At 37.2% G+C, this 72,089-nt stretch overlaps 2 protein-coding genes and 2 pseudogenes across 3 annotated transcripts; 3 read left to right on the top strand and 1 right to left on the bottom strand.

Annotated features, from left to right (window-relative positions):
- The first annotated feature begins 4,334 nt into the window (after positions 1-4,334).
- On the top strand, positions 4,335-5,531 carry LOC115980842. The gene is made up of 2 exons (XM_031103052.1): positions 4,335-4,417; positions 5,117-5,531. The coding sequence occupies exons 1-2, from the start codon at positions 4,335-4,337 to the stop codon at positions 5,529-5,531; spliced, it is 498 nt and encodes a 165-aa protein (XP_030958912.1).
- A 6,260-nt stretch (positions 5,532-11,791) lies between these two features.
- Positions 11,792-14,751, top strand: LOC115979301 (annotated as a pseudogene).
- An 8,934-nt stretch (positions 14,752-23,685) lies between these two features.
- On the top strand, positions 23,686-26,734 carry LOC115981638 (loganic acid O-methyltransferase-like). Its single transcript, XM_031103920.1, has 3 exons — positions 23,686-23,966; positions 25,116-25,778; positions 26,324-26,734. Exons 1-3 carry the CDS (start codon positions 23,877-23,879, stop codon positions 26,657-26,659), a joined length of 1,089 nt encoding a protein of 362 aa, XP_030959780.1. The 5' UTR covers positions 23,686-23,876; the 3' UTR covers positions 26,660-26,734.
- Positions 26,735-27,583: 849 nt separating this feature from the next.
- On the bottom strand, positions 27,584-62,221 carry LOC115979699 (annotated as a pseudogene). Its single transcript, XR_004089157.1, has 5 exons — positions 62,156-62,221; positions 34,954-35,393; positions 32,382-34,273; positions 31,480-31,630; positions 27,584-28,496 (listed from the first exon to the last, which is right to left on the bottom strand). The product of XR_004089157.1 is annotated as an RNA-dependent RNA polymerase 1-like (transcript).
- Positions 62,222-72,089: the final 9,868 nt, after the last annotated feature.

Genomic DNA, 72,089 nt, shown 5'->3' with positions numbered 1-72,089 from the left:
AGAATTCCTATATGGTAAGAATCCTGCAAAGTACGTACATTTATTAGGATCTTCTCCATAAGGAAACCAAGAAATAGGAGTTTGTTCTACACTACTATAAAAACCCTAGGCCCTCAAAAAACAAGGTACTTATAATTTACTCTAGTTTTGGCACTCTAGAGTTGTGAAAGTTCTCTAACTTGACATTCGAAAGGTCTTTGGCCAGTACCACATAGGTGCCCTCTGTAGGATTTTTTTCTTCTTCTTCTTTGTTGTGCAGGTTTTGTCTAGAACGCGTGAGGCTATGCAACTTACTGACGATTTTTGGCATCATCAGTTGGGGCCGTCTTTAGGAATAGGTTAATTAGAAGTAAGCCATACCACCCCTTCTCGAATAAAAAGTTGCATGGTACTTACTCGCTTGATGGCAACTACCAATAACTATCAAGGGGACGAGCCACGGACCACCGCCTTAGGGAGACAGGTTCAAAATGACTCACCAAGCAAAATCATAACCTCGAGGAGCAACTGCGTCAAAAGAACGCAGTGCTTAACACCTAGGAGGAGGACCAGGAAGGTAGTAACGCCAAGAGAAGGAACCAAGAGGGGCTAGAAGACAGCAATGCTCCAAGCAGACAAGATACAAGTTGTCCACCGCAGATACTGCTCCACTGCACATGGTCGAGGAGATGCAAATGATGAAGGAGAGGATGGACTTCATGATGAACGCCCTCAGAGGACAGGTGTCACGCGACCTCGACGAGCTAGTTCATCAGACGGACTCGCCTTTTACTACACCTGTCACTTCATTCCCCCTTCCACCGAAGTTTCGCATGCCACATGTAAAAGCCTACGACGGGTCAAAGGATCCTTTGGATCATCTAAAGTCGTTTAAAACCCTCATGCACTTGCAAGGTGTGGCAAACGAGATCATGTGCCGAGCTTTCCCGACTATGCTAAAGGGTCCTGCAAAGGTATGGTTTAGCAGGCTTTTGTTCAACTCTATCAGTACCTTTAAGGAACTGAGCGCGCAGTTTGCTTCGCATTTTATAGGGGGCACAAGTATAAGAAGTCTATTGCGTGTCTAATAAGCATCAAGCAGCGAGAGGAAGAAACACTGAGGTCCTATATAACCCGTTTTAACAAGGAGGCCCTCTCAATTGATGAGGCTAATGACAAGATACTAGTGTCTGCATTTACCAATGGATTACGAAAGGGTAAGTTTATGTTTTCCTATACAAAAACGACCTAAAAACCATGTCGAATGTACTTTACCGAGCTACCAAGTACATGAACATGGAAGACGCACTGTTGGCCTGAAAAGAGAAGCCCAAGAAGAGGGAGAGATTAGAGGATGCACAGTAAGATAAGGAACAGAAGATAGCTAGGACTAGAGACTGACGAGAGGACAGGCACTTCAAACCCCCCACTGGGAGGTTCACAAGTTTCACCCCGCTAACTGCCCCGATCGACCAAGTCCTGATGTAGATCAAGGGTGAAGGAGCCTTAACATTTCTTGGTAAGCTGAAGGGAGATCCTAGTAAGAGGCCCAAGGACAAGTACTGTCATTTCCACCGTGATCACAATCATGATACATTCGACTACTACGACTTAAAGCAGCAAATAGAAGCTCTTATTAGATAAGGAAAACTACAAAGGTTCATTAGCAAGGAAAGGACGAACACACCACAGGAGCAGGCTACCCGGAATGAAAACGAGCATCCTAGGCCCCCCTAGGAGACATAAGGATGATCGTAGGGGGAACCACAGCTTCCAGTTCGTCCAAGAAGGCACGTAAAACCTAAATATGGATGGTACAAAACATCCAGCTAATAAGCTTCATCCAAAAGATGGCACAAATTGACAACCCTATAATTGGGTTCATAGAGGAAGATGTCCGGCGTCTTCACCCCTTACACGACGAAACGCTCATAGTTAGCATACGAGTGGGGGACTACAACACCCACCGGGTCCTTGTAGACAATGGGAGCTCTACTGATATCCTTTACTACCCGGCGTTCCAGCAAATGAGGATTAAAAGGGAATGGTTGGTCCTAACCAATGCACCGCTTGTTGGATTCGAAGGAACAAGAGTATACCCCCTCGGTGCGATTACTTTACCCGTGACAGTCGGTGATTACCCTCAACAGATTACCAAAGATGTCTCATTCTTGGTTGTTGACTACTCATCCACTTACAATGCTATCCTAGGCCGTCCTACCCTTAACTCGTGGAAGTTCGTAACTTCAACTTACCACCTGATGATCAAGTACCCACCGATTACAGAGTAGGAGAGGTACGAGGAGATCAAGTAGTGGCACACGAGTGCTATATTGCCATGTTGGAGATGGATGATCGTTTACAAACTATGTGTATAGAAGAATAGCAGACGGTGGCAGAACCCATGGAAAGGCTGGAAGAGGTACTTCTTGATAATTCTAGGCCTGAGTGGACGACCAGGATCAACACTTTCGTTAGCCCACCAGTACGCCAGGCACTCACAACATTTCTGAGGGAGAACTAGGATGTCTTCGCCTAGAGCCATGAAGATATTCCTAGAATTGATCCTTCAGTCATCATTCACAAGTTGAAGGTATCACCCTTTTTTCCCTCTGTCCATCAAAGGAAACGTGTATTCGCGCAGGAGCGCGACAAGGACATCGAAAGAGGTTCGCAAGTTACAAGAAGCAGAGTTCATACAAGAAGTATACTACCCCGACTGGTTGGCCAACATAGTGATGATCAAAAAGGACAACGGGAAGTGGAGAATGTGCGTGGACTTCACAAACTTAAACAAGGCATGCCCCAAGGATAGCTATTCACTTCCATGAATTGACATCTTGGTGGATTCGATAGCAAGACACTAGTTGTTGAGCTTCATAGATGCATTTTCTAGTTACAACCAGATCAAGCTAGACGAGGTTGATCAAGAAAAAATTTCATTCATTACCAGCTACGGTCTCTTCTGCTACAAAGTAATATCGTTTAGACCCAAGAACGTGGGTGCCACATATCAAATACTGATGAACAAGATGTTTGCACGTCAGATTGGGAGGAACGTTCAAGTCTAAGTAGACAACATGTTAGTGAAAAGCATTTAGGAGGATGACCATCTGGACAACCTCAAGGAAACATTTGATACCCTTCGTTCTTATAACATAAAGTTGAATTTGAACAAATGTGCATTTAGGGTGGCGGCAGGAAAATTCCTAGGGTTCATGGTGTCCCAGAGAGGTATTGAGGTCAACCCAGATAAAATAAAGGCCATCATGGAGTTGACTTCGCCAAAAAAGTCAAGGAGGTATAGAGTCTAAATGGTAAGATAACTGCACTAAACAGGTTCGTCTCAAGAGCAACAGATAAGTGAATACCTCTCTTTCGCACATTAAAGAAGTCCTTCGAGTGGACGGCAGAATGTCAGCAAGCTTTCAATGACCTGAAGGCATATCTTTCCTCCCCGCCGTTGCTAATCCCATCCAAGCAGGTGAAGAATTGTTTCTCTACCTAGCCGTCTCCCTAGCCGCTGTCAAGGCGGCCTTAATCAGAGAAGAGGATGGAGTACAAAAACTTCATGAGCTGAGCATTTGAGGAGCAGAAGAAAGGTACCCTCCAATGGAAAAGCTAGCTTTCGCTCTGGTAACTGTGGCCCGCAAGCTCAAACCTTACTTTCAGGCGCACACCGTGATTATTCTAATAGACAAACCTCTATAAAGAGTGATGAGCAGCCTTGAAGCCGCCGAATGGATGGCAATATAGGCAGTCAAGTTAAGTGAATTCGACATGCAGTATTGCCCGCGCACATTAAGGGACAAGCTATTGCTAACTTCATCACAGAATTCACCAACATGGAAGGACAGGGGGTAGAAGAGATTCCAAGGTAGAGTATCCACACAGATGGATCATCCAACAGACAGTCAGGCGGAGCTAGTATGGTACTCCATAGTCCAGAAGGGGACAAGGTCGAATGCATGGTCCGGCTCAATTTCCCCACAACTAATAACGAGGTGGAGTATGAAGTTTTGATAGTAGGGCTGGATCTCGCCAAAGCAACAAGAGCCGCGAGCGTGGTCATGTATTGCAATTCTCAAGTAGTCACCAGTAAGGTTAACAACGACTATGAATGCAAGGGTGAATGGATGAAGAAGTACCTAGAGCAAGTAAAGGATCAGGTGAACGACCTCCAAGCAAAATTTGTTCAAATCCCAAGGGAGGAGAACGAGCACACCGATCGTCTTGCCAGGGCTACTTCAGCAGAGCATATGATCATCCCTAGTTAGGTACTATCCTTCGTTCAAACTTGACCATTGATAGAAAGTATCAATGTAGAGGAGATAGGTTCCAAGAACGATTGAACGATGCTAATAACCTTCTACTTGAAGGATAGTGTACTACTTGACAACAAAGAGGTTGCAAGGAGGTTGAAGGTTCAAGCAACACGGTTCGTGCTGATTAAAGACGTCTTATACAAAAGGGGCTTCTCACGCCTATACTTGAGGTGTCTTATCCTCGAGGAGGCAAATTATGTCATGCGAGAAGTCCACGAAGGAGTCTACGGAAATCATTCTAGATCACGGTCCTTAGTGCACAAATTAATTCAGGAAGGATACTATTGGCCAACCATGTAGAAGGATGTCATTGCATACGTTAAAGCTTGCGACAAGTGTCAGAGGTTTGGCAACCTCATCCAACAGCCAACAGATGAACTCACCCCTATGACGGCCTCATGGCCTTTCGCTTAATGGGGATTAGACATCATGGGTCCGTTCCCAATAGCAATTCGACAACTAAAATTCCTGGTGGTCAGTATACATTACTTCACCAAGTGGGTAGAAGTCGAAGCCCTAGCTACCATCACAAAGAAGAATGTGTGAAACTTTATGTGGAGGAACATCATTTGTAGGTACATTATACCCAGAGTGCTGGTCTCAGACAATGGGAAGCATTTTGACAACGAAGCATTCAGAGACTTTTGCTAACAGCTAAGGATCAAGAATTACTACTTATCGCCAACTCACTTTCAAGCCAATGGACAAGTTAAGGTCACGAATCGATCCTTGCTCAAAATCATCAAGACTCGGCTTGAGGGGGCAAAGGGTATATGGCCGAAAGAATTACCAAGTGTTTTATGGGCATACAGGACTACGGCAAGGACGCCTACAGGAGAGACACCGTTTCAACTAGCATATGGAAGCGAGGCAGTTATCCCAATTGAAGTGGGGCTCACAAGCTATAAAGTGGGAAACTACGACGAGAGTAGAAATGATGAAGCTATATGCCTGCAACTTGATTTGGTGGATGAGGTCAGAGCAACAGTTGAACAAAGGTTAGCACGATACGAAGACCTCATGGCCAAATGCTACAACTCCAAAGTTAGATGCAGGGACTTCCAAGTTGGAGATCTTGTCTTAAGAAAGGTGATGGGTGCCATAAAAGACACCTCCCAGGGGAAGCTAGGACCAAACTGGGAAGGACAAAAAGATGCTTCAGTCTCGGGAAGCTACCACCAAACTGAGAATGGCACGGGAGACAAAAAGATGCTTCAGTCCGAGTGAGTAAGCACTAAAAACATGCCACGTATCCCTACTACATTAATGGCTCTAGGATAGCTTGTCAACCAAAGCGAGTTCCCCAATGGATGAGCCAAACCATCACTCCATGGAGCCATCCGTAAGACAAGGCAATAGACCCATGGAGTGAGGGGGCAATTGAAGAGGATAAAAATTAAGGTTGACGGATCCATTCAAATAAACCTGCTATAGGTGACGATACAAGGTTAATGAGTGATCAAAATTAAGACGACGAGTTGAGGTACTGAATGGAGAGACCAAATGATGAATGGTACCCCATAGTGGACGGATGGTCCTCCATGATGGACGGATTCTAGGTACACGGGCTCAAGGACGACGGATATCAAGGCCACGTGGCACCACATGGCTTAAGTAAACTCCAAGGAATCTTAAATGGAAATATCTTGCACCCTACGATTAAGCCGGGTCAATGGAATCCCTATATGGTAAGAATCCCACAAAGTATGTGCATTTAATAGGATCTTCCCCATAAGGAAACATCTTCTTGCACAAGAAATAGGAGTCGGTTCTACACTACTATAAAAACCCCAAGCCCTCAAAAAACAAGGTATGCATAATTTACTCCAACTCTGGCACTTTAGAGTTGTGAAAGTTCTCTAATTGAACATTTGGAGGGTCTTTGGCCGGTACCACAGTGATGCCCTCTGTAGGGTTTTTTCTTCTTCTTCTCTATTGTGAAGGTTTTGTCTAGAGCGTGTGAGGTTGTGCGCCTTACTAACAATTTTCAGCATCATCAGTTCTTATTGACTTTGCCATAAACAACTGTCAAGTTGGGAATTTCAGTTCCAAACAAACTTAACATCATGTAAGAAGAAAAAGTGGATAAAAGTAAATAAAAATATGGAAGAAAAAGAAAGAGAAAAGGGAAAGACAACAAACTTGTAGTTTGAAGTTTTAGTCCAAAATAAAGTTTTGTGGTACAACATTGAAAGGCAAAGAAAAATTTATAAATCATTAATTAAAATACTACTCATTGATACGAATTTATATGCCTACCATTGCTTAGATAAAGAGAAATTGAGGGAAGGGTGAGATGCTTGGACTTGGGATTTAAAACACACAAAGTCATAATTATCAAAAAGCTGATACTAAGATGAATACATGTCACTCCAGTAACCTAAACTCATGAGGGATCCCATGCTTGCCACTGCCAGTGCCTTCAATATGGCAGAGTTGTATATACACCTCCATGTAGCTCCTTGAGTGGTTGTTTTTAATTTCATCAAGATGTAACTTACAATTGCAAAAAAGTAAATTAAGAATAATTATTTGTCTTTCATCATACATAAGAAAAATAATTAATTAATGAACAAAAGATGGTTTGAGTTGACCTGAAAACAAATGTGGACAACATAAACTCACTTATGTGAAGAACTAAAGTTTTATGATTACAAATGGGGTTTACCATTTTCATCTTAATTGGATTCAAGTTCAAGCTTGATAAAAGTCTATGATAGCAGAAGGAAAATTTACTATACAATTTCATAACATAAAAACCATTATGTGAGCCTTCTAAGTTTGATTTATAAGAAAAGACTAAATAGTTCCTATGTTAAGTCATAAATTGTTTAATGTTTTCTTCAGTTTAAATGATTTTAAATACTTAAATGAATATAATTCCAATAATATTATAGAGATATAAGAATTCCAATAACATTCTTAAAAAGATAACTAATTTGAAATTTTGAACCGAGATAGTATCAGTGTTCAATCATAACCAATTAAAACTATAAGGTTTAGCAAGTTTGTATTGGAATATATAGATTAAATAGTGTTACTATGAAAATGAATTAAACTAAAATTGAATATGCAATAACTACTAATTAAGATTAAAACAAAAGCACCAAAGAAAATTGAAGGTATAAAGAGTTCTATAGCCTAAAAAATTACGGCATAAAAATTGATAGTAAACTCTATACTCTAATGCAACTAAGATAGAAATATTAAAGATGAATCAAATCAACCTCTCATGATGAAAAAAATAACAACACAGGGAAACATCAAGTAAACTTGTACCTAGCATACTTAACGACAAATTTTTTATATATTAAAAAAAACCTTTACTGATAGCAGTGCCAGGGTTATTTTGTTGCATGTCGGCCTGAATGCATGTGCTGGTATGACAATAGTGGTGATCCCTCTCTCTCTCTGCCTTAAAAATCTTCTTCAGTTTTTATGCCACAGAAACAATGTCTTAACATCCCTGAAACACAGTGACTTTTCTCATCATCTGTTAAATATAATGCTTTTCTAACATAAATCATGCATGCCAATAATACCAAACTGTTGATACTATTTTAGCTAAAAGAACTTGAGTTTCATTATAATACATTATGACGGAAATTTTCTACCAAGAATTTAGGAACATACCTATTCTGCAATGAATTGTAGGTCTTCATTTCCTTTGCCTTTGAATTCAAAAAATACCTGATAGACATCAATGTAAATGAGGCTCTAGAAACTAAGTTCCTATACACCATGAAACCACAGGAAAAAAAAATAGAAGTTTTGGGTTTCATTTACCATATGCTGGCTAATCAAGTATAATTATCTAAAATCCATAAAACATGGCAGGTTTAAATAAATGAACTGTAAAAAATAAAATCATTTGAAAGCTGAGTAAACCGAACTCAAGTTTAACAATTTAATATTTCTACTTCATCTAGAATATAGGTGTTCAATAAAATGGAACATGGTGGTTATAATGAAGGCCATTCATATTATAGTAGCATACTGAATTCACAAAATTAAGCATATATATACTTGGACAATAAAAATGAAATTAAGCATTATATTAATGAACTAATTTATGGGGAAAAACATAAAACTTCATATCCAATTATTTTGACAGGAAACCAACTTATTTAGAATTAGTACCTTAAAAATCAAAACACCAAAACTCACAAACACCGGTAGGGGAAAATAATGGAGACCATAAACCATATTTAAAACTCAAAAATCAACAGTTCTAGTGCATGAAATGTTTTATGAATCATAAGCTTAACCACAAACACTGAAAATCTAAAATGCTAGAGACCACAAATCAAATACACAATAATAGCTTGAAATTGAAATTAGCAATTACAAAATCCTCACTATTACAAACTAAAATCTCTCAAAACCCAACACAATGTTGTCACTAAGCTAGACTGAATTGTAAGACCACACAAACACAAATAAGCCAAATTTATTACAAAGCATAGCCTAAAATAAAAAAAAATAAAAAATAAAAAGAACTCTAACAATCTATTTGGCTACTGGGAAAAGGTGAGTAAAAGTTAATGATATATATATCTGTTAGTGATTTCAATCAACTTTCTCATTAACTTTTAAACTCAACTTTCTCACTCCAATTTGTATTTGTTAGTGATTTCAATCAACTTTCTTATTTAATTCCCAAACCAAACAAAATTAGAGTGCGAGAGTTGTTCTCCCATTAAAGCAAACGATACATATTGGAGTGAAACAATCTATTTGTTAAATTTGAGTGAAATTTCATTTAGACTCTGTTTCTTTACAATGTAAAACCAAGACTAAAATCAATCTATTTTTGTAATTTCTATAATCTATAAAAATATAACAAAAATAGATGTATAAAATTGAGAAGGTTTACTGTAGAAAGACAAACATTTTGAGAGAGAACCAAAAACCCAAAACAAAAACAAATATAACTCAAACATGTAAATCAAAACTAATACAACTAAAATAACCAAAGAAAAGTTATATCTCATCCCCAGATTCAGAAAAAAAAAAAAAAAAAAATGTCATATTCAAAGATATGCTACTCTAATTTTAACTATGAAGATGAAATTCTTCCAAGCAGAAGTATATTTTCTCTATTTCTTGTCTTCTTTGATTCTTAAATTTGTAATATATTTTCAAATCTTTTCCTTTCACTTGTGACTCATTTAACTTGAAATTTCATGGAATTAGATAACTAAATATACAGATAAACTGTTGATTTACATCCTCTTTCTAAGAATAACTCCATTGCCTAACCTTTTCATTAATCTTCTTAGTCAAAGTTAATACAAAGAACATTAAAAATAAAAATAAAATATATTATTTCTATATAGTATTTTTATAGAATTCAAAATAGGGTTTATATAATATATTTATTGATGCTCAAGAAGCTTACATGATAGTAACAATTACATTGTCCTCATTAGCTTGAATATGAATATCAAGATCAAAAACTCAAGTAAATAATTCCTTGATATGCAATAACACAGAGTTTAACAAAATCTTCACTCTAAACTTCAGATTTGATTAATAAAATCAATCTGTAAAGAAAAAAGCTTGCTAAAACATGCAAATCAGAGCCAATTCAAACACAAATACACTAAATGGACAAAATCTAATACGAAGTATGAGATTAGTAGAAGGGAAATCAGACCATCCTAACCTATCAGTTTGGTCCAACAACTCTTCTTGGAAATTGCCCAAGTGTTGTAATTGACAAAGATCTCAACAAATCTGTAATTTCAATAGAATTATAGGGTCAGAATTAAGCTTTCAGATTTGACTATTAAAATCAAGGGTGACACTTCCAATAGCTTCAAAACAAAAGGCAAATATGATAAATTAGGTTTACAAATTAGGTATGAAATATTAAATTATATGAAATAAAATTCTTGGTAAATTAACTTAATAACTAAATAGAATAGACTGAAAATAACATAAGAAAGGCAGAATTTTTTAATAGTAAATAGATTTTGCAAATTAACAAAACAAAACTCAAACATAATAATAAATGATGCTAAAATACATTCATAACTAATTGTGCATGATGTGTGGAGAGCAAAACTTCATCTTTCTCTTAATTAGAAGGTGAAATCCAAAATCAAAACAACCCAAATTTGCAAATTCGATTCCCACCCAAAATACCCGAAACAAAACTATTCCTAACCAAAAAACCTAAATCATAACCGACTAAACCATAATACCCATAGGTAAATCATAATTAGTGCCTAAATTTCAAAAATAACTGTCTCTACCTTTCAACAGCAACCATCATATAAGGATTAAAAAAAAAAAAAAGAAGGAAGCAAAAAAAAAAAGGAAATTGAAACGCTTGATGTTTTAAAGTCAAAACCTTTCTAGTTTTTTATTTTATTAAGATTAGAAACGGAAGTACAAAACTAAGATCAATATTTTTAGTGATTTTTGTAATCCAAAATAGGGAAAAAAAAAAACAAAAAACAAAAGAAAATATTGAAAATTTGAGAAAACAAACATTTTCATGGAGACCCCAAAAACCCGAAACAAAAAGGAATCAAAACCAAAATCAAATCTAAACCTATCCAACAAAAAAAAACTCAATATAAAGTAATATTTCATATCCAAATCTAAAAAAATGGAGAAAAATGTATTGGAGCCTGTTCGACGATCTAATGGTGGCAAATTAATAGATAGCCTAACGGTGTTGATGCCCATAGATTTTTCTTTCTCTATGCATGTGCTTGCAGTTGCGGTGCTCTAGTCTGACGATTGACGGCTTATGAACATAGTTTCCTCTCTGTATCCTGCGTTTTTAATTTTTTTTGGGAGTGTTGCAAGCCTTTAAACTGCATTTTAACCGATTATTTTTCCTTTTATATTGAGATGCTATCAAATGGTGTGTTAACCTAACAAATCAATATAATTTATCCTTTTTTAATTGCAAGCGTGGTAGAGTTTTAAATGGCCAAACGGTGCAACGTGCCGCTGGTTTGACTTAAAAGCTATATACATGGCAGCATTTTAAGGGGCATTTTTTCCTACATGGCAATGCCTCCTTAATTGCAAGAAAAGACTTCTGCTATTATATATAGTATTTTATATATATATATATATATATATATATATATTTCAATATCATTGTTATTCATGTCAATATTTTTCATCCAAAATTTAACTACATTAAAAAAAAATGTTAAGATTAAATTGACACATTTAAAACGTTAAAACCAAATTAACACCCACGGGCCACAAACTTAAAGTTAGGAGACCAAATATATAATTTACTTTATTTTTATTAGACTTTAAAGCACACAAAAGTCAGGTGCGTTATTAATATTAGCAATATTTTTAGGGAATGGTTATTCAATTTTGGCTGCCTAACTCAGCCCGCCATTAACGGAAATGTATGGCTTTGGAACTAGCTATTTGTTGTCGGTGTACAATGTCAAGAATATAAAGTAGTAAGCTGTCACAACTCGCTGACAACACAAACACAGGGAAAGGAGAGAGAGAGTTGAAGATGAGCAACAATACAGATACAGTGCCTGAATCTTATCCAATGAACAGCGGAGATGGCACTAATAGTTATACCAAAAACTCCTACTTCCAGGTTTCTTACAATTTTATTATCTATTTTGTCCTATTTCTTCCTCTCTTCTTATCTTATTTGGCTGTTGTGTATATCATCTGGTAATGAATTTTTACCTGCCAAATAATGTGCATGCTAATAAATCTCTGGGCTGCAACATGTTGCCCCCAAATGGAAGAAACCCTTTTAACAAATAGAATATATTTAATTTATTTTTCCTGCAATGTAGAAAAAAAAAAAAAAATATATATATATATATAGAGAGAGAGAGAGAGAGAGAGAGAGAGAGAGTTTTTGGTTGGATGCAACATTACACCACATAATATTTTTTTAATTTGATGCAAATTTTAACAAATTTGTAATTGGATTACATTATCTTCATATATTCTCTATATTTGCAAAATTTTAAGATGATCAAATATCTATTTTATCAATTAATTGTTTAAATTCAAGTTTTTGTAATTTAAAATAATACGTAAAAGAGGAGTTTATGAATCAAATAATAAATAACACCCGATTAAGATAAAAATTAATATATATATTAAGAACATATAGAACGTATAATTCAATAGTGAGATTTTCAAAATATAAATCTAATAACAAAGTATTGGACGGTATAATATTACTTAGAGTTATACAAGATGTAATATATATATATATATATATATATATAAAGACACCTCACCTGGGAAAAGAATTAAGGCCTTTATTGGCAATAGAATACATTGTTTATCTATCTAATAATATAGATAAATAAAAACTTATCAAGGCCCAAAAAATATTATCAATATATTTAACCATACTATTGATTCTTGTATACTTGTGCATATGTTAATAATGACATGCTTAACTTAGTGTCTATTTGGTATTTATTTATTTTTTTAAAAAGTTGGAACATGGTCTTGAAGGAAATATACAAAGTGAGCTGAGATTTTTTTTTTTTTTTTTTAAATTTTTGGATAAATTTGTTTTGAAGGCATAAATTAGTAGGAAAGTGTCCTATTTTGTAAGCATTTTAGGTAGAGTTTAAGATATATTTTTACTAAGTTGTCCCTAAGTTTTGTCCTTGTTAAACATAGGGTCTAAGAGTATTTTTGAAATACATAAAAGTACAATCCAGATAAAGGAATCCTATTATAGATAGTATAGATATATAATAATAATTGACATTGAAAATAGTCGAAAACTACTATGATTGACATACCTACTATGCAGAGGGCAGCTACAAATGTTGTGAAGGCAAAGATTGATGATGTAATTGCAGAGAAGCTTGATGTAAAAAAAAATTCTTCTACTTCAGAGAGCACATTCCGTTTAGCAGATTTGGGATGTTCAGTTGGGCCAAATACCTTCCTTACTATGCAAAATATAATAGATGTTGTGCAACAGAAGTACCAATCCCAAGGCCTTGCTTCTCATATGCCTGAATTTCAAGTGTTCTTCAATGATCATGTATCCAATGATTTCAATACCCTCTTTGCCTCTCTCCCACCAAGAAGGTCATTCTTTGCAACCGGAGTGCCAGGGTCTTTCCATGATTGGCTATTCCCTGAATCCTCTCTCCATTTTGTGTATTCATCTTATGCACTCCAGTGGCTCTCTAAGTTGCCAGAGGAGTTGCTAAATAAGAACTCTGCTGCGTGGAACAAGGGGAGGGTTCACTATGCAAGTGCCCCAGATGAAGTAGCTCAAGCTTATACAGATCAATTTGCTAAGGACATAACAACCTTTTTAGATTGTAGGGCTTAAGAGCTTGTGGTAGGTGGACTAATGGTGCTTATCATACCAGGAATTCCCAATGGGATTCATCGTTCTAGTGCACCAACAGGAATGATATTTGATTTCCTTGGACTCTGCCTCATTGATATGGCAAAGGAGGTAAGCCAGCAATCAATTATTAGCCTCTATTTCTTTTTGCACTAGAAAGTTTTCCAGTCAAATAGGTCACTGCAAGTAATTTAGTGGACTTACACTAAATGTCAAAATATGAATTTAGAATTTGGACCTTAAAATACAAAATTATGTAGAACTAAAACTTTATATGTGTCTCTCTCTGCAAAACTCAAAGAATAAAAAACTTTATATACTCGTCTGATAATAGAAATTTGCTAGCAGCATGGAGTACTAGAACTCGTCTATAGAATGTACAAGCAATTTGTTTGGAAAACAACATAAAAAGAAAACCACTTCATAAGGTTCTCTTTTATAGGGGTTGGATGTTCTCACTTCTTCTAGTTATGCTTTGTTCCAAGAACAATTTTTGTTCCATATATGTAAAAACCAAAAGAATTATATTAGTGATACTATAAATTTTATTACATATGCCTTGCAAACTAATGTGAGTACAAATCACAATAATTCAAACATTTATTTATTATGTTTTTGGAATAGCACCAATCGCATTCACTACTTTGTCAAGTTGTAAGCCTTTTGTAGTAAAATTGGTAATAATTTTAGTATTTCCAAACCAAAATACCTACTTTTATCTTTCCAGGGATTAATTATTGAAGCTCAAGTGAACACCTTTAACTTGCCTGTGTATGTTGCCTCACCCAAGGAGATGACACAGCTGGTGGAAACAAATGGGTGTTTTAACATTGAAAGAATGGAGATAACACAACCTGGGGCAAGAGTGGACGGCCTCAGTGGCCAGGCATTGACAAAGCACCTAAGAGCTGGCTTGGAGGGTATAATAAGCAAACATTTTGGAACTAAAATTATTGATGAACTATTTGATCGATTCTCTAAGAAACAACAAGAGTCTTTCAACCTGTTGGAGTCAAAATACAATGTAGGAACTCAGCTCTTTATGGTTTTGAAACGCATATGATGCAGCTTTGGAAGCAAATGTAAGACCTCTTATTATATCACAAGTTTGCATATGTATCAACACAACACTAGTTATTTCTGTTGAAAACTTTGGATAAGATGGTTTAATTTATTTATTTAATGACTCAATAGTTAAAATGGAGGAGAAGAGATTTAAACCTTGAATGTCTCTATTGAAAATATCGTGAGGTTCTAACTAATTGAGATATAAAGCTCTTGGCCACCAAAGAATTAGGGTTAAAACAATAATAAGAAATCTTTCTTTTCACAAGATACAAGTTGATTAATTAAGAGTAACACTCTCTATTCTGATTGCAATCAATAAATGAACTAAGACTTATGAAGGATCAACTTGGAATAATCATCTAAGTATGAGTACTAACAACTTACATCCTCAAGGAAAAACATTTAAAATATTGGTTGGAGGGGTAGAAAAGTGGAATGATAGAAAATGGTAAAGAGATAAAAAAAAAAAGGGAGGATAGAAGAGATATGGAGGTGTTTAGATTTCTAGTTTCCATAACTCATAACTCAAAAATGGTGGGACCTATGACTCAAAAGCTTGTTTGGATTTCAATAACTCTGTTTCCAGCTTTTGTTTCCATTACTCAATTATCTGATTTTTGAGTGATGAGTTATGAAAACTAAAAACACATTTTAGCTACTTTCAGTTTCCATAACTCTATTTTCAATGGCATTTTTGTAATTAAAATTACATATGGGTCCCACGGTCAGACTTTTTGCTCTCTCCAACAAACTTTATCTTTTTTTTTTTTTGGTTGTTGTCTTTCGCGAGTCTGGGACACACCTCTCTCTATTCTCCTCTTCTTCTTCTTCTTCTTTTCTTCTTTTCTTTTTCTTTTCACATTGGTTTATGGGTTTGGTTACATTTTTTTTCTATTTTTTTTTTCCATTCCTTTTCACCAGTTTTTTTTTTTTTTTTTCCTTTTCACTTGGTTTCCATTCCTTTTCTTTCATCTCAAGTTCGTTGAAGTTGTTGCCACTGTTGATGTCAAAGTTGTTGCTGCTATTGATGTTGCTGTTGCTACTGTTGTCACTGTGGGTTGTAACGGCGGTTGGGACGGTGGTTTTTTTTTTTTTTTTTGGGTTTTTGGAAAAGAAAAATACTAGATGAAGAGAAAAGCAGAGAAAAACAGGGGAAAACGAAGAGAAAAGTAGAGAAAAACGAAAGGGAGAGGCAGGGAAAAGAGAGAGAGAGAGAGAGAGAAAAAAAAAGTCAACTGACATTGGGTCAGTGTGTGGATCCCACAAACAATTGAAAAATATTGAGTGATAACAAGTAAGTGATGGTGCCAAACGGGGTGAGGTGTAGGGAGTTGGGTATTTTAAGTGATGAGTGATGAATGACGGAAATTGAGTGAGGAGTGATGAGTGATGAAAAAAAAATCAAAACAAGGCCGCTGTTTGGATTTTAAGTTTCCATCACCCATAACTCTGTTTCCATCACCCATAACTCAAAATATGTGGGTCCCACTGCTAAGTAGTGTGTTTGGCATTGTTTCCAGTTTTTTTTTTTCCATCCTAATACACCTAAGAATATCTCAACAAAAAAATAAACAAAACCTATTTCACGTTTCTCTAAAATCTCAATCCCTCTTCACCTCCTACATCTCCAGCCAATCCTCGCCAGACCAACGTTTACCGCCACACTACCTCACTGGACTTCCGTCTACCGCTGCACTACCTCGTTGAACCTAGGTGATTTGTTCTTGTCCTCAACATTTTTTGGGTTTCGCTAAAAAAATCTCAATCCCTCTTCAGGGATGATTTTTTTTTTTTTTTTTTTTTTGTGGGTTTTACAGAAGCCCATAACCATTAATATGAACAATTACGAGCTCTGAACATAAGTTGGAGTGACCACATATAATAGCAACTAACTCAAAAAGTGCAACAAGTCGAGAACTGAATATCACTTGTTATTAAAAGGAAAAAAAATGCTCTCTATAATGCTGGAAAGTGCAACAAAGTTGCCTCGGCAATTTCAATCACTATGTATAGTATCCCATTAGCATATCTGGAAAACCATGTAACTAGCATCATCATACAATTTCTATTTTAAAAATAAATCTGCGAAAACCACCAGAAGCAGAAGCATTGGCTCAGATTCTAGGGTGCAAGGTATCCAATCTACCTTTGAAACAATTAGGACTGCTTTTGGGTTCTAAATTTAAATATAAAAATATTTGGAATCTCATACTTAAGAAGATGGTCTTTTTAGTTTAGAGTCATAACAAGTGTAAAACCCAAAAAAAAAAAAAATTGTCCCTGAAGAGGGATTGAGATTTAGCAAAACCCAAAAAATTTTTAGAACAAGAACAAATCACCTAGGTCCGACGAGGTAGTGCGGCGGCGGATGGAAGTCCGGTGAGGTAGTGTGGCGGCAAAAGTAGGTCCGGCGGTGAAGAGTGATTGAGATTTTAGGGAAACGTGAAATAGGTTTTGTTTATTTGTTTGTTGAGATGTTATTAGGTGTATTAGTATGTATTGATTTTACAATGAGTTTAAGTAAAAGTCTGATGTGGCATGTCTTTATTAGCTGGTGTAAACCAAGGGGTTTACACCCCATCCTTATTGAATTTAATCTCAAATGAGAAAACATGAAGATTTTTTATTGAGAAAGTTTGTCATTGGATTTTTGGACACAAGCATAGCTAAGAATGCAATGATAATCAACTACTATATGAAGAATAACTGGGAATATATATATATATATATATATATATATAGCATATGGATCTTTTATTGGAATAATTGTCCTTTTATTGTTGGAAACAAGTTGTTGTAATTGGTGTTAGAGCATCCATATCAGTGGATGCAAACTTATCATCTATTTTGCACAAAAAAAACTACTTTTTCTATTTTATACACATATTTTTACAAAACACCCACATTAGTCCATCTATTATACAACATATTTTATATAAATAATATTTTTATATTCTTTTTTAATATTATTTTATCTCCCATTTCTTTTTCCTATTCTTCCTCTTCTTTCTTCTTCTTTCTTTTTCCTTATCTCTCTGTCATTTCCTCTTTCTTTTCTTCCTCTTCTTTCTTTGTCTTTCTCTCATGGTAAAAACCCAGAAGCACCATCACAAGCACTCCATCAACACCACAACCATCACAAGCACTCCATCAACACCACAACCATCACAAGCACTCCATCAACACCGATCTCCGTCAACCCACAAAACCCAGAAGCATCACTGTAAAGTTGTGATTTACAACTATGTTTTATGTTGACTTTATTCCTAGACAAAAAGTGTTGTAATTGCTTTAATTTTATTCCTTGTATTTTGTGGGATTTTATTGTATTGGGTTTAGTATCAAGTTTGTGAAGAATCAGTGGATTTTGCAAGAAGTTCGCGAGAAGCTAACCCACGAAAGAGCCACGTGAGGAGCACATGTCTAGAAGCTGAAGAGTCGTGCCAAGCTGTCATTTTCGTGAGTGTCTTGCAGGTAAGGCCTTCCTACGAAATAGTTGCGAAACATTCTACCTGGAGGATTTTTATGTGTGACTTCCTTACCCTTTACTCATACTATATATATCCTTATTACCCACAAATGTAAAGGAGGCCATTCAGAGAGAAAAACCCTAGATAGGTTTTCTACAACACACACCCATCTTTTAGAGAGAGAGCTACTCATCCTTAGTGAGTATTCATTGTAGCCTCTTCTCCTTCCCTCTCCTATTATCATATCTTGAGAGGAGATTTGTACCCAAACACAATTCACACATTTTCAGTGTAGTGAGTGTTTTTGGTGTTGTTGGGAAGCATTTGAAGAAATCAAGGATGACAAATGCAACATGGAGCTTGTTACGGTATTCGGAGAGCTAGACAAGACATGGTTCCGAGAAGTCTTGTTGGAGTAAGAGCTTGGAGGGCTTAGGTACAACAGATAGATTAGGCTTGGAAGGTCTCTTGCTAACCTATGTATCCCAACTGATTGTCTAGTGGATCGATTACCGCTTGGAGGGCAGTGGAGAGGTTTTTCGTCAAGTTCTTTGGTTTCCTCTTTGATAACACATCGGCGTGTTATCTGTGTTTGCTTTCTTCTTCCCTACTCTTTTGCATTTCATTTTACTACTGTGATTATATGAATATGTGTTAGAGTAGTTTGTTTGTTTATCCGCTTACATTTACACTATTCCGCACTTATAATTAAGTTAGTGTAAAATCTATCGAGCCGCAACTTTTTTTTGGAGATCTAAATAGCTCTTGTGTTTTTAACACATTTTCGAGTTTTCAACCACCACAAGCACTCCATCAACACCACAACCATCACAAGCATCACAAGTACCACAACGCCTCTCCAATCCACCGATCTCCACCAAAACCTAGAACCGATCCACATTACCGTTCCACATCACCTCTCCAATCATCGATCCACATCACCGATCACCAATCCAAATCGCCTCTCCAATCCATGATCCACGATCACTAATCACCGATCCAACGATTTTGTTCCAATGGTTGATTTTGTGGTTGATTTTTTATTTTCGTAGTTGATTTTTGATTTTGTGTCTATGGGAGCGTGTGTATCAGAGGAAGAAAGAACATGATGAGGGAGAGAATGCGTTAGTTTTGTAGAGGGAGAAGAGAGAGAAAAAAGGAGTGAATCAGAAATTATTAAAATATTAATAGCTCTTGTATATTTATGCACAATTTTACACCCACTGATGTAGGTGTTTTTTTGTTCAAAATGTGTAAAATCAATTATTTTTTCTATTTTGCAAGATTTTACACATACTAATGCTAATTCTCTTAAAAAAAAACTACCGTGACCAACAATCACGCTCTTCCATAAAGTTAAAACTTGAAAGCCCACAAAATTCTATAAAATGGGGTAACTTGTTAATATTATTTCTAGCGATTATTTGTAGGGAATGGGAGTGTATGGCTTTGGAACTAGCTATTCTGCACCAGAGTATAATGTTGAACTAGTTTAAAGAGAACCATTTTAAACTTTTCATATATCTTTATATTAGGTGTGAATTTTGAAAATCTAACCGTTAATTACATGTTCTTATTTTATCCTTCATGTTTGTAAAATTTCAAGAAGATCAAAGATCAATTGCTATATTATCAAACAAATGTTAAAATTTTAAGTTTTTGTGATCCAAAATCATGTATAATAAATAGGTTATTAATCGAATAGTAAATAACATCCAATTTGAACGAAATTTGATACATATGTTAAGAACATAAGGAGCATGAAATTTAATGGTTAGATTTCTAAAATTCACATCCAAAAAAGATATATATGAGAAATTTGAAGAATTTTTCTCCAAATTAGTTTAGAGAAAAATTTTATTCATTTTCTGTTTCTCTTTCCATTTTAGCTCTCTCTCTCTCTCTCTTTTTATTTATTTATTTTTATTTTCTTTTTTAAGACGATTGAGAAGAGCAGGCCTGATCAGGTCTCTCAATCAGTAGCTAGTAAAAGGAAAATCCCGTGTATTTATTTTTCTAGTGTCCATATATCAGGTCTCTCTCAGTAGCTGGAAAGTGATATCTGAAATGATATATACCCAATTCGACTCAGGCAGGCAAGTCAAAAGCATTCAAGCTTTAATTCAGCCTTGAATTAGGCACTTCACTTACAGCTATGGTACAGTGGTAACTTATATAACTTCTTCACAATTTGGCCTATTTAACATACTATAAAATGTTTCATTTTGGTTTCCTAATTTTTTATTTGTTGGTATGAATTTTATTTTTTTCGCTTTTAATTTGGTATGATTGAGGGAAAAGTTGGTTTAAGTTATTTTACAGTGAATGTCAATATTATTCCCAGTGGTGCATTTTGAGGCCAATATCCTGCACAGCCTCTCCCTTCAACTATATCCAAGCTACCAATATTTGGACCTTGTATTGTTATCTTTATCAATCTTTGATGTTTGCAATGAAGGATTCAAAAAAGTTAAATTGGTTTCCCAATGATGCAGCGTGACAAACCACTGAAAACTGGGGGGGCCAAAAAAAAAAAAAAAAAAAATGCGTTTGGTAGGGAATTTTTTTTAGGAGTGTTGGGTTACCTTTCTCTCCCTTCAACTATATCCAAGCTACCAATATTTGGACCTTGTATTGTTATCTTTATCAATCTTTGATGTTTGCAATGAAGGATCCAAAAAAGTTAAATTGGTTTCACAATGATGCAGCGTGACAAACCACTGAAAACTGTGGGGGCCAAAAAAAAATAATGCGTTTGGTAGGGAATTTTTTTTAGGAGTGTTGGGTTACCTTTCTTATTTTAAAGTGTTTGAACACTAAATTTAGAGAACTCCTCCTATTAGTTTTTAGTTTTCAAATAACATTGTACAATAACATTTTTATAAATATGTTCAAAATTGTAGGTCCCACCTGATTAGACCACATGAGGGAACCTTTTCTTTCTTCAAATATAATAATAATAATAATACTTTTACTATATTTATCAGCTTTAAAATATATATACACATACATACCAAATATACAATTATATTTTTTTTTCACATTTTAAAATATGTTATTTAAAATATAGTATCAAATACATTATTTGCATTATGATTACTTTAAATACTTGTTTTTACAACACTTTAAATCACAATTTTCACATAATTTTGAACAACAATATTTAAAATTTAGTAACAGATCTTTTATTCAACCATCAGAGACTTTACCAGTTAAGCTAACCGAAACTCACAGTTTTTAAGTAACTTGTTAGTTCTAGCTATAGTATACTAATAAAACCAATAAAGTAATGGTGATTTAAAATAAAATAAAAAACATATAATCCCGTGGGACAATGTTCTTGTAAAAGAGCCCATAATTTTAGGGTCAGATAATGATTGTACATGTTACATATTACTATAGACCACATAAGCATTATTCCAAAAAAAAGAAAAGAGAGAGACTACATAAGCATTGACAACGTCAATGTCAGATTCCTTTCAATTACCGGGCAAAAATTAGAAGAGGAATAAAATAATATATTTTCCCGTTTATGTGGGTGGGTCCGATGTCAAACCAATCCTCACCTTTCAACCAAACGAGAAAATATAAATGAGAAAAATATTAAGAATTTTTAATTGAGAAAGTCTAACATTGGATTTTTGTACAATAAAATACTAGGGACATAAAAAAAAAAAATGTCCACAACTATTATCACAAATTGTTCCCTGGTGAAATGTGAATGATTGAGGTCAAATGATAAATCCACACTTTTATCAATTACCACTTATCACGTGGAGAATTATGTCAAAAATTGTGAAATATTCTTAACATTGTTTGGTTCAGTAGAGTCAATACTGTACCATACCTGTCGGTACAATTGGAATTTTTCATACTGACACCTTGGCCGGTTTAGAAAAACTGGAAAAAAAACCGGATACCAGCTGGAAAAAGAATACCGGACGATAAAAGAAAAAAAAAAAAAGGAAATTAAGTGATTAACAGTAAAAGATCTTTTACCATGTAACCCATGTTACCGCCATCACCAGCACTGTTCCAAAAGTAATCGACCATTCATCTTCACGGCGTTCACGCCCATCCGCTTCTCTTAGTTTTTAAGTTTTTATTCCTGAAGGCTTTTTAGTTGTTTGTTTTGTGGTGACTTTTAATAGTAAAAAACTAAAAGTAAAGGAGGTTTGCTTTTTGTTTGTAATTTGTGGCAGTGTGCCTCTGACACACCCACGTGAATTATTATAAAATTTTTAGATTTCAAATTTGATTTTGATTTTTTTTTTCCTCTAATGCAAAGAAGTATCAAACGGCGTTTTAACTTTTAATAAGTGAAAAAAGTTTTTGTACTGTCAAACTTTACTGACTGTGATATTATTATTATTAAAGAAGTAGGAACAACAATTTTCTATTATTATTAATATTACTTAGGTCCGTTTGGATACAATTGAAAACTGAAAAATACTGTAGCGAAATAATTTTTAAATGTGTGAATAGTATCGTGGGACCCATTTTTAATGAAAAAATTGTTGAAAAGTGAAATTTATGGGTCCGTGAACAGTACATGATGTGCTGTGATTGGTAAAAAAATTTGAAAAGTCAAAGTTTGCGGCTACTATTCATTGAACAGTGCATGAACAGTAGCCGCAACACTCAAAATGCTCAGAAACGCGTGAAAAAAAAAACACAAAACGCAAACGCAGAAGTTTTCATCCCAATCCAAATGCATTCTTAGTTGAAATTTTAACTAAAGATTAACATATTAAATGAGATAAAAGATTTATAAATTTAAATTTTTTTAATAAATTATTTGAATTTTGGTTATATATATATATATATATATAGGATTTTGTTAATATGTGTCCTTATGGCACATAATAATTTTCATTTTTGGAAAAAATTTTCTTGAGAATTGAAAAAATATTGACAGCTTTTTCAATTCCCTAGAAAATGATTATAAAAATAGATAGCTTAATGTGTACCCTTAGGATACACATTAACCGGACCTATATATATAATAGCGGTAAATTCAAAACGATATATCGATATCGAAATATCCCGTTCCTTTGGCCAAATCGGTACGGCCTCCGATACGAGATTAACTCTCTTAATTCGGTTGGACACAAACAAGGTTGAGAATGCAATGAAAATTAATAACTACTTAAGGAATAATTAAAAAAAAAATGCTAACTGATACTTTTAGGATAATGATTAACAATCTATTTAAAGAAAGTTTTTATGAAAAAAAAAAAATTAATATTTTAATAATTTTTTTTATTTATCATGAAATTAATGTCAAAAATTTTATAAAATAAATTATTAACAAAAGTCTTAAATATTTCCATTAACATGACTCTCAACAAAAATCAGTACTATATCAATTTTTTATTGGAAAAGAGAAGGATCTGTCCTTTTGTTTGTCATAAAAAATAAATAAAAAAATAAAAAATACCCTCTTACATAAAATGTTTTATGTGAACGCTCCTCCTTAAAGTCAACACTTGAAAGCGCACAAAATTCTATAAAATCAGGCGCCTTATTAACATTATTTCTAGGCAATTGTTATTAAATTGTGGCTGGCTAACCCAATCGTTGTCAGAGTACAATGTTAAGAATATAAAGCAAATAGCTCCTATCAGCTGGCATAACTTGGTGAGAACACAAGCGCGCACGCACACAGAGAGAGAAAGAGAGAGAGAGTTGAAGATGAGTAACAATACAAACATGGTGCCTGAATCTTATCCAATGAACGGCGGAGATGGCAGTAATAGCTATACCAAAAACTCCTACTTCCAGGTTTCTTCAATTTTATTATCTATTTTTCTCCTATATCTTCCTCTCTTCTAATCTTTTTTTATTTTATTTATTTTTTATTTTTATTTTTTAAGAACTAATCTTCTAATCTTATTTGGCTAGGCATGTTGCATACTAATGTGTATATCATTTGGTAATGAATTTTTACCGGCCGTATAATGTGCATGCTAGTAAATCTCTGGGCTGCAACATGTTGCTATCAAGCCCCAAATGGAAGAAACCCCTTTTAACCAATAGAATATATTTAATTTATTTGTTTTGCAAAGAAAAAAAAAAATTATATATATCCATAAATTGAAGTTACACATAATATAATTTTAAGAAATTTTATACCTACTGATATTTTTTTAATTTGTGTAAATTTTGACAAATTCATTGTTAGATTTCATTATCTGTTCTCCATTTTTACAAAATTTCAAAATATCAAATATCAACAGCCATGTCATAAAAACTGTTTAAATTTGAAGTTTTTATAGATTAAAATAATTCATAAAAGATGAGTTTATAGATTGAATGATAAATAACATCTGCTTAACATGAAAATTAGTATGAATGTTAAGAACATATAAAACTTGTAATTTAACGGTATGATTTTTAAAATATGAATTTAATAACAAGTTATTGAATGATATAACATTGTTTAGAGTTATACTACATGGAACTTGAAATCAACCCATGTATACCTTTATTGGCCAATACAATGTGTTGTTTATTTGTCTAATAATATAAAAAGGTTCTAGTGAAATTTTTTTTTTTTTTTTTTAAATTTATCATTTCTTCAAATGTTGTGTATTCTATTGACGTGTTTTAGTCATAGTTGCCAAAAAGAAAGAGAAATGCTGCCAATAAGCCAGTGGATTCATTTACAAAATCAATTATAAGTTTATAACCACAACTTAAGACCATACCAATGATTCATATTGTATACTTGTGCATATGTTGATAATGACATACTTAACTTAGTATCCATTTAGATAAACCTAATGTCCATCTGGTATATCTTATTTTTCATTATTTTTTTTTTTAAAATAGGGTTGTTTAAAAATAGAAAAGAAAAGAAAAACTATATGCAATAAAAAGTGACATTTAAAAAAGTCGAAAACTACTATGATTGACATACCTAGTATGCAGAGGGCAGGTACAAATGCTATGAAGGCAATAATTGATGATGTGATTGCGGAGAAGCTTGATGTAGAAAAACAAATTTCTAGTTCAAAGAGCACACTCCGCATAGCAGATTTGGGATGTTCAGTTGGGCCAAATACCTTCATTGCTATGCAAAATATAATAGATGCTGTGCAACAAAAGTACCAATCCCATGGCTTTGCTTCTCATATGCCTGAATTTCAAGTGTTCTTCAATGATCATACATCCAGTGATTTTAATACCCTCTTTGCCTCTCTCCCACCAGAAAGGCCATACTTTGCAACTGGAGTGCCAGGGTCTTTCCATGGTCGGCTATTCCCTGATTTCTCTCTCGATTTTGTGCATTCATCTTTTGCACTCCAATGGCTCTCTAAGGTGCCAGAAGAGCTGCTAAATAAGAACTCTGCTGCATGGAACAAGGGGAGGGTTCACTATGCAAGTGCCCCAGACGAAGTAGCTCAAGCTTATACAGCCCAATTTGCTAAGGACATAACAACCTTTTTAGATGGTAGGGCTAAAGAGCTTGTTGTGGGTGGACTAATGGTGCTTATTATGCCAGGAATTCCAAATGGGATTCCTCATTCTAGTTCAGCAACAGGATTGATGTTTGATTTCCTGGGACACTGCCTCATGGATATGGCAAAGGAGGTAAGCTAGCAATCAGCTATTACTTTTTGCACTAGAAGCTTTTCCAAGTCAAATAGATCACTGCAAGTAAATTTATTGAACTTATACTAAATGTCAGCATATGAACTTAGAATTTGTTAAACTTAAACTTTTATATATTCATCTGATAATAGAAATTTGCTAGGACCATGGAGTACTTTAACTGGTCTATATAATGTACAAGCAATTTGCCTGGCAAACAACTTAAAAAGAAAACCACTTCATGAGGATCTCTTTTGTAGGGGTTGGAGTTTGTCACGTCTCCTAGTTATGCATTGTCCCAAGAACGATTTATGTTCCATATGTGTAAAAATGAAACTAATGATGTTAGAGATAATATAAATTTTGTTACATATGCTTTGCAAACTAATGTGTTTACAAATCACAATAATTCAAATACTCATTTATTATGTTATTTAAATAGGACCAATTGCATCCACCACCACGTCAGGTTTTAGGCCTTTCCAAGTAAAATTGGTAATAGTTTTAGTATTTTCAAACCAAAATGCCTACTCTTACCTTTGCAGGGATTAATTAGTGAAGTTCAGGTGGACTCCTTTAACTTGCCTATTTATGTTGCCTCACCCAAGGAGATGACGCAACTGGTGGAAAGAAATGGGTGTTTTAGCATTGAAAGAATGGAGATGACACAACCTTGGGCAAGAGTTGATGATCTCAGTGGCCAGGCATGCACGATGCACCTAAGAGCTGGCATGGAGGGTATAATAAGCAAACATTTTGGAACTGAGATTATTGATGAACTATTTGATCGATACTGTAAGAAACATGGAGAGATTATCGGCCTATTGGAGTCAAAACTCAATGAAGGAAATCAACTGTTTATTGTTTTGAAACGCATATGATGTGGCTTTGGAAGCACATATAAGACTTCTTATTGTCACAAATTTGCATATGCATCGGCACAAATTTTATTTCATTGTCAAAAAAGAAACTTTGATATTAGCTACAAATAAAGGTCCATAACAATAGGGACTTGACCACTTTTTATATTTTTCTATAAAAAATAAAATAAAATAAAAAAACCTCTTTTATATGAATAATGTTTAGTAAAGTCATAACTTAAAGAGGAAAAGTAACAACAATTGAATGTAATGCTAGTGGCAAGTGCAAACAATGCTCTAATATCTTCAATTCATTGCATTGTAATGAAAAGAATTACACTCAGAGTTCACAATTCAATTCATCACTTGGTTGTGCAATTCAATACAATTGTTTGGAATAAACATGAATTGAAATGGGATTCATTTTGTGTGAATAAATTACAAATATTTTTGGAAGGTGGTACAGTGTAAAAGTAAATTAAGATGGACTAACATCAAAGCAAATTTAGGGAAGATAGGTGTGACCATGCGACTGAAACGTGGTATAATATTTTTCACAACTAGAAAAAACATTAAGCAAGTTGTGATAGGTGTTGACAACTTGCCATACACGTAGACATCATGCCTCTTAAGTCTTATCATATTCTCCTAAAGTTGGAATGAAGTAGCTGGTGTGTCATGCCATCAACCATAATCCTGTACTTTAATCACCAACTCTTTTCAAGTAAAAATTCAGCCTGCAGGGTTGACCGTTGCCAAATATAATGAGAGCTTCAAAACCACTACTGTGGGTCAATAGCCTCTATAAAAGGAAGAAACCATAGATATATATAATAAAATGATCAACTTAGGCATTTACATCTTACTAAACTGACATAATATTATACTCAGTTAAAAGAAGCAAACATCATGTACCAAAGTTAAATTCTGGACTTTCTATTTACATTATTACATACACATGATAAGAAGGAAAGTTAAGCTATAGAGATCATCAAAAGTTCAAGAGGGGACAACAAATGCAAATTTCTCAACTCAAACGCAATCCACGACTGAACTGGTGTTCCAGAGAAGACAGAGCCATCCTTTTTCTCGCTTTTTCCTTCTTAATGTGGACCAGCTTGTCATAAACACACCATGGAAAGCTAAGGAAATGATCTCGATTCATACCCTCATTGTAGGTACCCCAATAACTATAATGATATGTGACATGGTACCAAGCTGAAGCTTTTGCATATACATCTTCAGCTTCAGAATCTAAATCACTTCCCTTCTCATTGAACCAGGCCCTAGCTTCCTTTCTCAAGGACTTTACAGCCATAGTAATTGCTTCCGCATCTCTTCTCTTAGTGAAAGACTTGCCCATTCTCATGATATTCCCACTCAGTATTTCAGCCTCAGTTTTGATGCCATAATAGTCCATCATGTTTCCCAACTTGTAATCATAATTTCCCTTGTAATAAACAGCATCATCAATGAAATCCTCAAAGCCATCAACTTCCATATCAGAGTCATATGACTGCATTGCAACTTCAGCAGTGAAGGACTTAAAATAACTAGTATTTGGTGTAATGTCTTTTACCTCCCGGAAAAGCTTTCCAATCACATTTTCTGATATATAGGTGGGTTTGTCAGGCTTCTCCATGAAATCTGGATAATCTTTGACATGAAGTTCATGCGGTATTACAGCTGGTACACCAGTTTTCGGAAAGTCAACAGCAATTGAAAATAGCTTTGCAAGCTCTATGCAGGAATTACTCATTGCTTTTGTAGGCTCTTTATCTGCAAATGCTGTGTGGGCATTGGAAATAATTCCTATGCTGTCATTGACAATGTAATTGGTAAAATACTCCTGGACTTCCTGTAACAGAAAAAATAAACACCTCTTATATTGGAATTTGTGGAAAATAGAATCTTTTTAAGTTCTAAGGCATGAGGTTAGAGTTAAAATTGAGCAGAAAATTAGAATTCATTGAATTGACAATACATTATGGCATATACAGAAATGCAACTCATCAATTCAATGCTTTGAAGGATTTTCATGGAATTCCAATTCATGTAATGCTGAACAAACTAAGCTACTACACAGCCAATATTTGAGTTTCCATGCTGTTTGTATATAAAATTCTGCCTCTCTAGTACAATTTTTACTATGCTTAAATAATACATAGAAAGGCTTGTATAAAATCAAAACCCAAATAAAGTGTTAAATAGTTCCTATTTTAGATGACCAAAACAGACAAATCCCTCAACAGATAAATATAAGACAAATCTCTTGACCAAACCCACAACTCCACAACACAGCTTCGAAAGCCCCACCATGCCAGGGCATCATTGGCAAGTATAAGGTCACTTATTAAACAAACAATTATGTATTGGCTATTAAACAAACAATTCTTTTCCTTCTTTTCTAACTCAAACATGTACCTGTGATTCTCAAGTCCTTCCTCTGCAGTAAATCGTGCCTATTAAGTGGGGGACTTTGATTGTCCCTAAAAATAAAATGGTGGTGTAACTTTCGGAGAATTTTGTGTGATAATTGGAAGACAAATCTTTGTCTATTAAGTTAGTGCGATATTGGGGTTTTGGGTTAGTAAATGATTATTTTGTGTTTGGGAGGTTCATATGTGTATATAGTTGTAATTTGTAATTCATATCGTTATAGTAGATTTTGGTTGGGGCAAGAAAAAATAATTAGTTCCAGGAAGCTAATACATAAGAAGAAATGCAAAATCAAATTCACCAACAATCTATGACAAGCAGTGTGCATAGCAGCAACTCCTCGTTTGATTACAATAACACATTTTGTAAAAACCATAAATCTTAACTTCTCCTAATAGAACTAGGACTCCTACTTTGACTAGTAAACCAAACCCTAATTGACTCAAACTAGAGCACACACAAAAAGGCTAACGTGCCTCAATACTCAAAACTGATGTTGTTCATTTTTAAAGCTAGTTGTTACCAGTGCTTATGTTGTATGATAAGTAGTTCCTTTTACTTGTAATAGCCTTTCTCACTTGTAACAGAAAGTTAGCGGATAGGTTGTTAGTGATAAGTGCAATAGCCAATTAGTTAGTTAGAGAAGTTTGTTAGGCTTTGGTCAATCACATAACAGCCACAAGGTGGGTTCTTGTAACTAACTCAGCAACTTGCTTATGTAACTATAAATAAGCAAGGCTGCCCTCATTGTAATTGGTGGAATTTGAATCCAAAAAATCTCTACCTGTGAAGTATTATTCCAAGAGTGTATCTCCTAAAGAGCTAGTTATTTCTTTATTTTCTCTAAGCAACTTAGCTTTCTAAAACAACTTTCCATTTTCACAAATTTCCTCCATAAAAAAAACACAATATTTTATTAACCAACTCCATCTATTCTTTGAGTACATTAAGCATAAATATATGTAAGGATTTTTTCTTGTACTAATAGTATTAAGACTCCTAATTTGAGGAATCCTAATAAATTGTACTAGTAGTATTAAGAATCCTAGTTTGAATTCTAACAAACAAAAAACCTTATAGAGCAAAAACTAATCAAACACTAACTTGAACTCAGAAAATAAAACTGAAGATACATAGGATCTCCAAGTAAATTCTAAACTCAACTAAACTACTTAAATACCATTAATTCATAGGAGTTGCAAAAGTTACAATTAGGGGTATGCATGGGTCAGGTTGAGGGGATTTTTTGACCCAACCCACCATGGTGGGTCAAAAAAAATTCAACCCAACTTAACCCATCACATAAGTCCAACCCAACCCATATGGGTCGGGTTGGGCCAGGTTGAATCCATGGGTTTGACAAATTTTTATTATTATTATTATTAAATTGAGTAGAAAAAAATATAAATATTAATATATTAAAAAAACCCAAAGATTAGTATCAATGTAATTTTTTAAAGGCAAACAACATTAATGACTAAACAACAATAGTAATTTACTAGGGTTTGTGTGAACTAATTGGTTTTTATATAGGATAGAAAGAGTTTTTTATTTTAAAAAATTTATTAATTATATAATATATATATATATATATTTATATTTATATATGTATATATTAAATTAGTTTTAGTAGGAGGAACTGAGGAGGTGCTGCTCTACAGCTGGTTTTTTTTTTTAAAAAAATTATATATATATATATATAAAAGTTCCCTACACCTGGTTTAAAAAAAAAAAAATAAATATATAATATATTTTAAATATATATTAAATATGGGTGGGTTGGATCGAGTTTGGTGGGTTCGTAATTTTATGACCTAAACCCAATCTGGCCCGCTATTAAAAAAAAAATTTGTAACCCAACCCACCCAAGCCTTAAAAACCGACCCAATCTGACGAGTCGGGTTGAGTCAGGTCCGGTTTGGCAGGTCGGTGGGTTTTCTGCACACCCCTAGTTACAATTTTGCCTCTAAATACAAAATTAACCACAACTAGTTATATTAAACCCCAAATTAAAATTGTTTTAACCCTAAGACACATATAACTAGACTTTTAAAACCACATCACTTTTGCTTCTACCACACTATTGTTGCACCATCATTGGTGTTGTCCATGGATTTAGACATAGAATTTATGGAAAAATTTGTGTATTGTGGTGCTTACTATTTTATTGCTTTGTGTTTTTGGCACAACAGTTATTATGACATCAAGCCACACAAGAGGGGAATGGGGAATAGAGATATCATGAATTATAACATTGAGATACCTTGATATTAGGGCAAAATAAGAACACAAGAGCTTGCCGAAAGAACATTAAGAGAACCTACATTTAGATTAAAACATAGGGGAAAAAAAGGGCTGCCCAATTATTTAAACATGCTATCATTTATCTAAGACAGCTATACCTCAATGGTAACGTCATGATCCAACTGCAGACTTTGTGCTGGAGAGTAATCCATTGGCTGAATTTGCCGAGGTGGAAGGAGTTCAGGATCCCAACAGACAAAGTAGATATCTCCATCCAAGTCACTACCCGAACACTCATTTGGATGAGGCCTTATAAAAATCAAATAACTGTCAGTCACAATCATCTTTAGAAAATTCCACTAAATAGCATTCAAAAGAACGAACAACATTCTGCCACATATAAACTAACTGATGATGTTATAGACAAAGCATATAATATTTGATAATAATGGTTTATCTTGCCACTAAAGCCAAAATCCTAGGTGAAAAATTACATTAGACTCAAAATACACAAATTAGTTCAGGTGTATGTCAAATTGTCAACATCACATAAATCCGAAACTTTAAAACTTCAAGGGAAAGTGAAGTCCCATGTAGCATAGACACTTGATTCCCCTGTAAGAGAAAACATAAGGTAGTTAAACATTTAGTTGAACCATAATTATGTTATTATTTCCCTTTTGGGGATTTTGCGAGTATAACTCTAATAGGAAGACCACAACATCCCAAACCCATATCCATGTTTTTATCATGTTTTAACAAATGACAAGCACAGTTGACAAAATCATTTGCTAACTAGAAAGAGAGGTGACTAAGCCTTGTAGTAGTCAAATATAAAAATTGAAGGACTTCACGCAAATTTATCCACTGCAGTCACAGTTGCAACATATCGTCTACAGAGAATTTATTCTTGCAGACAACAGGTAGAATCTACCTAGCTCAATAACAAAATGGTGCTTTCACATAAAGATGAGAGAGACAAAAATAAAAGCTGTCACCTATGATTCAAATAACATTATTCAAGGATAAAGTTGAAGAAGTACTAGGAGATTTAATTTACCTAAATCCTTTTTGGGGAAAAACAACACAGTTCACCATGTGGTGCAAAGCTAACACATTAACGGCCTTCAAAACACGCACATCGCCAGGGTGCAAGCAGGGGTTTTTTGCAACAACTATCTTCCCCTCAAGAACAAATCGCTGATCTGATCCACTGCCGCTACACATGCTGAAATCATTGTATAGCTGCCTAAGCTTATTACTAGAAAATTGCACAAATACCTCACCATATTCCAAAGTTCTAGTTTCATCTAGACATCCCATCATTGCCCTTCCATCTGGAATAAATATCCTTGTTTTAGTCCGCAATTCCAACAATTTTGATGCCCGGAATGTCTGCAGCATCATAGAAAGAAATGGTTCAGAATCAGGCCTATAACCACACTTGAGTATTTCCTTTAGAACATTGGTATTCTCTCCTGGGGACATCAAATCCAAAGCCTCCTGTGCCCTTAACGGATCTATTAATATAGCATCAAGTTGGTCTACAGCTTCTTTTTGTTTTTTCTCAAAAACATAATCCTCAACTCCAAGGGTAGACAAAAGGGTGATCAATTGGCGATTCAGATAACAAGGCTGAAACTTCGTATATGCCAAAACGTCTAGTTTTGTGTTTTCTGATTCATACTTGGACATGCTCTTTCTTAATGATAATTTCGCAGATGAGGTTGGATCAACTGCGACAACACCTTTGTACCCACCGTATCGAATCTGATAGGCAGATGGAGTGTGTCCTTTACAACTGCATTTTAAAGCTACTTCCTTAGCAAATTCAGAAGATATTTTCCCAATTCCATCAGAGAAGACATACTTGACCCTATCCTGAACAACCTCTACATCAGGAATAATTTCAATTTCATGCTTTTCAACACTAAGAGTTTCTGTGGATGAACCAAAGGATTGACCCAATCTGGCAGCATATTTCGCCACATTTCTAATCTGATGAAAAATGCCCATCCACTCTCTGATATCATCAGCGTTACGTCCATTTATTGAAGCAAACATCCACATGGAATTTTCTCGTAATTGACTTGATGAGAATGCAAGAAATTCAAACTTTTTATCACCAATAACTATGCCATTTCTAAGAATAGATAGAATTCTTTTGTAGATTCCAGTTCTCCTATCCTCATTACCAGAAGATGCACGTGGAGATAAATCCGTTGAATGCAGTTTATCCAATTCCTCATCAACAAAGGAGACACGAAGAAAATTATCAATATCTTCATGAAAATTGCGCAAGACACGATTTGACACATTAATTTCTGGACCACAAAAGTAAACTTTAGAAGGCGTTATTTGAACCCTACGTACATACACCAACCCAGAGTCTAACGATATAACAGGCGACTTTGGATGTCGTGATGTGATGTACTTTCTATACTGCTCACTAAGCCACCTTGAAGGCTCCTGACAACATTCTTTTAAATGATAAAGTTTCTCCAGGGCATATTCTATTAAGGCAATATTCATTCTTCTTGGATCAACCAAGCGTTAAAAACTAGCATCAAGTGTTGGTCCTGCAAGACAGCCATGTTGAACCAACGAGTTAATTTTAAACAAGATATCAAATGGTAAAGTAATCCCAGGCGGAGGGCCAACAATAGGCACCAAATCCATATTGGAAGAAAAACTAGACCCAGTTTCCAAAATATATCTTTCTTCACTTTCTTTGTAATAACCAAAGTTCTCCCGAAAATTTGGAAGCTGGTGATCAGAAGGAAGTTCCAAACACAAAGCAGAAGATTGCCCAATATAGCATGATGGAGTGAAATCAGTTTCACGAATCCATTGGTCATCAGGAATATGCATGAAATAATTGAGATTAGGATCTTCAAATTCACTTCCTGAAGTGAGCATAGCCTTCTCATAAATCCGGGGAGCGCCAAATAACTAACAATTAAAACAAAAATAAAAAATATTATAATATAAATAATTATAAGTATCCTTCTCTGAATGTCAACTAACAGTTAGTGTTAGAGAAAATGTAAAGTCATTTGGCACTTACAGAGAATACAACATGTATCTTTATATGAACCTTGCACTAGATAACTAACTACCAAAAATATTATTTTACATTAAAAAAAAAACATCAATTTATATATGCATCACAAGTGTTGCACTCATGAGTTCTATTGGGAGTATAGTTGTTTACTACAGAAGATGGAAAATCAAAGTTAGAACTTCTGAGTTTATGTGCAAGGATGTGATGATTAAAGAAGATAGCATGAACCCTTTTTATATTGGTAAACTACACACATCCAATAGGTATTGAACCCATTATTATGAAAGGATTGCCAGTTGAGCCATAGTTCATTGATAGATGAACTTTTTTGAATATATAGTCCAAATATTATTTACATTTGTAATTCTTAACCCTTGTGAGGTTATATTTGTAATTTGAATATGATAAAACCGGTGTTCACATGAGTAATTTCAACAAAGTAAAACATGCAAATCGTTCAAACAAGACAATGGAGGAATCAACACTTAGATAACACTATTTGTCTAGCTAAAGAGAAGATAACCAGGTATTTTTTTTTAAATAAACAATCAAATCAAAACAGACCAACCTGAATCAAAAGATGCTTAGTATCTTGACTGCGTGGATGACGTAACTCAATCTGCCAAATATTCTCGTAGTAAAGATCGAGTCTGTATTCCACATAATTATGGGAAAGAAAAAATTGTAACTTCCGTAATCCAATCCCAAAATTCACTGAAACATTCACTGCATTCCATAAAATTACAAATTTTTCATTTGAGATCTGACAACCAAGATGCAGTTTTATATTTTCCATGCTATGCAGAAAAGTTCTTGGCTTTGGTACAATATCACGCTCCATTTCCCGAGCCCTCAGATAAGATGTCCCATACCATAACCCTAAGGAGATAATTAATTCAGCACTCTGGTGGTGGTGAATTGAATGATAGCATATGCCGCTGGACGCACACCTCTGCTTTGCCTAATCTTAATAGCATAAACAGTTCCTTCACCTGTATGTTGCTCCACCTGTATGTTGCTCCATAAACAGTTCCTTCACCTGTATGTTGATCTATGATCCTATCCATTCAACTGAATTGTCTTACCCATCCAATCCAATTAATTTTACCAGAACTCTTTTCTGCCACAAGTCATCAACAAAAATATATTACATGTTACTTTTCATGTGCACAATATATCATAAAAAAAAAATAATAATAAAAAAACAAAAAAAATAAAAAGAATGTGATTCTCACTTTCAAAAGAAAATCCACTACTTCAAAAATTCTAATCAAACTCTGCACAAGAGTGTGAAATCTTAGACTAGATTGTTAAACTAACTATGGGTAGGATCATAGATCAAAAGCAAATCTAGTAACTCACAAATTCTAGTAATCCCTAAGCAAGAATGGTTAAATCTTGGACTAGATTGTCGAATTAACTAATGGTAGGATTATAAATCTGAGCTTGACAATAAGTCCAAACAAATCATTAGCCCCTTTATGTATAGGTTCGCTCTTCAGTCCTAAACATCTGGCTATTCCTACATTTGTGACAATTTGTCGAGACTAGGCCATATGAATCTCACTCTTCCCAACAATTATGGTAAGGCCACATGCTTGTGAGGGTTTTGATCTACTGTGTAGCAAATTAAAATGCTCCAGGTCCGTACCCTTCAATGTGACTGGTGAATTGTTTAATCACCATGTTATTCTCCAAAGAAAAACAAGTGGAAGTACAGTGGCTTTGGATCTTTATTGATAATATGACCCATTATTATAAGAAGAAAGTTCATTTTTTAACTAAGTAGCAGTTTGAAAATAAGCAGAAAAAATTAAAGAACTCATAGATTATCTAGTAGGCCAAGCAAAAGAACTAGAGAAAGAGATGCAGCAAAAGAACTAACCCAAAGAATAATGATGCACATAATCAAATTAATCAAACAAACATAGTAGTATAAAGCAACACAAGCAAACCCTCATAGGAACTAAAGCAAAGATGCATCAATCCCTTTACTACTTGAAAATTCCAACCAATTTCAGCCCAGAAAAAGAATAATAATACAAACACAAAAAATTCGACCCAGTAAAAGAAATGACAAAAAGACAGTCCCTTTGAAGTTTGATCAGTTTCAGTACACCCACATCAATGAAACTTGCAGATGAAGAAAGAATATTACGGATATAGGAGTCTTAAGTGTCAAAGTCTCACCAGAGAGAATGAAAATAACCAAAGCTCATGAAGAAGGCGAAAGAACTCAGAGAGTGTCACTGTGTCAGTGTCTCTTACTCTCTCGCTGTCTTTTGTTGTCAATCCCAAGTCAATTCCTCATACTAAAACAAATACATGACTTAATAAGGAATAAAGGTGACGTGCACAAAGTGTTTTGGTGCGTTTGATAGAGTATCTTAAATATATATTTTTCCTTTAAAAACTACCTTACACATTTTTTCTTTAAAAATTACATTACACGTATTTTTTTATACTTTTTTTTATATATATATATATTTCAAAAAATTATAAGCAATATTTTTCAAACTCCTCTACTAAACGGGTCATTAGACTCTCTCTCATTCATTTATATTTGTAAATGTTTTTTTTTTTTGTTTTAATGACGGTATATATAATTGAATTGCTTAGAAATTTGGTGCTTGTGTGACCAATCAAGAGAAAAAGTTACCCCGGCTTCTTATGGAAATTTGTTGCTTTTTTTTTTTCAAAATAAAGTTCCTTGTCTTCCCATAAAATTTAAAAAAAAAAAAAAAAAAAGTTACTCTGTCTTCAAAAATAAAAAAGTTACTCTTCATTAAAAAAAAAAAAAAAAAGGAAAAAGGAAAAAGGAAAAAAGAGAAAAAGAAAAAGTTATTCCTATGAGTGAAAACTAAAAATATTAGAGCATTCAAATCGGTTCTTGTATTTTCTCAAAAAAAAAAAAAAAAAAAATTGGTCCGTGTAAAAATATTTGTTTATTATTGTGGGGCCCAAACGATTTACGGGCCGGGCCCATCTACCTGGGGAAAATCCGAAGGCCCAAGCCGAGGAGGGCTATGGCCCAAACTCGACCAAATAGCTTATGGACATCGCCGAGGACGGCTCAGTCCTCGGCAGACCCAAAGTTCCCCCCCTGAAAGGAGGGCAGAAACGGTATAGGACCGAAACCAGGACAAAAGATCTAAAATATCCAGGGAAAGCTGCCCTTACTGCCATTCAATGCTCTGAACCTGACAGAGCCGCAGTTTTTGACTTTTACAACCACCCCCAACGACTTTGAATATGGGCTGATGGGACAAGTATCAATTTTGGAAAGATTGACCCTATACGTGGACGAATGACAATGAACGCAGGCGAATATAAAAGGAAAAAGAAGTAACCTAAAAGGGGGGTTGGGAAAAATGGCCAGAAACCTGAGCCTCCCAGCCCACCTCCAGGAGAAAGACTCCAGGGGTGTAGGAAAACTTAAACTGGTGCGAACGCCGTGACAAACCCACCGCCTATCAACCAAGGCCTAGCCTTCCAAACCCACGCTCTACAAATGATATTGTTAGGGGCATTTTCATGTGCGAACCCGACTCTGTTACGGTCCGCCACGAATCGCGTCCTTACAATTGGCGCCGTCTGTGGGGAAGGCTTGTGTGTTGGTATAGGAAGTGGGTCGATAGAGTTTCTTCGTGATATCTAACCGTCGGTTGTAGAGTTCTAGTATAAAGTTCTGTTAGGGACTACGTTTCTTGACTAGGGGCTGGGTTGAGGAACTAACTCCCTTAAAGCCAAGGTCCCCTGTAAAGAGTAAACTAGGCACCTGGTAACGTTAACCGTATGGATAAACTCTAGGGGCTTGGCCGAGGAGCTAACTCCCCTAAAGCCAAGATCCCACACAAAGAGAAAACTAGGTTTTGGACAGAACCAAGGCATTGCATGGTCCACGGACCCAAGCCTCAGGGGAAACCAACTACCTGGATGTGGAAAACTAGGTTTTGGACAGAACCAAGGCATTGCATGGTCCACGGACCCAAGCCTCAGGGGAAACCAACTACCTGGATGTGGAAAACTAGGTTTTGGACAGAACCAAGGCATTGCATGGTCCACGGACCCAAGCCTCAGGGGAAACCAACTACCTGGATGTGGAAAACTAGGTTTTGGACAGAACCAAGGCATTGCATGGTCCACGGACCCAAGCCTCAGGAGAAACCAACTACCTGGATGTGGAAAACTAGGTTTTGGACAGAACCAAGGCATTGCATGGTCCACGGACCCAAGCCTCAGGGGAAACCAACTACCTGGATGTGGAAAACTAGGTTTTGGACAGAACCAAGGCATTGCATGGTCCACGGACCCAAGCCTCAGGAGAAACCAACTACCTGGATGTGGAAAACTAGGTTTTGGACAGAACCAAGGCATTGCATGGTCCACGGACCCAAGCCTCAGGGGAAACCAACTACCTGGATGTGGAAAACTAGGTTTTGGACAGAACCAAGGCATTGCATGGTCCACGGACCCAAGCCTCAGGGGAAACCAACTACCTGGATGTGGAAAACTAGGTTTTGGACAGAGCCAAGGCATTGCATGGTCCTCGGACCCAAGCCTCAGGGGAAACCAACTACCTGGACGTAATGAAAACTAGGTTTTGGACAGAACCAAGGCATTGCAACGTCCTCGGACTCAAGCCTGTGGGGAAACCAACTACTTGGATGAGGAACCAACCATTTAAAGAGAAAACTATGGCCCGTAAACCTCGAAATCCCTCCGAAGAGAACTCCACGTTAGCAGACGGGTTAATACCTTGATTGCGCGGATTCCTCGGTCTACCCTCGGATCCCCAGTATCAAAGGGGTTGATGCGATACAGCGCAACATATTACCCCAAAAGCACAACCAAAGTCCCTCGCTACTTAGCTACCCTTTCAGACGAATTATTTAGAGATTATCGTTCTCGGACATTGGTCTAGCATGCATCGCGTATTACTCAGCGCTTATCCCGGTTAGTTTCAAGAATTTAATTTATTGAAAGTTACCATTGTTATACTTGATAATATTTGTGAGTTTAAATTAGTAGGAACCTGTGTTAAAGCATTTTTTCTGCCTGGAATATCCTTAAGGGCAAGCTTGCATTTAATATTCATGCATAAAGTAGTTGTTACGAAGAAGAAAGATATGTATGGAGAAATAGACACATATTTTATTAAGACAAAGGAACAGTACAGTGTACAATGAAAAACTGAAACAAGCTTACACTAAAGCTGACTACATAAGTAAAGGAAAATACAAGCGAGCGGAGAGAAGGCCGTGGGGACAGCTCAGAGGAGAGGTTGGCTACTGCGCCAAGTTATTGTCCAAGGAAACTATTCCTCGACACCTTTGCATGCCCATAACTCAGGCAGCCAAAGAACCTGACCTCAGGCTAACACCATCTACAGAAAAGGTGCTAGGAGCTTGAGGTTGGGAAGCCCCCACAAAAATTTGCCTGCTACAAGGCAGACAGTGCTGATGGTCGAAATTCCTTCTTTGGACATACCGAAAAACTGGCATGACCAGAACCTGCTTCGGATTTTGACTAAAAGAGAGAAGAGGACCCTCTCCCCTATGACGAAATGGAATGCTCCTTTGAACTTGCACCTCCTTGGCCCGTACCTCCCTACTCTGAGTCTCGGGGGGACATGACGCCTTTGTGGCGGAGGGAGCTCCTTCTTCCCAAGCCCTGCCTTAAGCATGATGAACTAAGGGAGGAGTCTGAAGGATTTGTGTGTGGATAGAGCAACTTTCTCTCCTATTTATGTTAAAAGATAAGGTGGTGACATTTAATTCGCGCAGCGTCCCAAGGAACACTACAGACAAAACGTCTCTGGCTCGACTTCCAACGTCATCTGCAACCCTGAGGTTAAAGGAGTCTAGAGAAGGTGCACCTCGAACACTGGGACGCCAAAAGGTACCGCGTGATCAAAGGTTATGGAAACACCTCTTGATTTGTGGGCCCAGTAAATTCGCGGCCTAGGCCCGTTCAGCATATGGGCCCAGGGACAGAACTAAGGCCTTGCATGGTCCTCGGACTCAAGCCTATGGGGAAACCAAGTACGAAAAATTATAAAAATAACAAGTTTTTGGGCAGAACCAAGGCCTTGTATGGTCCTCGGACTCAAACCTATGGGGAAACCAAGTACGAAAAATTATAAAAATAACAAGTTTTTGGGCAGAACCAAGGCCTTGCATGGTCCTCGGACTCAAGCCTATGGGGAAACCAAGTACGAAAAATTATAAAAATAACAAGTTTTTGGGCAGAACCAAGGCCTTGTATGGTCCTCGGACTCAAGCCTATGGGGAAGCCAAGCACGAAAAATTATAAAAATAACAAGTTTTTGGGCAGAACCAAGGCCTTGTATGGTCCTCGGACTCAAGCCTATGGGGAAGCCAAGCACGAAAAATTATAAAAATAACAAGTTATTGGACAGAACCAAGGCCTTGTATGGTCCTCGGACTCAAGCCTATGGGAAAATCAAATACTTGGACAAGAAAAGGTTTGAATCTCATAAAGAAGGGTTACTTGGTAAAAATGTAAGGTCACTTCATCCACGGCTTACACGCCATAAAATGTTAAGGCCAATAAAGGCGTAAGGATGGAGGTGGAACGCCCCAGCGCTTAGTCATATAAGAGGGCCGCCCATTTGGTGGGTGATATATCTTCAAATAGTTATTCCTTACATGACATCAAGCCTTCGTTTTTCACCTCGGCTGACATCGGGTGAGTATTACTCTTCATTGATCGGCCTTATTAGGCCAAGCATTTCTATTAAAGTTATGGCGACGTCCTTTTTTTTTATCAAGTCTTTTGGTCTTAGTTGTCATTAATTTAGATGCTATATTATCGTGCCGAGCAGCATTTGTAGATCTAAAAAAGGGGCATAGAGACAAAACATGCGAAATAAAGTAACAACGATTTTTATTAATACGGAAAATTATTACAATGTACAAAAAGGGGCTCAAACGAGCCTATACAAAATGTGAACTGCCTAAGCAACCATTACATCTGTAGTACAGAAAAGTAAACTGTCAAGCGTCTTTTAAACTCGTCTTCAAGGTTTCTCCAATCTCCGCCTCATTGCTGCTCATACTAAGAGAGGGACTCACTTTAAAAAAGAGAATGAATGAAGAAGAAGGAAATAGTAAGGAAGAAATCAATGACGAAGATGGAGGGGATGAATAAAGAAGATAGAGGACATGAGTAAAGAAGGAGGAGAAGAAGAGAGAGAGATGAAGAGACAAAGAGAGGAACAAAAGATAGAAAAGAAACAGCACCAGGGCGGAACTGGTGCTGGGAAGACAATAAGAAGAGGGAAGGGGAGGGCACCAAGGAGCAAAAGAGGGAGAACCAGAAGCACTTAGCCCCTGCCTCCGCCCTGACTCCTAACACGCCGGTGCCATATTAGGTACGCTCGTGAGGAGCCGGATGGTAACGATCTGGGGTGTTCTCGACTCAGTCACGTCGAAAGTTTGACGTGACGAGTCCCTGCTTCGGATTTTGACTGAAAGAAGGATGAGGTTGATCTTGAGTCTTCGCCATCCTTGTCCCGATCGGGCCATGATAAGCTTTATCGGAACGTGGCCTTTTTGGGAGGGGTAGGGCTTTTGCATCCCTTGTTGTTATGGTTAAGTATTTTACGATTAAGTGTATAAACCAGTGAGTAAACTGAATCCTAAGGGAGGCTAAGTATTCCAGAGTCGCAGGGGGATGAAAAAGGATTTTTGGTAAAAACAATAACCTCCTCCTGTCCTACTTATACAGAGGGCGGAGCGGGGGGCATTTAATAGGTTCAGATCTCCGAAAGAATCAGCGAACCCAAACACGCCGGTTCCACTTCTCCACCCCATCAAAATAAACCGTCGAATTAAAGTAATCTCGTGAATAGTGATTATTAAAAGCACGTTTTGGGATACCCAAGCGGTAAGAGCGCATCAAGCGCGAAATCAAAAGGCTACCTCATAGACCGGCGCGTTTCCTGGACAGATGAGAAGCCGCCAGCATCATTAAAAGGCCAAATTGATTGGGCCGTAGGAAGAGGTTTGGCATCACCAAAACCCCCCTTTCCAACCAAGAGGTTGGACAGCCGGGTTTTGAGGGGCTATTGTGGGGCCCAAACGATTTACGGGCCGGGCCCATCTACCTGGGGAAAATCCGAAGGCCCAAGCCGAGGAGGGCTATGGCCCAAACTCGACCAAATAGCTTATGGACATCGCCGAGGACGGCTCAGTCCTCGGCAGACCCAAAGTTCCCCCCCTGAAAGGAGGGCAGAAACGGTATAGGACCGAAACCAGGACAAAAGATCTAAAATATCCAGGGAAAGCTGCCCTTACTGCCATTCAATGCTCTGAACCTGACAGAGCCGCAGTTTCTGACTTTTACAACCACCCCCAACGACTTTGAATATGGGCTGATGGGACAAGTATCAATTTTGGAAAGATTGACCCTATACGTGGACGAAGGACAATGAACGCAGGCGAATATAAAAGGAAAAAGAAGTAACCTAAAAGGGGGGTTGGGAAAAATGGCCAGAAACCTGAGCCTCCCAGCCTACCTCCAGGAAAAAGACTCCAGGGGTGTAGGAAAACTTAAACTGGTACGAACGCCGTGACAAACCCACCGCCTATCAACCAAGGCCTAGCCTTCCAAACCCACGCTCTACAAATGATATTGTTAGGGGCCTTTTCACGTGCGAACCCGACTCTGTTACGGTCCGCCACGAATCGCGTCCTTACAATTATAATATAAGAACCTACTTTTTTTTTAATATTTGCAAATATTTTAATTTTAATGATTGTATATATGATTGAATTGATTGGAAATCTGCTGCTTGGTGTGACCAATCAAGAGAAAAAAAAAAAGTTACCCTAGCTGCTTGTGGAAATTTGCTGTTTTTTTTTTTTGCCTTAATGAAGTTCTTTGTCTTCCCATCAAAAAAACCGGGGGGGGGGGGGGGGGAACTCTGTGGCTTCAAAAAAGAAAAAGTTGCTCCTCATTACCCAAAAAAAAAAAAAAAAGAGAAAAAGAAAAAGTTATTCCTAAGAGTGAAAACTAAAAGTATTAGAGCATTCAAATTGGTTCATGTATTTTCTCAAAAAAAAAACATTCGGTTCGTGTAAAAAGTTACTCTGTCTTCAAAAATGAAAAAGTTACTCTTCATTAAAAAATAAAAAATAAAAAAAAAGGAAAAAGGAAAAAGGAAAAAGGAAAAAAAAAGAGAAAAAGAAAAAGTTATTCCTATGAGTGAAAACTAAAAATATTAGAGCATTCAAATCGGCTCTTGTATTTTCTCCCAAAAAAAAAAAAAATTGGTCCATGTAAAAATATTTGTTTATTATAATATATGAACCTACATTTTTTTTTTTAATATTTGTAAATATTTTAATTTTAATGATTGTATATATGATTGAATTGATTGGAAATCTGCTGCTTGGTGTGACCAATCAAGAGAAAAAAAAAAGTTACCCTGGCTACTTGTGGAAATTTGCTGTTTTTTTTTCCTTAATGAAGTTCTTTGTCTCTTCCCATCAAAAAAAAAGGGGAAAAAAAGAGAGAAAAAGTTACACTATGGCTTCAAAAAAGAAAAAGTTGCTCTTCATTACACACAAAAAACAAAAAAACAAAAAAACAAAAAAAAAAACAAAAAAAAAAAAGAAAAAGAGAGAAAAAGAATAAGTTATTCCTAAGAGTGAAAACTAAAAATATTAGAGCATTCAAATCGGTTCATGTATTTTCTCAAAAAAAAAAAAAAAAACATTCGGTTCGTGTAAAAGTATTTGTTTATTATAATATAAGAACCTACTTTTTTTAATATTTGTAAATGTTTTAATTTTAATGATTGTATATATAATTGAATTGCTTGGAAATTTGCTGCTTGGTGGACCAATTAAGAGAAAAAGTTACCCTGGTTGCTTGTAGAAATTTGTTGCTTTTTTTTTTTTTTTTCTCTTAATGAAGTTCTTTGTCTTCTCATCAAAAACAGAGAGAGAGAGAGAGAGAGAGAGAGAGAGAGATACTCTGGCTTCAAAAAAGAAAAAGTTGCTCTTCATTATAAATAAATAAATAAAAAGGAAAAAAGAGAAAAAGAAAAAGTTATTCCTAAGTGTGAAAACTAAAAATATTAGAACATTCAAATTGGTTCTTGTATTTCTTAAAAAAAAAAAACTCGGTTCATATAAAAATATTTGTTTATTATAATATAAGAACCTAATTTTTTAATATTTGTAAATATTTTAATTTTAAAGATTGTATATATAATTGAATCGCTTGGAAATTTGCTGCTTGGTGTGACCAATCAAGAGAAAAAGTTGCCTTGGTACATAACGAAGTTCTATGTCTTTCCATAAATAAATAAATAAAAAGAGTTATCCGTAGGGAGTGGAAACTAAAAATATTAGAGCATTCAAATCAGTTACTGTATCTTCTAAAAAAAAAAAAAATCAAATCGTGTAAAAGTATTTGTTTATTATAATATAAAAAGCTACTTTCTTTTTATTTTACATAACTACTTTTCAAAAATACTCATATCAGATTATCTATTTTTAACTCAATTTTATTAAAATATCAATTTTTCTCAATTTTTTTAATTGTTTCTCTTTGTTTACACAACAACTCCTATCTATTCTCTTTTTTTAGAATAAAAAATTAAATGTAAAATAAATAGTGCTAGTATAAATTTACAAGATTGCTATAGTAATTTTACAAATTTACACATTTTTAACTTAATTAATATAGATTATTTTGGGAATTAGATATATAAAATTAAGCAATTTTTTTTCTATTTTTCATCGGCTGATACAAAGTTCTTATATTACTCAACTTGTCAATAATTGGCAGGGACAGTGGGACACACCTAATTGCATATCTAACTTTATATATATATATATATATATATATATATATATACAAGATAAAGTTTCTACTTTGGTCTAATCTAAGTGTATATGTGTGTGAAGTTCTTTCCTGAAAACTCGATCTCCAGTCCTTACTCCTCACACTCTACAAGTACTTATACTTATCGAGTGACCATCGCATCAAGGATATGCGACAATTATATATATATATATATATATTAGAAGAATTTAACTTTGTAATTTGTTGAAACTTTTATGGACAAATCACTTTTCGTCAACCAGTAAAACAATAGCACAAATAAATCGTCAATTAATGAATGGGTGTGAGAATATATTTGTCCTTCGTCGTGTTGCTCAACTTTCTTTCTTGACGATTGATTAATTGCTTTTTCTGAAGTGTACGTAGAAGTGGGTGGGTCATGGACTCATGGGTGGTTCACGACCAGAGAATAAAGACTAAAGAGTCATGCTAAGACTACAAAAGCAATTATGGATGACTTGAGTGAAGGACCAATCAATTGTGACCACGTCAGATGACCTCTAGAGAATGAGCCAAGCTTGCGTTGACACGTCACTTGCTCATGGTCAATTTCTCATCTGGAAGAAAGAGTGTAATGGATAATCAACGTAACTACTCTTCCTTAAACATATAGACAAGGATAAGTCTTTTAGGCAACAGTGTAAAAAGATACCTAAGCGAATAGGTGATTATTACAAAAGCAATATTGAAGAGTGTTAAATACGAGTAATGCAATTGAGATAATAAAGGGGTTCGTTTGGTATGGTCCTTTGGTACGGTTGTTTGGGTAATATTTTTTAGTTTTTAAATAAATATATATTTATTTTTATATATTTTTACATCCACACGTATTTTATTAAAAAATAAACAACATTATCAAAACAACGTTACCAAACAGTCTCAAAATATCTATAACAATATCACAAACATTCTAAAATTAGCATATCAACTCACACATGAGTTTATCACGTACAATTTTTAGTTTAATTTTTATTTAGTAATATAACATACTAATTTGAAAATATTATAAAATTATTGCCACTTTTTGTTGTGTCCGTTATTAATCTTCAAAAGATTATATAAATATATTGAAGGCAAATGATCATACATACCTTTTTTTTTTTTTTAATCTGGTGATCATACATACTAAATATAAAAAATACAAACAAATTCTTCGGACTGAAACAAATTGGGTAAAAAAAAATTATGAATAAAAATTGCCAAACATAAATATGAAAAAGTTGCAAAGCAATTAAAAATTTTAAAATAGAAAGAAAATTAAAATAAACACAATATCTTTAACTCGTAGAACATTTTCATTGGCAACCCACTTAAAACATGACTGCCAAAACCCCAAAAAAAAAAAAATATATATATATATATATATATATATCCGTCAGAAAAACTGAAAAATATTTGAAAAAAAAAAATAAACAGAAAAACAAATGAGAAAACATTCACTAGGAAGGGACTATATAATCAGATGGCATTTTGGCAGCTTTTGCGGGAACAAAGATAGAGCAACTGCAAATATATAGAAAATAAAATAGTAGGCATTTTAATTCCAATGGAATCATAATTGAGAGTAAACTTAAATAGCCAATTGAGCTTGATAGGAAAAGGAAGAGTAAAGTAACATATAGAATTTAAGAATGGCTAAATTAATGGTGAATTGGATTTGAGAAATACTATATATACAACATTTTCACAACAATCTTAAATTGCAAGTTATTATTAGTTACTAGTATATAATCCATGTAAACACATAAATGCATTTAAAATTAAACATAATTTTTATTATAAAAATAAAAATAATTAGTGAAATTATTAAAAAAAATAGAATATAACACATGTATACATGGATGCATTTAAAATTAAATACAATTTTTATATAAAAATATAAATAATTAGTCAAATTATTTTAAAAAAATGTAAACGTAATTAGTCATGTAGTTGCACGATTTTTCTGATCCGAATCCTACTGATCAGGCCTTGGCCCAAGGTGCAACACACAATAAATCGTGGTAGAGGATGGGTCAAAGAATTCAGCCTCAGTGAACTTGGTCTGGCGCATGGACAATATTATTGCAGAAATAAAAACACCAAAATGGATCTCCAGCAAAAAATTCTATTTCCTGGGTACAAATCATACAATTTTTCGTCCCCTTCTTTGAGGGGCTCCTTTGCATTATATATGCCTCTCCTTATTATCTGAACCTTACACTTGTTGATCATCTAAGCCCCCACTTGAGCACCTGTCCTATTAGACACCCTTATCACTCCTTTGTGAGTTGCAGTGGCCAAGGTAGCACTGTTTAGGGGTCTTTTCCCCATTAATGCGGCCAAGAGAGTGGTTGTGACACATTTAATATGGTGGTGGCAGTTTTTCGTGAGATATTTTGGGTCTTCTTCTTTTTTATATGTCTGGAGGACGAACTGTGATGGTTGGGACGAGTTCCTGATCCAGGCTTCGCAAGGTCCGAGGAGGAGTTACTCCTCGGACAGGTTTCTTTTACCGCAACTGGGCTTAAATAATACTTGGGCTATGACTTCTCCTCGGACAGGATCCTCTCGGACGGGCTCGATGTTCAATTAGCCCATTATTTTGGGCCTGGCCCCACAATAGCCCCTCAAAACTCCGGTTTTTATCTCCTTCCGAGGAGAAAAGCGGGGTTTTGATGTTAGTGAGAGGATGGAAGTGAGGAGGGTTTAGGGCGCGCGTGCGGGCAGTTACTTTGGACGCGCTACAATTTATGAGGCGCGGCCATTTATTTCTGGAGGCTTTATGTCCCCTTCATTCGACGGTGAGGTGTGGATCGGGCGGCTAGGATTTTTTCTCGAATTTCTAGGTGGGAGCGATCTTTTCTCTCTCTCCTCCCGGCTATATAAAACGTCAGAGAGGTTCAGTTTTTCCTTTTATCAGCATCTCAAACTCCAGAGGATTCCAGAGAACTTCACCAAACTCCAGAGATCTACGAATACTTGCGTCCGTTAAGCCTCCACAGACGGTTTTCGTGTAGCGTCTCCTCCAAGGGAGATTTTCAGGCATCCTACTAAGCGTTTTGTGAAGGTATCAGTAAATTTTGTTCATTTTGCTGTCTCGATTCCCTCCTCGGATTTTACTTTTCTCCTCGGTCTTTATTTTCATTCATCCAGTTCAGCTCAGATGGGTAGATTCAAAAAATTAGTAAATACTCCGGCTGCTATGGAGGCCTTTAGGGCAAAATACCACATTCCCTGGGGGTGGGGCTGCAGTACTGTCCTCTTGAAGGAGTATTGACAGATAGAGGCGAGGGAGAAGTTGTTATCCCAATGATTGCTTTCATAGAGGGAGGGATGACACTTCCCATGCGTAAGATTACGAGGGACTACCTGTATAACCATAGGTTGACGCCCCATCAGTGTGCCCCAAACATGTTCAAGATACTAGGCTGTGTAGATGTCCTAGAGGAGCGGATGAATCTAGGCCTTACCTGGCACGATGTGGTTCATCTGTACGAGTGTCACCACATCGAGAAAGGAGGGTATTACCTCAAATCCCGATCCGAGGTCGTTAGGTTGATCTCTTATCTCCCAGTATCCAATAAGACCGTGAAGAAGGATTTCCTTATTGCTTCAGGGGAGTGGAGCGATGATATTCATTGTCCAACTCGGGCAGGAGTCCTAGGTGCAGCGTCTTTAGGGCCAATCCTTTTCGGGAAAGGGTTTAGTATTGGGGGGTTATTTTTCTCGCTTTCTTTACAATTGGAAAATTTCTTGAACTAATCCTACTTCTCTTGGATGTTTGCAGATAAAGCTCATGTCGCTTCTCGGCTAAGCCACGTGAACGTGCCGGTGTTGAATTGCCTTCTGAGGTCGGAAATCTACGCTACTGAGGACGGACAGTTACGTGCAGCTCATCTGGTTCTGGGTTATCAACTTTAAGCCGCTCTTTCCAAGCTGTTGGTCACGCCATAAGAGCTGGCAGTCCGAGGTTGGCTAGGATTGACGTGTCTAAGCCTGGGTTCCTAGCTCGACGTGATCTTCCACCAGTTGTGCTACCTGGCGTCCAAGATCCCTTGCTGGCAGAGCAACTTCCTCCGCCAGACGACCCTAACGTTGCTGTTCCGGTTGAAGGGGAAACCGAATCATCTCGTCTTTCACTTGAGGAAGAGATAGACGAGTTTTATTTTGAGGAGGAGGTTCAGCAAGCTCCCTTGATTGAGCTTTCGGATCCTGAAGAAGAGCAAGATCGAAACTCTACAGTTGGCGCTCCCTTAATCATAGCCTGCTCGGACGACCTTTCGGACGAAGAGATAGACCCTATGACTGGTAAGGGAAAAACTTTGCGGGAGTTGATGGCCTCTCGTGGGAAAGGTCAATCATCAAAAAGTCAGTCATCAAAGGGACCAACTCAGTCAGAGGCCCAGACCCTTCCTCCCGTGGTCCCTCAGGTTACCTCGGACCTCGGCCTCAAGGTTAACCCGGACCTAAAGAAGAAAAGGCCGGTTGACGCTCCTGAAGAAGGTGAGGTGGTTGTCCAGCCAACCAAGCAGCAAAAAACCACCCGGGCGCAGAGGAGTAGAAGGGGTGATTCCATGGAAAGCCGGGATGAGGGGAACTGTGCCGAGGTGCGCGCTACCCCGTGCACATGGAGCCCCAAGTTGGAGCTAGATGGGGTTGCTATCCCCTACAATGCTTCGATCCGAGACTATAACCGGGGCCGAGCAGGGTACGTAGCTGATGCCTTGGAGCAACCCATACTCCTTCCTCGGGATATGGAAGCCTACAGGCGGTTCTCTCAGCCCGAGATTTTCCTATCCCTCAAAAGGGATCTCGCTATGGTAAGTGACCCTTTTACTGTTTATTAAATTGGTTTATTTAACCCTGTTAAATTCTAAACCAATCTTGTTTTGTTTGTAGATTACTCAGCAGGTATTCGTGGCTGAGGAGTTTTGTCGTGATAATCGCAGTCGGGCTGAGGCTGAGACCCAGTCTCGGACGGAGATGGAGAAAGCCTTGGGGTCCCTCAAGCACGATCACCTTGAACTCACGGAGAAGTTCAAGGAGTCGGAGAAACGGCGCAAGAGTGTAGAGTATGGTTTAAAAAGTGCCGAGACCCAAGTGGAGGATCAGCGCAAAGAGCTGTACGTGACCCAGACCAACCTTGCCACCGAGAAGCAGGCAGTGCTAGATCTCAAGGCTGCCTTACAAAAAGCCGTGGATGAGCTACAGCGGGTCAAGGAGGAGGCTCAGCTGATTCGGGAGGCTGTTGAGGCTGAGAAGAAAGCTGCTTATCAGCTTGGGGCTGAGGCAACCAAGGCCAGATTGTCCGAGGAGATTCCTAAGGTATGCAGGGATTACTGCAGCATCTCATGGGCTCACGCCCTTGATGCGGCAGGTATTCCTGCAGAGTCGGAGCTGAGACTGCCTGAGAAGATATTTTATCCACCGGAGATCCGGGAGGATCCTGACAACGCTCCAGCGGTCGCGGAGCAAGGGTTGGCCATTCCCGATGACATTCCGGTATCTAACAGGACCGAAGATCCTACCAGGGGCTCTATCACCGAGGTTCCTCCTCCTCAGCCAGAGCAGAAGAAAGATCCTCCCGTTGAGGCTTAGCTTTAGGCGTTTAATTTTTGTACCTCTTTTTTTTTTTTTTTGAATGAGAGTCGTCCTGTTTTTGTGTTCTTTTTAAGGAACTCTCCTTGTATAGACCTCAGAATATTAATATAAAATGTTTTCTTTGCTATCTACGGATGTATGCTTGTACCACCACTTTATTTAACGTTTGCAATGACATAAATATAAACGGTCAGGATGAAAAGGACGTCGTGCAGCGAATTTGAATGTGGGTTGCAATGTTGCTAGACTGCGTGAACATCTTGAAATGACTTCTCCTAAGTCTGTGGTCCCAGGAGCCATACAGGACTTAGGTTCTATTTAAAACTTGGAATAGTTGCCATAAGTAATAATTTCCCCTAAGTCTGTGGTCCGAGGATCCATGCAGGACTTATGTTCTGTTTAAAACTTGGATAAATTGTCATAAGTAATAATTTCTCCTAAGTCTGTGGTTCGAGGAGCCATGCAGGACTTAGGTTCTGTTTAAAACTTGGAATAGTTGCCATAAGTAATAATTTCCCCTAAGTCTGTGGTCCGAGGAGCCATGCAGGACTTAGGTTCTGTTTAAAACTTGGAATAGTTGCCATAAGTAATAATTTCCCCTAAGTCTGTGGTCCGAGGAGCCATGCAGGACTTAGGTTCTGTTTAAAACTTGGAATAGTTGCCATAAGTAATAATTTCCCCTAAGTCTGTGGTCCGAGGAGCCATGCAGGACTTAGGTTCTGTTTAAAACTTGGAATAGTTGCCATAAGTAATAATTTCCCCTAAGTCTGTGGTCCGAGGAGCCATGCAGGACTTAGGTTCTGTTTAAAACTTGGAATAGTTGCCATAAGTAATAATTTCCCCTAAGTCTGTGGTCCGAGGAGCCATGCAGGACTTAGGTTCTGTTTAAAACTTGGAATAGTTGCCATAAGTAATAATTTCCCCTAAGTCTGTGGTCCGAGGAGCCATGCAGGACTTAGGTTCTGTTTAAAACTTGGAATAGTTGCCATAAGTAATAATTTCCCCTAAGTCTGTGGTCCGAGGAGCCATGCAGGACTTAGGTTCTGTTTAAAACTTGGAATAGTTGCCATAAGTAATAATTTCCTCTAAGTCTGTGGTCCGAGGATCCATGCAGGACTTAGGTTCTGTTTAAAACTTGGATAAATTGTCTCAAGTAATAATTTCCCCTAAGTCTGTGGTTCGAGGAGCCATGCAGGACTTAGATTCTGTTTAAAACTTGGAATAGTTGCCATAAGTAATAATTTCCTCTAAGTCTGTGATCCGAGGATCCATGCAGGACTTAGGTTCTGTTTAAAACTTGGAATAGTTGCATAAGTAATAATTTCCCCTAAATCTGTGGTCCGAGGATCCATGCAGGACTTAGGTTCTGTTTAAAACTTGAATAAATTGTCATAAGTAATAATTTCCCCTAAGTCTGTGGTCCGAGGAGCCATGGAGGACTTAGGTTCTGTTTAAAACTTGGATAAATTGTCATAAGTAATAATTTCCCCTAAGTTTGTGGTCCGAGGAGCCATGCAGGACTTAGGTTCTGTTTAAAACTTGGAATAGTTGCCATAAGTAATAATTTCCCCTAAGTCTGTAGTCCGAAGAGCCATGCAGGACTTAGGTTCTGTTTAAAACTTGGAATAGTTGCCATAAGTAATAATTTCCCCTAAGTTTGTGGTCCGAGGATCCATGCAGGACTTAGGTTCTGTTTAAAACTTGGATAAATTGTCTCAAGTAATAATTTCTCCTAAGTCTGTGGTCCGAGGAGCCATGCAGGACTTAGGTTCTGTTTAAAACTTGGAATAGTTGCCATAAGTAATAATTTCCTCTAAGTCTGTGGTCCGAGGATCCATGCAGGACTTAGGTTCTGTTTAAAACTTGGAATAGTTGCCATAAGTAATAATTTCCGCTAAGTCTGTGGTCCGAGGATCCATGACTTAGGTTCTGTTTAAAACTTGGATAAATTGTCATAAGTAATAATTTCCCCTAAGTCTGTGGTCCGAGGAGCCATGCAGGACTTAGGTTCTCTTTAAAACTTGGATAAATTGTCATAAGTAATAATTTCCCCTAAGTTTGTGGTCCGAGGAGCCATGCAGGACTTAGGTTCTGTTTGAAACTTGGATAAATTATCATAAGTAATAATTTCCCCTAAGTCTGTGGTCCGAGGAGCCATGCAGGACTTAGGTTCTGTTTAAAACTTGGAATAGTTGCCATAAGTAATAATTTTCCCTAAGTCTGTAGTCCGAAGAGCCATGCAGGACTTAGGTTCTGTTTAAAACTTGGAATAGTTGCCATAAGTAATAATTTCCCCTAAATCTGTGGTCCGAGGATCCATGCAGGACTTAGGTTCTATTTAAAACTTGGATAAATTGTCTCAAGTAATAATTTCCCCTAAGTTTGTGGTCCAAGGAGCCATGCAGGACTTAGGTTTTGTTTAAAACTTGGAATAGTTGCTATAAGTAACAATTTCCCCTAAGTTTGTGGTCCGAGGATCCATGCTGGACTTAGGTTCTGTTTAGAACTTAGAATAGTTGTAAATAGACCAGTTAGCACAGAATAATCACGAAACAAAACATGGGCAAAGCCCTTTTCATTAATAATAGTATTTTCTTAAGTTATTTACATTCCAGGGTCGAGGTACAGTCTTTTCATCCAAATCTTCTAAATAGTAAGCGCCTATTCTGGCCACAGCTGTGATGCGATACGGTCCTTCCCAATTGGGCCCCAGCTTGCCCCAAGATGGGTTTTTTGCGCTGCAGAGGATCTTTCTCATTACGAGATCACCCGGACCTAAAGGTCGTAGTCTAACATTGGCATTGTATCCTTGCCTTAGCTTCTAACGATAATAGGCCATATGGATCATTGCTTTTTCCCTTCTTTCCTCGGCTAGGTCTAGACTTCTCCCTAATAACTCATCATTACTGCTTGGGGTAAATGAGTCAGACCTCAGTGTGGGAAAGTTGTTCTCGATTGGGAGCACGGCCTCAGCCCCATAAGTCATCGAAAAGGGGGTTTCACCGATTGACCATCGCGGCGTTGTCCGATAGGTCCACAAGACGTGTGGGAGCTCTTCTACCTATCTCCCCTTTGCCTCATCCAGTCTTTTCTTCAGTCCGTTCACTATAAACTTGTTCACGGCCTCCACCTGTCCATTTCCTTGGGGGTAGGCGGGAGTGGAATACCGGTTAATGATCTTAAACTCGCGGCAATACTCCCTAAAGTTCTTGCTGTCGAATTGGAGACCGTTGTCCGAAATCAGTGTGTGTGGAGTCCCGAAACAGGTGATAATGTTCTTCCAGATGAATTTCTGAGCATCCACGTCCCTAATGTTGGCCAAAGGTTCAGCCTCCACCCATTTGGTGAAGTAATCGGTTCCGACTATTATGTATCGCTTATTCCCAGTAGCTTTGGGGAAAGGACCGACAATATCAAGACCCCATTGTGCGAACGACCAAGGGCTAGAGAGGGGGTTGAGGACTCCTCCGGGTTGGTGGATACTTAGGGCGAATCTCTGGCACTGATCACACTTCTTGGCGTATTCTTGAGCCTCCCTTTAGCATGTTCGGCCACCAGTATCCTTGGGTGAGTGCCCTATGTGCCAGCGACCTTCCTCTGGTGTGACTTCCACAAATCCCCTCGTGTAGCTCTTCAAGTAGAGACTCGAATTCTTCTGGATGTATGCAGAGTAGGTACGGCCCAGAGTAGGAGCGCCGATATAGTTTGTTGTCCTCCGATAGCCAGAATCGAGGAGCATTCCTCCGTATCTTCTCGGCCTCCAACTTTCCCTCTGGTAGGATGTCGTTTTGGAGGAAGTTTTTTATGGGGTCCATCCAACTGGGACTCTTTCTGATCTGATGGGCCTGGGCCGAGTTTCTTCTAATGGGACTTGCTTGGACTAGATCTTCGACAAGTATCATTCGCGGTAAATCATGCGCCGAGGACGTGGCGAGAGTGGCTAACGAGTCTGCATGGGTGTTTACACTCCTGGAAATGTGCGTCAGATTAAAGGACTCAAAACTCATCTGGAGGCGTCTAACTTGTCCTAGATACTCTTGCATCTGGGCATCTCTAGCTTCCAGCTCACCCATCACTTGGCCGACTACCAATCTGTTACTTGAGAATGCTTCTACTACCCTTCCGCCTAATCTTTGAACCATCGCCATCCCTTGAAGTAAGGTTTCGTATTCAGCTTCATTGTTCGTAGTCGGGAACCCGAGTCTTAGTGATTTTTCAATGGCAGCACCGTCTGGCGATATTAAAACTATCCCAACTCCAGATCCTCTCTGGTTGGCTACGCCATCCACATAGACCTTCCAATGCAAGGTTCCCCTTGCTGAAATTGTACCAACCGGTTTTCCATCCATGTCTTTCTTCTCGGTTATTGTCTCTACAGAGGGTTCTGCAAACTCCGCCACTAAGTCTGCGAGGACTTGGCCTTTGATGGAAGTTCTGGGCATATATTTAATATCAAAGGCCCCCAAAAGTGCACTCCACATGGCGATCCTTCCGGTGTAGTCAGCGCTGCAAAGCACCGCTCAAAGGGGAAGCTGAGTTAGAATGATGACCGTATACGCCTGAAAGTAATGAGGGAGCTTCCGGGTGGCGTGTACTATCGCCAGAATTGCCTTCTTCAGAGGTAGGTATCGCACCTCAGCCTCATGTAATGATTTGCTCACATAGTAAACCGGTCGCTGCACCCCATTATCATCCCGTATCAGTACCAGGCTTACAGCATGGGGAGCTACAGCGACGTATGCAAACAACACCTCGTCTGCCTCAGGGCTGGATATGATGGGTGGCCTTGATAGGTATTCTTTAAGTTGCTAGAAGGCCCGAACACAATCCTCCGACCATTCAAACCCTTTCCACTTATTTCTTAAGAGGTAGAAAGGTCGACATCGATCCGCTGATCGTGATATGAACCTGTTTAACACGGCGATCATGCCAGTAAGCTTCTGCATTTCTTTCGGATTCCGAGGAGCCTATAGACTATTAATTTCTTTGATTTGATCGGGGCTTAATTCGATCCCCCTGTAGGTTACCAAATATCCCAAGAATTTCCCAGACCCGACCCCGAACGAACATTTGGAAGCATTGAGTTGCAACTTGTGCTTCCTTAAGATAGCAAAGATTATTTCCAGGTCTTTCACGTGCTCGGACACCACTTTACTCTTTACGACCATATCGTCTATGTAAACCTCAATGATTTTGCCCAACTGTGGCTCGAACATCCTGGTTATCATCCTTTGGTAAGTCGACCCTGCATTTTTTAGCCCAAATGACATCACCTTATAGTGACAGTTTCCAATGGGCGTCATGAAAGCCGTCTTCTCCTGGTCTTCTAACGCAAGGGGTATCTGATGATAGCCCTGGAAAGCGTCCAGGAAACTCATTCGAGGGTGGCCCACGGTTGCATCCACTAATCGATCGATTCGAGGCAAAGGAAATGGGTCCTTTGGGCACGCCTTGTTTAGGTCCGTGAAGTCCACGCAAACTCTCCACTTCCCCGTTTTCTTTCTTACCACCACTGTGTTTGCCAGCCATTCGGGGTAAAAGACTTCTTTAATAGCCCCTACCTTTTTCAGTTTCGCCACTTCGTCTCTTACGGCACTGGTATGTTCCTTTGAGGGGCGTCGGGGTGGTTGCTTTTTTGGTGTGGAAGAGGGGTTAACGTTCAGGTGGTGACAAATAAAACTAGGATCAACCCCTGGGGCGTTGTAGGCATCCCATGCAAACACATCGACATTTCCCCTGAGAAATCTGGCCAGCTCCTCTTTTTCTTGGGAAGGCAACTCGGAGCCGACTTGGAAAAACTTCTCCGGATCGTTGTTAACAGTGAATTTATCCAAACTTTCATACCTTATCTCCTCGGCTAGCCCACCGTCTTGCCCTGTCGAGGCGGTTGGTTGCTATAAGCTCTCAGGGGCCGAGGACTCAGCATGGGACTGATGTAGGATGGCGGCCACCATACACTGCCTGGCCATGGTCTGGTCTCCACCAACCTCTTCTACCTGTCCTCTGGATGGGTATTTTACTTTTTGGTGAAGTGTGGAGGACACAGCTTCCAGGGCGTGGATCCACGGCTGGGTAACTATCGCGGTGTAGGGTGAGTAAGCGTCGACCACGACAAAATTTACCTCCACCACTTCCAGTCCCGTTTGTATGGGTAATCTGATTTGCCCCATTGGCATAACAGTCTTCCCTTCGAAGCTGATAAGGGGGGAGTCATAAGCTGTCAAATTCTCCGGCTTCAGGTTCAGCCCCTTGTATAGATCGGGGTACATTATCTCTACCGCACTTCCTGGGTCTACTAGTACCCTTTTCACATCGAAGCCTCAAATTCTTAACGTAACCACTAAGGCATCGTCGTGAGGTTGGATAGTTCCTCTCTTATCCTCGTCCGAGAATCCGAGTATCAATGAGTTTCCCTTTTTTGACCTTTTGGGTTCCCTTTGCCTGTCCTCAGAGTGGAGCCGGTCAACAGCCAGTACCCTGGAGAGTGGCGGCCCAGTTCTTCCTGGCACGGCGAGGATGATATGTATCGTTCCGGTGGGGGGTCTTAAGGATGCATCCTTTCGAGGCTCTTGCATTGCTTGGCCGGGGTGGCCACTCGAGGGGTGCAAAAGGTGTCGTAACTTCCCTTCTCGGACCAACTGATCTAGGTGATTCCATAGGTTCCTGCAATCCTCAGTGGTATGCCCATGGTCCTGAGGATAGTGGCAGTACAGGTTCTGGTTACGTTTGGAAGGGTCTCCAACCATCTTTCTCGGCTATCTGAAGTAGGGCTCATTCCTTACTTTCTCCAGCACCTGTTGTATTGGCTCCCTGAATACGGCATTCACCGCTTGCGTATTGCTCTGTCCAGCCTGTCGCGAAAAATCTCTCCTCGGCTGGTTGTGGTTATACCGTTCCGACCTGAAATCATTTGCTTTGGGTGGAATGACCTTCTCTTTTCCCTTTCCTTACAGCTGATCTTCTTCTACCCTTTTGTATTTGTCAATCCTATCCATCAGCTGATGAACACTAGACACTGGCTTGCCAGTAAGAGATTTCCTTAAGCCATGTTCGGTGGGGAGGCCGCTCTTAAAGGTGCTGATAGCAACATCGTCATAATTTTCATCTAATTCATTATACATCTCCCAATACCTATCCGAGTACGCCTTCAGGGTCTCTCCCTCGTGCATAGACAAAGATAATAACGAGCTCAGAGGTCGGGGGACCCTGCTATTCGTAATAAAACAGGAGCAGAAAGCTTGTGTAAGCTGCTTATACGATCCGATGGAGTTTGATTTCAGGCTGTTGAACCATCTCATCGCCATTGGCCCCAAGCTGGACGGGAAGACCTTGCACATCAGGGCCTCATTTTGCGAATAGATGGCCATTTTCTGATTGAACTGACTCACATGTTCCACTGGATCTGCTCGACCATTGTACATGGCGAATGTCGGCTGATTAAAACGTCGAGGCAGCTTAGCCCCTTCAATTCTGTGCATGAAATGTGATCTCGAAATCTGGTCTAAGGCCTTGTTCATGGCATTGTTTCCTAACCCTTTACTGGACGGGTTTCCACATTTTCGTACTGGGCGAGATTCTTTCTCATAAGAAAAAGTTTCGCTTAGGGGTGTTCTCGATCTCCGTCGATAACTTATGTCCTCCTCGTTAAAGGACGCACCTGAACTGGAGGGAGATCGGTTCTGTTGCGCCCGTCGTAACTTTCTTTTCAGGTCATTAATTTCCTGCTGCATGGCCTCATGACTGTTTTGCCTTTGGGATACGTGACTACCTCCTTGGGTGTGACTCTGACTTGTCTGGGTAGTGTGTATGCTTCCCTCGCGATTTCTCCTGCTTCCGGGGTTGGCAGGATTGATTTGCCTTTGGGACTTGACGGGTTCCGTCTGTTGAGGGTTCTCAAGGGGTGGGCCTAGTTCTGCCATGCTCAACCGTTGTGTTTACTGATACTGTAGTTCTTTCCCACAGACGGCGCCAATTGTAGTTGCATGATTTTTCTGATCCGAATCCTACTGATCAGGCCTTGGCCCAAGGTGCAACACACAATAAATAGTGGTAGAGGATGGGTCAAAGAACTCAGCCTCAGTGAACTTGGTCTGGCGCATGGACAATATTATTGCAGAAATAAAAACACCAAAATGGATCTCCAGCAAAAAATTCTATTTCCAGGGTACAAATCATACAATTTTTCGTCCCCTTCTTTGAGGGGCTCCTCTACATTATATATGCCTCTCCTTATTATCTGAACCTTACACTTGTTGATCATTTAAGCCCCCACATAAGCACCTGTCCTATCAGACACCCTTATCACTCCTTTGTAAGTTGCAGTGGCCAAGGTAGCACTGTTCAGGGGTCTTTTCCCCATTAATGCGGCCAAGAGAGTGGTTGCGACACATTTAATGTGGTGGTGGCAGCTTTTCATGAGATATTTTGGGTCTTCTTCTTTTTTATATGTTTGGAGGACGAACTGTGATGGTTGGGACGAGTTCCTGATCCAGACTTCGCAAGGTCCGAGGAGGAGTTACTCCTCGGACAGGTTTCTTTTACCGCAACTGGGCTTAAATAATGCTTGGGCTATGACTTCTCCTCGGACAGGATCCTCTCGGACGGGCCCGATGTTCAATTAGCCCATTATTTTAGGCCTGGCCCCACAAGTCACATATTAAAATTCTTACCTAAATCTAATACTACTTATGATCATTTTTTTTTCTAATTTTTAATTAGATAGAACATGTGGTGATTTTTATTGAGTATATGTAATTGGTTTTTTTTTTTTTTTTTTTTTAATTTTATAGTTCATTAACATTAGATTCTTAGTATTTTGCACTCATTAACTCACTTGACACAAAAATTAAACAACTTAAATGAACATTTATTTAACTAAAACTTATGTGAAAAAGAAATATTAGCAAAACTATCATATATATATAATATTAAGCCACTTAAAACTATAAATTAACTACATAGATGCCATTTGGATTCAGAGTTTCTGCTGAATCCTGCGTTGCGTTGTTGTTTTTTTTTTTTTTTTTTTTTTTTTTTTTTTCACGTGTTTCAGGGAGGAGACAAAATTTACTGTTCATGAGACAAATGTCACTGTTCACGCATTGTTTTGGTACTGTTTACGCACTGTTCATGGGACCCACAACTACTTTATTCAGAAAAAAATAAAAATAGGTCCCATGGTACTATTCACACATTTAAAAATTATTTTACTACAGTTTTCAATTTCAGCAAAAATAAGCTCAATCCAAACGGACTCATAATGCTTACATATATATTGGACATGGCAATGACAGAATGTAGTGTGAAAGTTTTATTATATTAAAATATAAATATTAAATTTATTTTTAACTTCTTGAAATTTTTTACAATAGAATTTTAGTTAGAATATAATTTTAAATTTCTTGAAACTTAAATAATATAATTTTACTTAAATTAAAATATTCAAATAATTAATAAGATATATATAGAATTTTAGTTGGTACTTGGTGGTCTTATTGCTCAAATTTTTTTTTTTACGAGTCTTACTGCTCAACTTTCTTTATTGAAGAATAGCTTTACCAAAGTTTCCGTACAGGGTGGGTCATAGAGATTCGAGACATTATACTCATGGTCTCAAGCAGAGAATAAATCCTGTACAAAAGCAATTACGGATGACATAAGTGAAGGACGAATCAAGTGTGACCAGGTCAGATGATCCTGAGACTGTGCTATGCGTGTGCGTTGACACGTCACATGCTCTCATGGTCAATTTCTCCTGTGGAAATAGAGGGTATTGGCTAATACATTACCAGGCACCTTGCGGTACTTGTTAAGAAACAATTTTATGTCAATAAAGTTAACTTTTTGTTAGAATTTTGACCAATCTTATATGGTGTAGAGCCAATAAAGTCAGTTTTTTGAGTTTCACTTGTCACTTTAATATTATTTTTAGTCATTTCATCAATTTATACTAATTTATAATTAGATAGACCCCACAACATATCATCCTTAACAGACACCTTGCGATGTCCGTTAATATTTCCCATGAACATAAGTAAAATGTGAGAGATTTCATGTGAGATGATTACTCTTCCCCAAACAGATAGTCAAGGATAAGTCTTTTTGGCATGGGTAAAAAGATACATAAACCAATACATGATGATTTATAAAAGCAATATTTTAGGTAGGGTTGTCCACGTGGCCCGCATACCTACTCAGCCCGGCCAACCCACCCGTGTCCGACCCGCCACCACCCAATCTGACAACTTCGGCAGTTGAATGCGGGTTCCAAACTCACTAACCCGACCACACGTGGGCTGGTTGTCGGTTTTTCGTTTCAAAACCTGTGACACCCGACCCGAACTGAGACCTTTATCCTTTCCGGCGAATTATTACGAATTTCAGATCAAATTCAGCAAGATCTTGTCGAGATCCATCGAGATCTGGTCTAGATCCTTCAAGATCTGGTGAGATTTCACTGTTTTCCGACAAACTCTAGGCCAGATCTCGAATGATCCGGTCGGATCTGGCTAGATTTTGGCCCTGATGATAAACTCAAGACTGACTCGAATCAACCCAAAACCAACAAGACCTGAATCGAAAAATTTGACCAGATCTTTGAGTCGGTTTTGGGTCAAATTTTCGCCCATTCGCCTCATTCGGGTCGAGTTCGGGTTGGGCACAAACCCAACCCGTGGACAGCCCTAATTTTAGGCTTTGTAGCTCAAAGTGCCGAACATTGATTCAGGGGACTTAGAAGAGTGTTAAGAAAAATATTAGGGTCCCAACTTTTGTCATAATTTTTGCTATATCTTATTCACGTGGAAAGTCATGAGTGGTGAAATAAATGTGGTGGGTCTACAACTCTTACCACTCACGACTTGCCACGTGAGCAAGTTGGGGCAAAATATCTTGACTACATGGACGATGTAATTCAATCTGCCAAATATTCTCGTAGTAAAGATCGAGTCAATATTCCACATAATTATGGGAAAGAAAAAATTGTAATTTCCGTAATCCAATCCCAAAATTCACTGAAACATTCACCGCATTCCATAAAATTACAAATTTTTCATTTGAGATCTGACAACCAAGATGCAGTTTTATATTTTCCATGCTATGCAGAAAAGTTCTTGGCTTTGGTACAATATCACGCTCCATTTCCCGAGCCTTCAGATAAGATGTCCCATACCATAACCCTAAGGAGATAATTAATTCAGCACATCTGGTGGTGGTGAGTTGAATGGTAGCATATGCCCCTGGAGCACACCTCTGCATTGCCTAATCTTAATAGCATAAACAGTTCCTTCACCTGTATGTTGCTCCACAAACCGTTTAACAGTCGCTACAGTCACATTCGAAGGGAATCCATTCAACTGAATTGTCTTACCCATCCAATACAATTAATTTTACCAGAACTCTATTCTGCCACAAGTCATCAACAAAAATATATTACATTTTACTTTGCATGTGCACGATATATTATAAACAGTAAAGAATTTATCCCTTCTTTCATAGAAATTAATAATAAAATAAATACCTTACTGAATGTTGCAAATCTACACTATTTTGAATAATTAATTTCATGGCACTGAACTCCCACTTCTCAAATGTCAGTCCATAAGTACAATAGTAAAACAAAACTGCCTCCATTTATGCTGGAGCGGTACCCATCATTGTGGTGGGTGTATGTCATAAAAATTTATGGAGATGGTGAAGTCCGTATTGCAATAATTAGTATAAATGATAAAGGTTTTGAAAGTGTTTAAACCCCAATTATTCTTGAAGTAAAATTGCATAACTTAGTGAAAGTTCACAATAACTAGAAAATAAATAAGGAAATAACCAACAAAGTCTCTATCAATGCAAGAAAGGCAAGAAAATCAAGTTTACCATATACATGCAAAAGACAATTATTATCCCGAAATCAAGTCGATAGTATGGGTACTTCCAGACCAGACATTAAACATTTCTATGAACATCCAAAAAGTCATATTTTGAAGGAATCTCAATCTATAACTAGATGCAGTTTGAGAAAGCAAGGATTGTCTAAGAATGTAACTATCATCATAGGATCCATCACTCTTAGTCTTCCTGAAAAATTGATTTCCAATCTTAATCTGTCTCTTCATTTTTTGCATCACCTACTTGTTACATAAACGCTGCTACCTCACCAATTAGTCCTCTCATTTTTACTACATCACCACGTGGCCATGTCACACTGATGGTTTTTAGACCCCTTAAAAACACAATTGGATTAACCTAGGTAATTAGCCAAGTTGTTACTTAGTCCAATTTAACAAATCTAGGTTATCACAATCACAACAATCATGTCATGCATAGCAGCGGAAAGTTAAATAACACAAAGATATGATCACCCAGGAAACCAAACCGGTAAAAACCTGGGGAGGATTTGACCTAGCTATCCTCAAGGTAAACTTGAATCCACTATCTTGAAAGAATCAAAATTCATACAACAAGACTTACAAGCCCCCACGCTCGACTTCTTATTGCTACCCACCAGTAGAACTTACTGACACGACCACGTGCAAACTCCGAATCCACGGACTCCTTCTTTCTTGGATTCACCACCAGATATAAGCACACCCGCTTGTGTTTTCTTTAAACTTCAATGGCAACAACTGAGTTGATCATCAAGGTGTAGACAAAATCTCCTCCTTGAAAACCGTAAGTTTGTGTAAAGGAAAACTCCTCTAGATCTCACAAGAGATTTACACAAATAGCAATATGAGCAACACTAAAACGTGGCTAGAGTTTGCCTTTTATATTTAGGACAAATTAGAAAACCCTAAACGTTTTAAACGACTACGGCTAAGTTGGAAATCTGCAGAAAAATGCATTTTGCCCGAGATTTGATCGATCGAGTCTAAGTTTCGATCGATTGAGCCAGGCCGAAATGCACAGTAACTTCTGCATTAGCTCGATTCCAACTTTACATAAAATATACAACTTTGATGAAGACTAAAACACTTCTAAACACATTGTTTTAATCATGGTTTGCCAACAATACGCAATAGAGTTCTAAATACATAAATACCTAAGTCTTTAGAATCTAACAAACTTCCCCTTTGGCAATCCATGACAAAACACAACTAGAAGTTCAAAGTTTACAAAATAAAAGCCATTTACACAAATAATGCTCATAAGACAACTCAATCCTAACTACTATCCATCAGTGGCAAGTGTAGATAGCAGTTCAATTGAATTAACCTGTATATTTCCTGAAACACTAAACAAAATGCAAAACTGCATGTGTGGAAAAAATACAAGTAAACAAAATAAATTCTTGATTTCAAACAACACACAATAAAGACATATACCAATGAAAAACTCATAAATATAAATCAATAAATAGTTGAAAACAAGAAACATATAAAGTAATAAAAATAACACTCCCCCTAACATGAATATCCCATCAAAAATATGGCAAGAGCTAAAAAGATAAAATACAATGCGAAGCACCTAGATACAATCTAAACTCCACAAGCTCCAACTAACAAAAATACTCTCTTCTTGAAAACAAAAACTCTACAATGTACTCCCCCCTTTTTGTGACGGAATGCCAAAGGGCAAACAAAATCCATCATCAAAAGGGAGGTGGCAGTGAAGAACGTCTAAACTGTGCCAACTCCGCACGCAAAGCACGGATCTCATCGAGCACGTCCACCAAAATCTGTCCATGAGCCGCCTGAACGGTCAAGACATGATCCAACATACGTCGAATGTTTGAATCATCCGAAGTAGTCAGTGGAGGAACATCAGCATCAGCACTAGCAGCACCAGACGTCTTAGCAGCATCAGCACCTGTAGAAGAGGGAGGAGGGGGAACAGCACCAGATGACACACCTCTAGGACGCGAAGGAGCAACTCTCAACTGAGCAGCCCTCTGTCTAAGAAAGGTGGCACCTATGGGAGCAACAACATGAACAGGCTAACCAGAAGGAAACCATCTAGACCCAAAAACAGCAGAATCCTATGAATGAAAATAGGATGAATAAGCGCATTCCCTACAGCAGAACTCCTATGAACCTCGTTCAAAGAACGAAGGAACAGATGTGGGAAATTGGTAGACGCACCAGAAACGAATGCATACAAAAAACACACATCGCTCTAGAGGAATGGTGTGGAGATGAGAAATAGGCCACAACGAATGACACGCTATCCTAAAGAAAAGATAGGCAGTCTCGGTAAGCTCAACGGACGTGATCCGAGTATCAGAACCCCACTGGATAGACGACCCAGTGATGTATGACATGACAACATCTAAGAGAGGAGACTTATCATAAGGATAGGCAGGCTCTCGAATAACCAAAACTCCAAGGGCCTCAGCCACTACCCGAGGGGTAATGGTGAACTCAACACCTCATATCCAACTCCTGACAAAGGTGTTGGAATCATAAATGTGGCAAGAGAGATTCGAGAAGAACTCTCTAATCAGGGCGGTCGGGAGTGGATGATCTATCTTTAAGAGAGACAACCAACCTCTAGACTCAAAGTTAGCCCTAATGGCCGGATCAATCTCATCTAAAATCATAGCACGCTCAACCCAAATCTTACGCTTACAGTTCAAAGTCTCAAAGGCCTCTCTGCTTTTATCATTCATAAACACCTCACTCCTAGAGGGAGACTCAGAGGAAGTGGAAGGGGTCCTATGGGCTCTAGTTTTCCTAGGCATGGTATTAGGATAAGGACCAAAACACAAAGCAAAGGAACAAAACAAAAAAAAAACACTAAGGGCAGACTACAAGTTAGCACAAAAAAAAAAAAATATAGAACAAAAATCTATATGATGCATGAAAAATTTAAATGACATGATGCATACCCTAATGCAGTGCAATAAAGTTCAAATAAGTTTAAATTCACAAAATTGGCTTGAGCATAGAGTTTCTAACACAAAAACCCCAAATTTTTTAAAAACCACTTGATCAATTTGAAAGATATGGACTAATTGATCATCATACAAGATAGATTTCAGAAAATAATGACCAATTACATCAAATCAACCAGCCAATTTCATCAATTTAGCCAAATTTGAACAAAATCCCCAATTCGGGTTAATTACAAGCCCTAGAATTTTTAATTCCTCAAAAACCACAAAATTGATCAAATTAAACCATAAGGATCATGATTATAACATCCTAGAACAAAAACCCAATGATCAATTTCACAAAATATGGTTTGAATCATCAAAAACCCCAAAATATTGCTAAGTCCGAAAATAACCCTTCAATGCATGAAAAAATGCATGTAAAATAGAAAATAAATGAAAAAGAGAGGGTACAATGGACATACCGGCTTAGGGAGAGAAAAACCTTGCAAAAAGATTGGCCGAAAACGACAAAAAATCTCAGTGGAGCCTTGCCAAGTCAGAGAGAGAGAGGAAAGGTTGAAAAAGTTTTGAAAAAGTAGTTTGAACAAGTCAAATATGAGTTTTTAAAAAACCTGATTCATGAGTTTCGATTGATCGAAAAACAGTTTCGATCAATCGAAATAGACAAAGACTCGTTAAAACAATTTAAAAAAAATTTCGATTGATCGAAAAATAGAATGGATCAATCGAAACTGGCAGAGGCTCACTAAATTTGAGGAAAAACACAGTTTTAGAAAAAAAAAACATTTAGAAACAACTCAAAGCATTGAAATTGAGGAACAAAATGCATGAGTATATGATGATATGATTTTCAAAAACAAGAATTTAAGCCCAAAATTCCCAAAATTAAAATTTCTTGCATTCTAAAATTCCCAAAATTAAAATTTCTTGCATTCTCCATAAATTTTCAAGCATCAAATCAATTTTGCACAACAATTCATAGTATTTGCAAAATATGGTTGGTCAGACTATAAACACACACAATAACATGTACAATGTTTAGCAAAGAGTAACTTGTGTAGTATGTGCAATTAGCAAAAGCTTGAGATACATGTGAGGTGATATGTGAATAGCAATCAATCACAAAATCTACAAAATTCATCACATAGAATTTAAAAGAGACTATCACCTAAAGAGTTACATCATATAACTCCCATATCTCCTAGATCATAAGCTTGCAATCATGTAAGTTTCTTGAATTTATGCCTCATAATATACACACCATTTTTAATTATGTGATTTGGCATTAAGCCTAATAGTACATACCAATTTTAAGTATTAAACAATTAAACTGAGGCTTCACCTTATGTTCTTTTTGTGCATGTGCTACACTTTCTCGAGCACAAAAATCTTACGATATGTACTAAGGTGTTCATGATTGGCTAGTGAACAATGGTAAGATGGTTATTTATGCCTTTCTCTAAAAGTTCAAGTCCGACAGTCAAAAACATGTGACTTCAAGATCAAGACAAAGTGATCAAAAATCATACACATCTTTCTCACACAACATGCACTACAAAGTTTCAACTAGTAAAGTGCAATAAGTAAGCTCATCAAAGCTAAACAAGGTACAAAAGACATGTTATGTGAACATAAATTGACCAACCTTGTTCTCAAAAACCAAGAAAATAGTACAAAACACAATTTGCTTCCTTTTTCTTCCCTTTTTCCTCTTTTTATTTATTTATTATTATTTTAAAAAAAAAGACCTAGAATGAAATGCATGAATGTTATGCAATGCAGTTTCTAGAAAAGAAAAAAAAAATAGAACCAAAGAACAATGGTCACAAAGGGTAAAGCAATGAAGCACAAGGACCATGTCAAGAAGACTCAATTATTTTGAGTCTTTTGCATCCAAAACCTTTTAGATGCACCATGAGTATTGGAGTTCTTATTCACATGGGAATGATTACCAACTCCAAGATTGGAATAAAGGTTTAAAGCCTTTACCAATTCATCAATGAGTATCATAGGATCTTATGCTTGAGGCACGGGTACTTTTGGTTTGTTTGCTCTCTTTGCAGCTTGCAGCTTGTAACAGTTTGGACGTATGTGTCCAAACTTTCCACAAAAATGACAAACCCATGCAGGTTTATCATGTGTCTTGTCCTTAGATAGGGTAGGCTTCTTAGGCTTAGACTCTTTCAGATCAACCCTAATCTTCCTAGATGATGAAACTTCAATGGGTTTGATAATCTCACTCACACGGGGTTTGACAGTTTCACTCACAGAAGGTTCAGAAGAGGATGAAAGGATAAAGTTTGTGGAATGGGGAGCAGACACAGAGATGCTTTCAACATAACCTAATCCAGATTTGTCAGAAGGAGACTTTTGAACACTCAACATTTGATCAAGTTTAGAACTGGCAGATCTAGCAACAGATAAATCAAGTTCCAAAGATTTAACTTTATCAAGCAAAAGCATATTCTCAGTTTTCACATTGTTCAAAAGTTCATTAGCATCAAACAATTTTACAAGCAAATTCTTCTTATCAAGCTCAAGAGATTCAATTTTCTTCAGGCCAAGTTCAACATTCATAGCATCCTTTGCAGCAACTTTGCAAAATTTATTATAGGCCTCTTGAAGATCTACATCCTCAGAGAGTTCCCCATCAAAAGGGTTCTCTTCAACAGATATGCTCTCAATGACAATAGCAGTAGCAGTGAAAGCAATGAAGTTTTCATCATCATCACAATTAGACTCATTATTAGAAACTTCTCCATCACTAAGGGTTACAACCATAGCCTTACCCTTAGACTTCAAATAGGTAGGACATTCAGATTTCATGTGACCATACCCTTGACATCCAAAACACTGAGAACCCAAAGAATTATTAGAAGATTGACCTACTTTTTCTCTAGGTTTATCATTATTGTTAACCTTAGTTGGATCATGCTTCCTAAAGTTTCTAGGTTCAGCAGTGTTCGTGCCTCTTGCCTTTCTATTACTATTCCTAAGAAAGTTTCTAAAGTTTTTGGCAAGGTAAGTAATCTCTGTAGCAGAGAGCTCATCATCAAATCCACCACCTTCAACATCATCAACTGACTTAAGAGCCATTGATTCGGATTTGATAGTTTTGGGTAGGTCCAACTCATAAGATTGAAGAGATCCTACAAGTTCATCAACAGGGATGGAGTCCACATCCTTGCTTTCAGTAATGGCAGTCACCTTGGGTCTAAAGTTTTCGGTTAAAGATCTAAGAATCTTCTTAACAATTTTAGGTTGATTATAGATTTCACCCAAGTTAAAAGCAGAATTAGCAATATCATTCAATTTAGCATAGAATTCATCAAAAGATTCATCATTAGACATCTTAATGCTTTCAAATTTAGAAGTCAATTGCTGCAATTTATTGATTTTGACAGCCTTTGTGCCTTCATGCACAGTCTGGAGGATATTCTAAGCAGTATGAGTAACCTCAACATTAGAGATTTTCTTAAATTCCTCTATAGAAACAACGTTAAAGATAGCATTCATAACCTTGCTATTGAACGCAACTGCTTCTTTTTGAGAAGTTTCCTACTCACTAACAGGAGTAGTGGGCTTCTCCCATCCGTATTCAACGGAGTTCCAAACTCTCTCATCAATTGATTTCAGGAATGCTTTCATCCTTACTTTCCAATAAACATAATTATTCCCATCAAAGTGAGGAGGAATAACTAGAGAGTGTCCGTGTTCCATGACAACAGGGGTCAAGGATTAGCTCAGTGATCAAAAGATCAACAACAAGAGAGCAACCCGCTCTGATACCACTTGATGGTTTTTAGACCCCTTAAAAACACAATTGGATTAATCTAGGTAATTAGCCAAGTTGTTACTTAGTCCAATTTAACAAATCTAGATTATCACAATCACAACAATCATATCATGCATAGCAGCAGAAAGTTAAATAACACAAAGATATGATCACCCATGAAACCAAACCGGTAAAAACCTGGGGAGGATTTGACCTAGCTATCCTCAAGGTAAACTTGAATCCACTATCTTGAAAAATCGAAGTTCATACAACAAGACTTATGAGCCCCCACGCTCGACTTCTTATTGCTACCCACCAGTAGAACTTACTGACACGACCATGTGCAAGCTTCGAATTCACGGACTCCTTCTTTCTTGGATTCACCACTAGATATAAGCACACCCGCTTATGTTTTCTTTAAGCTTCGATGGCAACAACCGAGTTGATCATCAAGGTTTAGATAAAATCTCCACTTTGAAAACCCTAAGTTTGTGTAAAGAAAAGCTCCTCTAGATCTCACAAGAGATTTACACAAACAGCAATATGAGCAACACTAAAATGTGGCTAGGGTTTGCCTTTTATATTTAGGACAAATTAGAAAACCCTAAACGTTTTAAACAACTAGGACTGAGTTGGAAATCTGCAGAAAAACGCATTCTACTCGAGATTCGATCGATCGAGCCTAAACTTCGATCGATCGAGCCAGGCCGAAATGCACAGTAACTTCTGCATTAGCTCGATTCCAACTTTACATAAAATATACAACTTTGAACAAGACAAAAACACTTCTAAACACATTGTTTTGATCATGGTTTACCATCAATACACATTAGAGTTCTAAATACATAAATACCTAAGTTTTTAGAACTTAATACACACAATCAAATAAAGAAACACAAATTTAAATACGAAGCAACCACTAAGATTTTGGATGTACTTCAACTGCCACTAAACACTTAAAAGAATGTGATTCTCACTTTCAAAAGAAAATCCACTACTTCAAAAATTCTAATCAAACTCTGCACAAGAGTGTGAAATCTTAGACTAGATTGTTAAACTAACTATGGGTGGGATCATAGATCAAAAGCAAATCTAGTAACTCACAAATTCTAGTAATCCCTAAGCAAGAATGGTTAAATCTTGGACTAGATTGTCGAATTAACTAATGGTAGGATTATAAATCTGAGCTTGACAATAAGTCCAAACAAATCATTAACCCCTTTATGTATAGGTTCGCTCTTCAGTCCTAAGCCTCTGTCTATCCTACATTTGTGACAATTTGTCGAGACTAGGCCATATGAATCTCACTCTTCCCAACAATTATGATAAGGCCACATGCTTGTGAGGGTTTTGATCTACTGTGTAGCAAATTAAAATGCTCCAGGTCCTTACCCTTCAATGTGACTGGTGAATTGTTTAATCACCATGTTATTCTCCAAAGAAAAACAAGTGGAAGTACAGTGGCTTTGGCTCTTTATTGATAATATGACCCATTATTATAAAAGAAAGTTCATTTTTTTTAACTAAGTAGCAGTTTGAAAATAAGCAGAAAAAATTAAAGAACTCATAGATTATCTAGTAGGCCAAGCAAAAGAACTAGAGAAAGAGATGCAGCAAAAGAACTAACCCAAAGAATAATAATGCTCATAATCAAATTAATCAAACAAACATAGTAGTATAAAGCAACACAAGCAAACCCTCATAGGAACTAAAGCAAAGATGCATCAATCCCTTTACTACTTGAAAATTTCAACCAATTTCAACCCAGAAAAAGAATAATAATACAAACACAAAAAAGGCGGTCCGTTAATTTTTATTTAGTAATATAGCATACTAATTTGAAAATATTATAAAATTATTGCCACCTTTTTTTGTGTCCGTTATTAATCTTCAGAAGATTATATAAATATATTGAAGGCAAATGATCATACATATATATATTTTTTTAATCTGGTGATCATACATACTAAAAATATAAAATACAAACAAATTCTTTGGACTTAAACAAATTGGGTATGATAGTTTTTAGACCCCTTAAAACCAATTGATTTAACCTAGGTAATTAGTCAAGTTGTTATTTAGTCCAATTTAAGAAGTCTAGGTTATCACAATAACAAAAATCAAATCATGCAAAGTAGCGGAAAATAAATAACACAAGATATGATCACCCAGGAAACCAAACCGGTAAAAACCTGGGGAGGATTTGACCTAGCTATCCTCAAAGTAAACTTGAATCTACTATCTTAAAAGAATCGAAGTTCATACAATAAGACTTACAAGCCCCCACGCTCGACTTCTTATTGCTACCCACCAGTAGAACTTACTGACACGACCAAGTGCAAGCTCGGAATCCACGGAATCCACGAACTTCTTCTTTCTTGGATTCACCACCAGATACAAGCATACCCACTTGTGTTTTCTTTAAACTTCAATGGCAACAACTGAGTTGATCATCAAGGTGTAGATAAATCTTCTCCTTGAAAACCCTAAGTTTGTGTAAAGGAAAGCCCCTCTAGATCTCACAAGAGATTTACACAAACTGCAATATGAGCAACACTAAAACGTGGCTAGGGTTTGCCTTTTATACTTAGGATAAATAAGAAACCCTAAAAACGTTTTAAAACACCTAGGGCTG

The sequence above is a fragment of the Quercus lobata genome, chromosome 3, assembly GCF_001633185.2.
Source record: "Quercus lobata isolate SW786 chromosome 3, ValleyOak3.0 Primary Assembly, whole genome shotgun sequence".
Classification (NCBI taxonomy): domain Eukaryota; kingdom Viridiplantae; phylum Streptophyta; class Magnoliopsida; order Fagales; family Fagaceae; genus Quercus; species Quercus lobata.
Note: the sequence above shows the minus strand (reverse complement) of the source record. Positions and strands in the feature narration are given on the sequence as shown.

Bases quoted from the DNA above. Each gene is read 5' to 3' on its own strand.
- LOC115980842 (XM_031103052.1), top strand. From the start codon at position 4,335: ATGCTAATAACCTTCTACTTGAAGGATAGTGTACTACTTGACAACAAA. The intron at 4,418-5,116 runs GTTCGTGCTGAT...ATGGGCATACAG, and splicing joins TTGAAGGTTCAAGCAACACG to GACTACGGCAAGGACGCCTA.
- LOC115981638 (XM_031103920.1), top strand. From the start codon at position 23,877: ATGAGTAACAATACAAACATGGTGCCTGAATCTTATCCAATGAACGGC. The intron at 23,967-25,115 runs GTTTCTTCAATT...CCTAGTATGCAG, and splicing joins CCAAAAACTCCTACTTCCAG to AGGGCAGGTACAAATGCTAT. The intron at 25,779-26,323 runs GTAAGCTAGCAA...TTACCTTTGCAG, and splicing joins TCATGGATATGGCAAAGGAG to GGATTAATTAGTGAAGTTCA.